Below are 69,891 nucleotides of genomic sequence, written 5' to 3'. Positions count from 1 at the left end.
TAAACAGGCTGCATGTTGTTTTATAATCTGCTGAAACCACTCAGTTAAAACATTTGACATTGAAGTTTGACATTATAGCCCAGTTCGCACAGTGCACACTTTGTACTGTGCGCCTGTTTCTATGCACGGTTTCACATTAACTTGAGAGGTAAATGAATACGAGAGCAGGAAGCTGCCTCCTGTGCCCAAAATATGCTCTGACATTGCCTCTGCATCAGTTTAAGTGCCTCTTCTCAAATTCTATGAAAGTCATGTGGAGGAGGGGGGCTTTTTATTGTCGGGGGGAATCAGACAGAAACACAGAGATGAAGGCCAACAGTGAGGAAGAGAAAGAGAGAGGTGGGTTAAGTAATGCATGGGAGGAAGGAAATTTGGACCTTTCAAAGTCTGGACAAGAAACCAGCACTGAAGAAGGAGTTACAGGGATCATCAAAGTGATTTCAGCGATGATGCGAGCAAGGCTGAAAAAGTGAAGCATCTATATCTGAAATATACATTAAATTTGTCATTAGATTTATAATTTGGTTAAGATAGTGCTTCGTTGTGAGAGAACATATTGACAATAATATCTTTGCTACTGTCACCACCCTCCTCAAAATTGGAGAAATTCAATATTTTTGCTCTGTCTGCCCTTGTGTCTCTTATCTTCCTACAGGTCTGTCTCACTCCTGCAGACACTGAGGTTATTTTTAGCCTCACAAGTTCCAGAGAGCCTCACTTTCCCCAGTGCCTTACACATCGGCTCAGGGTTTAATTGAGGGTGTGTGTGCAGTGCAGATGTGCCTTTTGTGTTTGTGTGTGTGTGTGTGTGTGTGTGTGTGTGTGTGTGTGTGTGTGTGTGTGTGTGTGTGTGTGCGTGCGTGTGTTTGTGCCTGCAGGGGAGATTCTTTTATTTTCTCTCTTCCCTCATAAATGTTGCATTTCTTTCAGAATTTGTAAAACACTCACATGCATGGCCGCACATTTGAGCACATATTCACACTTTGTGTCCAGCTGTGCCACAAATATCCACTGCTTCTCATCCTTATGCATGATGAGAGACATGAACGTAACTTTGACATGTACAATTAAAACCTGTTTTTAAGTTACAGAGGCAAGACGTGCACGTTATGGGGAAGATGAGACAGCCTCATAGTAAATAGGACATTCTTCCTATTTGCTGCTGAGACATTTCACTTCAAGCCATTAATGTCAACCTCATGGTGGCGCTAGAGGAAATGTCCAGGAATTAACAGAGCCAGGATTCACCCTCTCTGTACGATGACTGTCTGGACTACATTTCCTGATAATCTATCAAATAGTGGTTGAGATATTTCAGTCTGGACCAAAGTGGTGGACCGACAGAACATCCGCTAACATGCAGCTAAAAATACCGTCTCCTCTCAGTGGAGCTTTACGTGTTTTATTTCCTGAATAACACCACATACTCATGACAGAACAATACTCACATATTAAGTATTAGTAGTACTTGCTCTACCTCTCTGTACTGCTGTTTGTTTCAAGCAATTTGAGTGAAAAGCAGAAACTTGTGTTTTTGCAGTATGGGTTTTAGGGGTTTAGCACACCAGGAAAAACGTCTTGAAATTCATTTAGTATCTAGATTCTTGACTTTTACAGCTTCCACAGTTCAGCTTTTCACACTGGATGCAGTATTATTGAAGATGTGGTGGAATATAGCCATTTCATATACCCTTTTCTGTACTCCACTCAGTTTTTTTTCCTGACCCATGAGGCTTACAGGAATCATAATGGCAAAGAATTTCAACAGTTTAATTAACTCAACAATCCTAATCCGCCCTATGTGTTAATTATGTATGTGCAGCTCTGAAGATGCTGTGATGGACGTTTTTATTGCGGCCTGCTGAAGGTTACAAGTTAATTACTCTGTGTGCCACCACTTAACTTAATTTCCACTAAAACCTCGGTCAGTGTGGAATACCGCAGATAACAGCTTCATATCATAATGCCTTTCTTCTTGCCTATATTATTAATGCAACACACACACCACATCAGACCTCATTTATTGTCGGCTGATTGGATTGGGTGAAATCATACTGAGCACTACTTGATTGCTCATCTCATGTAATATTTAATCGTTTCACATGTTCTAAGTATGTACACATTTGCATGCATGTAACACAATGAAGAGGGTGCAGAATCACTGACCTGAGGACTGATCACATACTGTCACTAACCAGTGAAAACTTAATGTCTATTTGGAAACAACAAAACATCAGTATATAAAATGTTTTGTGGCTGTGGAACACGTGCTGCTCCACAGGGCTCCATACTGTACCTGTTCAGACATGCTCAGCACCACAGACAGCTCCAGCACCTGGTCAGCACCACAGACAGCGGCTGAGTTCAGAGTTCACTCCTATTCATGGGGCTCGTGAGGCACAGCTGCAGCACATCTGCAGTCCTGGCTGTCCATTCTAAACCACAGGGAGAGCAGAGGTGAGCTACTACTGGAGCCATTCCTGCCTTGCCTTTCCTCAGGTTTGTCTGTATGACTGGTTTAATTTTTGAGGCAACAATTCTGTGTTTTGCTTTGGATGAATAAATATATAAATACCAAATATTTTAAGATTCTCACTCTGTATTACACTGTATTATAATTCCTCCTTTCTGTGTTTTATTTTCAGTTTGGACACCAGATGTCACTATTGTCTGTAACATACGACAGACAGCTGCTGACCTGCTGGCTGTTTCAGGCTTTTCATGGATACAAGTTCTCAACAAGGAACTCAAACCGTCTGAATAGACTCCACACACCACGCAGGAAGTTGAATGTGCTCTCTCCGTATATCACTCTCTCTCACACATTAATTTTTAGATTAAGATGATCCTAGTTTTACTCTCCTGACCTGTGATTACGTTCCAGCGCATAATCACAGGGTGTCTGTGTTGAGTTTACTGCGATACAGTGTGATTAGCCTGATGTAAAACCCTGTAATATTTATATCAGAGTCTACAGCCATTATATTATGGTGATTTGTCAGGGCTCTTTTTCTCTGCAGAAAGCCACATAAAAAACTCTCGACTATTGTGATGACAGAAGCTCTAGTTTACCAAACAGATGTTCCTGCCTCCAGGGAGCAAGCTGTATGTTTCTGTTCTAATAACTAGATGGGAAAAGAAAAGCCACAGGATGCCTGCAGCATTTGTATGTGTCCGCTGTGGAGCTTTCTTCCTGCAGGACGTTTTCTTTCTTTGTGTAAATCTCTTAATGATCATGTTTACCCTTCAGCGACAATGATTACTTACTGGGCAGAGAGCGTTGCCTTAAAAAAAAAAAAAAAAAACAGGAAATCTGTTAGTGCTCACAGACTTCTTGTCAAACACACTCATGCGTGGGCACACACACGGACTCAAAGTCACATAAAACGGATTTAGATTTTTCTGTAGTTACTCTGCAGCAGATTAAGAGCTGCAAACCGGGATTTCTTTCAGTTACCGGCCAGACTTTACTAAACAAACATACTAAGGATAGAATATCCACGGTCCGCCTCGGTTTCCTGACTAAGATGTGACGTTAGTCTGGAGGGAAAAGGGGGGCCCGCTGAGATCCCCTCACTATCTGCTGAAGATGTGAGAGGCTGTGGCTGCTTCTGCACCACCCCTTTCATTTCCCCACAATCAACAGGAAGACTGGAGGCCAAAGAGAGCGGCCACACTCAGCAGGAGAGGAAGGACGTAGAGGTCCAGCTGTACAGTCAGAACAAAGGAAAACAATCAAGGCAAAGGAATGAGCAAGAATCAGAAAGAAGTGAAGAAAATCCAGTCAGTTTATCTGCAGAACTTGGAAAAACTAAACCAGGGGATAAAGCCAGACAAGAAAAGTTGGAAACCAAAGGAAGGAGACTTTGCTGTGCAAACAGCGATGGAAAAGCTGCGACAGCCTCCCATAGCTGGAAAAGTCACCAAAAGCTCAGCACACACGCACAGAATCAGCAGAGATCTTACCTGCTCCATCTGCCTGGATCTTTTCAAGCAGCCGGTGTCCTTGCCCTGTGATCACACCTTCTGTCAGGGGTGCATTGAGGGCTACTGGACTGGTCCCCGGGGTCCTGGGCAAGGAGGCACCGGTTCCTGCCCTCAGTGCAGGAAGGTGTATCCTGGACAAAGCTACAGGCCCAACCGCATCGTCGCCAACATAGTGGAGAGCTACTGTCAGGGTCTGGAGGAGAGTGGGAGCGGCCCCTGCCTGCCAGATGTTGGGGTGACAGAGAGGGTTCCTGCTCCGGTCCCACGCTGCAGCAGACACAGAGAGGAGCTGAAGCTTTACTGCGAGGAGGACCAAGAGCTGGTGTGTCTGGTGTGTGGTCTCTCCCAGGAGCACAGAAATCATACCATGGTGTGTGTCCAGGAGGCTGAACAGAAGTACAGGGTGAGTTACGGTCTAATTAACTGCATATAGAAGAAGGTTCGGGAGATTGTTAAGATCTTACAAATGATCTATTATTGGGTTTTAATGATGTCTGTCTATTTAAAAACAACTGTACTCATTAGGATGCAGCTCAGGTGGAATGCATTTTATCCTATATTGTCCTCTGCCTGTAATGTTGGCAACATAATTGTATTGCTTTCTTTCTAAATTGTCAGTGACAATTGATTTTCTTCTCTAAACTTCATCACCTTTAACCCATTTTGTGGGTGCAAATGCTCCTTTTCTAGTACTTACTGTGGTCCTTTTATCATAGTTTGTCCCATGTTAATCACTGCTGTGCCTCCTTGGTTTCATACATGTATGCAGATGATTTAAGGGAAACATCAGTGTTGATTTACAATGTCTATTTTTCATGCATAACAAGATTTCAATCTCTATCTGTCTATTATTTTTGCTGCCAAACAGCCAAAAACAGCAGATGTGACTTTGTGTTGGAAGTGAGAGGCAGGTCAGTGTGCAGTGATGCTGTCTCTGTCCCATCAGGCATCTCTGAACAGCTCCATGGATTCTCTGAAAGCCGAGCTCAACACGGCGCTGCAGTGTGACAGGGAAGCTGAGGACGAGGTTAAAAAGCTCAAGGTGAGAGGGAATGCTTCAGGATACATATCAGAAAGCACACACTGCAATCACTGCTGCATTTCCTGCACCACCATAAATGTCCATTTTCACCCATTCAGTGTCTTAGAATCCGATTTTAGCAGAAAGAGATGAAAATATGTCTGCAAAACCAGTGTGATAATGTCTCCAATTTCACCACACCACAAATTGGACTGAAGGAGTGTTCTGCCTATTAAAATTTGGCTCTACAGTACAAAAGAGTAAAACATTGCATGGATTTTATGCTTCCATCTTTGTAGTCGTGCAACCACTGTAATTCTTGAGGTGAGCTCCTAGTGACAATGACCCCCAACCTATTTAGGAGCACACCGCTGACCTGAAGCAGCGCATTGAGGCCCAGTTCAGCGACCTGCACCAGTTTCTGTACCAGGAGGAGAAGCTGCTGCAGGTGAAACTGAAGACGGAGGAGCGTAGGGAGCTGATCCGATTGGATGAGCACAAGGCCCTGCTCTGCGTGGAGATCTCTCGTCTGCAGAGAGCCGTCCACGAGATAGAGGAAAAGCTGAAGGAGCAGGACCCCTTCACTCTGCTCCGGGTGAGTTCAGCTCACATGAACTTCATACACGATGAATGCAGGCCATCTGGAAGTTATTAAGAGCATGATGAGTCAGCTGTGGGGATGATTAAGGCGAAAAGTGCTGAGCTCTTGATTTCAAACTTATTTGTTTCCAAGACTATTTATATCACATTTAAACAAGAAGCAAAGAGGTAAAACTTGGGCTGAACGTTTTCTACATCTGTCTGTCATGGGACTGTGTGCAGAAAAGGCTTCAGAGCATTAAAGAAGGTTGCTTATTTGCAGCAGTCAAAAAGATGAGGACAGATCGGCTCTGGCTAGAGAAAACAGGACAGAGAGATGAGATGAGACCTATTAAGGTATAAAAAGCTGAATGACATCTCTCAGTGTGCACATTTTTAGACAGTTCCTGTGCCAAAATGTTAAACAAGCTGCAAAATCAACATTCAAGATTTCACTGAGCCCGGTGTGTCCAAGTTTGTGCACCATTCTTAAAGGCCATGAACATGTTGAACACGTCAGTTTGCATGTAAGAGTAAACTTTGACATACTGGGAAATATGTTAACACTGTTGCTACGTTTTGTAATAACAAAAGATTGGAGGGGTGAGTGTAGACAGGATGTAGGCCAGTGATCTCACCCGCTGATCTGGAGGATAAGGAGTTTAGTGCAGGCACGGGGCCACACTCAGGCCACGGCTGCGGGACTTTCCCCCAGCCACAGGGAGATCCCACAGGGTGGGATAGCGTGAGCTCAGACATTGATGTAATGTGGAAAAAGCTTTCTCTTCTTTGAGATACAACAAAACTAATCACCAGTCTCTGTCTCTCCTTTCCTGTGTTTATTCATGTGTCTCGTTTCAGAGCATCAAAGTCCTCCTCCAGAGGTGAGTGTGGGAAAAGCTTTTACCATTTGACCCTGCTTAGGTTTTGTTCATATGCTCTCTTTTTACTGTGCTGACTTTTTGCTTCTGTTGGCAGGCCTTCGCTGAAATTTGAGAAACCTGCATTTACACCGCCCAGTCTGTGCGAGGGTCGGTTTGCAGGGCCCCTGCAGTACAGGGTGTGGAAATCCATGAAAGGAAGCATTTATCCAGGTACTTTAAGTCCTGCTTCTCCTTAGCAAATGCAAACAAGCACTGAATTATTCAGAAACCAACACTGCTCATCAAATAATCTCTTAAGTCTTTTGTCATTTCATTTTTCTCGTTTAAAGTTCCAGCAGCCATCACATTTAACTCCAGCACGGCCAACCCTTGGCTCAGCCTGACCTCCTCCCTCACCTGTGTTCGCTACCAGACCTTTAACCACACCGTGCAGGACAATCCCTACAGGTTCAACGCTGCCCTGTCACTGCTCGGAAGCCAGGGCTTCACCCACGGACGCCACTACTGGGAGATTGAAGTCTATAGCAGCACAGTCTGGACTGTGGGGGTGGCACGAGAATCCGTGCCCAGAAAGGGAGTCATCAAAGCCCTCCCAGCCAACGGCTTCTGGACTCTGTCCCTCTCTTATGGGATACAGTACATGGCTGGCACTTCACCCCCAAAGGTGCTGTCGCTGGAGGAGCCACTGGCCAGGATTGGAGTATACCTGGACTACAAGAGGGGCCTGGTGTCCTTTTACAATGCAGAGAGCATGACACACCTGTACACCTTCAGGGAAACCTTCAGGGAGACGCTGTACCCTTACTTCAACTTGGGCTTCCTGGATAAAGTGCATGAAAATGAGCCTCTCAAAGTTTTCTTACCAAAGATTTAAAAACTGACAAAAAGACAACTGAAAGGGGAGGAGAAAAGAAACATGAAAAAAAAACTTCCTATTGTACAGAATTGAATACAAGAGTGAATTTGTAATGGTGAAATGTACATTGGATATTATAACTATGTATCTAATCAGACAATTTGTTTTCTTAGGATGGTGAGGGCAGGTAATTCCTTACCCATCCTAGAAATAAAATCTTGTGTATTTTAAAGAGGCCCTGGGGAGCTGTCGTGTAAACAAACAGAAGTCATGTTTCGCTGGGAGCAGCTTGCAGCCTTATTTCTCCCAGCATGTCTTGGCATGTTACCGCCACCTGTTGATCAGTGGAACAGTGCAACGCCATTGGTGGGACTGCACATTCATCCCGAAACACAGTGGAAATCCACCCACAAAAACTCCACAGGGAATCGTTAAGCAATGCTTTGTTTAACACATTGTTCAGTTTGTAGACTGGATCTACTGCCACACATTTCATTTCAGAGAAGCTGTGCTTCAGTGAAGAAGGTGAAACTGTCTGGTTACCTGCCTGTCGTGAGATGAATGCAGTATGCCATTATGTTTTATGTTTTTTTAAAATAATTCATTAATCTTTCTTGTGCATGATACACTTAATACATCCATTAATATATCTTTATCTCTCTATTCAGTGATTTTTAAAAAATTTTTTTTTTACATGTTTTCCATTGTGTTTTAGTTGATTACATGGTGTGATATCAGACTGATCATGTTTTTGCTGCAGTCAAGGATCTTGGGAGATGTTAAACTCTTTGATTGGAGCTGGTAGCAGAAGGCTTATCAGTCATACAGAACATAAAAGCAATGTGGGTTGAATAGTCTCTTTCATGTGAACAAATGGTTCTCATTTCACTTTATGCTTGTTGTACTCGATGCCTTGACTCTACCAACTGTTCACCCTCGCTGATCTGAGGGCTGATGCAAGTGGCGCCCAATATCACACAGAATTATATGGGTAACATTTTAATAAAAGCATTTCTTGAACCTTTTTTCCAAAGTGTGCTTATTTCAACAGAAAAATAAACAGGACATTTGTGTCACTTGATTACATGCTGTAAGATTTGTCATTGTTTCAAGTCACACAATCACTCCTGAGACAGGGGGAACAACACAAGCGCCTCCTTCAGGTGCAATCACTGCACTTTAACAAGAGGTTATTAATGATGCTTTCCTCCCTTTGTTCTTTCTTTGAGCCCAGGCATCTAAGCCTTTAACACCAGGCTGAAAATCAACATTTTATTGTCCTCCCTGCTTTAAAGTTTCAAGTTGCTCCTCTGATCACCTGTAATCACGCCCACCAGTGATGTCAAAGTGTACTGACAGGCTCCAGAGTCCACCTGTGTCACTGGAGTGAGTTAAGAAGTAAAATCAAGATTTTCAGCTGGTGTTAAGTTGTTCAGTAAAGCGTAATGCTCACTGATCACCACGTAGTCTGAGATGTAATATTGGATGGATCAAAGAATGTGATGCTATATTTCATCTATTATCCTGTTTGTGTTACAAGAGAATATAACACACAAAAACACCAAAGGGAGGAAAAGTCACAAAGGAACTAAAAATATACTGCGAGGGAGTGTTAATGTACTGCAAAGGAACTCAAAAACATAAAGAAGATTAAAGGCAGAAAAACTATTAAATAAAAACAATTGAGCTGGTCAACATATTCACTTGTTTTCATCCTCCATTGTCCAGCGATGTAATACAACAAAGAGCATCACGTTCATGAGAAGTGATCGAACGCTCAACCTCAAGACAGTAAAAAGTGACACAGTTGATATTATGATTAAAATACAAAAAACAGGGCAAACTATATCACAATATATACAGTTTATATCTTAACACAGTGCTATGACGTAATCAGCTCATTACAGGCTAAATTTACTCTAAAGAATTACTGCAAACTAGTCCGTGTCTTTCATCCTATATAGCCCTATAATGAGGAAGATTAAAGATTTCTGCATGGCTTCACCCTTTCTAACAGATGTGAATGTAAAGTATGCGGGTCGGTGTTTGTGGTGTCAATCCATGCATTCGCTCCTCGTCTGGAAATGGGTGTGTCCCACCAAATGTTAGGGGTGAAGCCTCCATTTAGGTTTTGGGGTAGTTTTGGAGAGTCACTTGCTTGTATGTAACGTGTCCTGGAACTTTGTGCTTGTGTAGCGTACATGAAAGCCTTTTTTATTGATGCTGTCGTCCGAGTGAAACTTCAAAACGATGGCGTCTCCAGCTGAGTAGACCTCCTCTGGGGTCTGAGAGAAAGAAGACATAGGAGGCAAAGATTGAGTTAGTTTAAAGAGCGTTTACTTCACAAGACTGATATTTTTAGCCTTACCCCAGATCCACAATATCGTCCCAGCCTTGGAGACTTGATGTCAGCGCCGTCATACAGCTCCACGTAATCGTATCCGCAGTCTGCCTCCTCCTCGATCTCGAACACTTGGAAGATGATCTCCACTCCGTAACCCTTCTCAGCAGAGACCACCCACAGACAGTCGGAGCCGCTTGGGTAGTTGTTATCTCCAAACTGGGCATGAGAGTAAAGATCTTTTGTCTTGACCTCGGCTTTAAGGCTTCCTCCACATTCTGGGAATTCACAACCACAAAATTAGAGGGGTCAAAAAGAGGAACTCGTAAAAGTGAGGAAAGAATGCAGCTTTCTAAACACGGCAGACTACAAACCCAGGGTTGAAATGTCACATTTTTGGTATTCTATCCTTTCCCCAAAGTACCATTTTGCTCATTTTACAGGCTTTTGGGGGGGCAGGAAGTTACTTTATTGTTGCTTTGCCCACCTGCTCCGTATGAAGCCTCAAAGCCTCGTTTTTGCACTGAGTTGTCTGAGAAAAAGCGCAGGAACATTTTGTTGCCACTGGAGATGACTGGGGAGGGCTTCTTGGTGCCACAGAAGCGTCCGAGAGTTGGGACACGCATGTCTCGTCCGTCAAAGATCTCCAGGTGGTCGTAAGCACACTCCAGATGAGCCTCCATGTCGATCTCATTGAAAACCTGAGAGTCGTTTTAAAAAGTTATGAGCGACCTTTGGAAGTTTCTGACTGTTATTTCATGTTTGCATGAAAAAAAAACAAACAAAAAACACTCCAACATCCATTGACATACAAGTTTGATTCGATGGCCCGGGGTCATGGACAGAGACCAGGTGCAGGCCTTCTTGCTGGGATATCTGTCAGGCCAGTTGGGGCTGCTTATTGTGCCCGACACACTGTTTATAGCATGATCACAGCCCGCTGAAAAGCAGAGCGGCGCAACATGTCAGAGCAAAACAATGAAAGCTGCATCACTGAGGGGTCACATCATTTCCTCTGTTTCAACACAAGGGCCCTCTTTGTTATTTTCCTTTGAATAGGCATCCTTCAAAAATAAAGGAAAATGAAAGCAAAACTAAATGTTTCCATGTTCGAATATCCTGTACTGCAACCTTTCCACATGTGAGCAGTTTTATTCAGGACAAAGTGTCTATAAGTGCCATTAAAACCATCCAGAGTGAGGCCCTCTGTCCCCTCATGGCTTTATATCCAGCCTCAAATGGTCTCAGCAGGTGTGAGAGGACTCTCATTAAGTGAGGTCTGAGCGATCAACTCAAAAGGTGAGCAATCAAACACTTAATGAAGAATAATAAATCTCATCCAGACTCTTTGTAATGTGGGTGAACTGACCCTTTAAATCAAGTGGTGAGCAGGAGCACACACACCGTACCTTCCTTGCAGTCATGCTTGTTATCATGCAGCATGAAGCCGCTGCGGCACTGGCAGCTGTAGCTCCCGAAGGTGTTCACACACTCATGCTGGCAGCCTCCGTTTTCTTTGGAGCACTCGTCTATATCTGTAGAAAAGAAAAACACTTCAAATTTGCTTTGCACGACGTGTGAATACGTCTACAGAAAACTTGCAGAACATATTGAGATGACGTTTTAGGACAGAGGTGTTCTGTAAGAAACCCTGTGGAGACCCACAAACAAATGCATCACCTCTCAAGTCTAATATTAGTAATTATCAGTTCTTCCTTTCTACACAACAAAACGAAGGCTTGTAAAATATATCCACAATGCATTTCCACATAGTCCAATTAATGTGGATGTGGTTCCATGCTGTCACCAGTGAATAAATACAAGTTAAAAGCACTCATTAACTTTCAATGTTAAAATAAGACACAAATGAGATTTTTTTTATGTGGATTGGACAGGCTATCAACATTTTTTAGGTGCAATCCAGTAAGGAAATTAGACAATAATATACACAGCCTTAACTGAAGACAGCTGCCTGCATTGTTCTTTGACTGGGGTGATGGTTTTCCTTCTCACTGTTCAAGATCTTGATATTAAGTAATACCGCCAAAACATTTCCTTCCTCCATACTTCTAAAATGTTCCACTCTTCGTGACTTACCAGAGAAGAAGTGAGCCTTGAAGCCCCTCTTGGAGACGGTGTTGTCAGACTTGAACTCAATCCTCATGTTGTTGTGTTGGGAGGTGATGACCTCGGGTTTCTCCGCTCCACAGAACTTCCCATGAAGCTTTGAGTCTGAACTTAAGCCGCTGCGCACCTCCACGTAATCATACTTACACACCTGATGGTTAACACTAGAAAATTTTACTCACTACAAAGGACAAAGAATTGGCCTGTGAAACTGTCATGATTTTAGCTGTCTGATAAAACCTGCAGAAGAGCGGTGATGAGTGAGCTATGGACAGAGAAACCTTGGTGTCATTAACTTACATCGTTTCCTTCGGTCTCGAACACGTCAAACACTAGCGTGATGCGATACTGAATGGGCGCCACCAGCTGCCACACACAGTTCTTGTTGGGAGGGTATTCTTTGGGCCACCCGGGGGTGGTGAGGGAGCCATTCAGCTTGGTGATGAACCCACCACAGGCAGCTGCTGGTGGGGGAGAGCACTGATTTTTAGTGGTACAAGTGTGAGAGAAAAACACTTGCATAACATAAATTACATAACCCGTTTGTGTGACCTTCTGCTTTTTTATCTTATTCTTTCTTCATTTAACTGCAGACAAAGATGACCTCTGAATTGACAATGCTGTTAATAACAAAGAAATGTTAAGAAATAAACTGATAACCAAGTATAATTGATGTCATGGGAAAATGTGGTGCTGTAATAAATCAGTAATGAGAATAAAATTATGCATTTAATCCAATAGAATCAAAAAATACAACCAACTGTAGTAAAGGAAAATGTAATTTCTATTTTTACTGTTCAGATTAATCAAATCAGTGCTGTCCTGCTGACTATCGAGGCTCAAAAAGAAGCTGCAGCAGGTGAGCGCTGCCCTCTTGTGGTAGAAGAGAAACCAGCTGTCCAACTCACATTGAATAGATTATGTGGATGTGGAATATGTTGATATGTGGCATCATACTCTGACATGTTGGTGGGGGGGATACGTTTTTTCGCCTTCTGATAGAGGGTTAAATGAGAAGATTGATATCACTGCAATGTCTATAGGCTAAATATTGAAGCAAAAGCTAGTAGGCAGTTAGCTTAGCTAATATGGACTGGAAACTGGGAAACAAGTGCTGATTGGTGGATTTTATTTTGTTTAGACAAGAGCCGGGCTAGTTCTTTCCAGTATTTAAGCTATGATAACTCCAGACTGACTGGCTGCACTAGTCTGCAGTCATACTTTGAAGTAGTGTCACTCTAATGTTGGATGTCAGTATTGTGTTAGTGTGTTAGTGCTGCACACTCACTCTCACAGCTGCGTCTGTCAGCTGCCAGCTCATATCCAGGATCACAGGCACATCTGTAGCTGCCCAGCGTGTTCATGCAGCGCTGCTCGCAGTGACCGTTGTCAGGTCTGGAGCACTCATCCATCTCTGCCGTATGACAAATGGGCAGAATTAGTTGCAATATTTCAACTGCTGGTAGTTTGCACCAGAAGGGATTTCCTGACCTTTAAAAAAGTTGGCTGCAAACCCAGCTTTGTTGACCGATCCATCAGACACAAACTTCAGCCAGAGCTGGTTGGAGCTGCTCTTGACGTCGTCTGGTTTGTCATATCCACAGAAACGGCCGAGCAGTGGGCTGCTGTCTGAGATCCCCTCCCTCACCTCCACGTAGTCGTAGGCACAGCTGTCATGTCTCTCAATCTGCAATCGAAGCAAAGGACAGTAAAGTTTGCAAAGAGGCTTTCCAGCAGATGATAGTGCGGTCTGTGATGTTTCATTCACAGTGAAATAAAATGCAAATATGGTTAAACACATTAAACTTTTGGCCAGCTGCAGCTTGAGACAGCTACGTGAAGCACCTTTGTTGGCCTGTTTTCCCACAGATATATTTTTGTTTTTCCCAAAATGTAACCAATAAAAAATAAGGTGGTTTTACCTCAAATGACTGAAAAGAGAGGCCAACACTGAAACCCTCTGCTACTGTGATTTTCCACACACACACTTTGTTGGAATGGTAGTCATCGGGATAATTGGGGGACTGGATCTGGCCGCTGTCCCGCTTCACCTCTCCCCCGCAGGTGGCTGCACAGGAGGCGAGAAGTGAGATTCTGCCTTCAGTTGTCTACATTATACACCAAAAAGAAATGGAAAACCTACTGCAAAGGTGAATTGTTGAGGATTTTTGGGGATCTATGGGCAGAGATGGAATATTCATACCTATGTTTTCATTGGTGTATAATCACCTGTTTTAGTTACCTGAAAATGAGCTTTTCATATCTACAGAGGGAGCAGGTACAGTAGCCCTGAATAAACAAACACTGTGGGGGGTGGTGAGGTGAGGGCAATCTGCAACCTCACCACTAGATGTCACTAAGTCCTACACATTTCAGGATTCAGTACCTTCATAGACTGCTGAAAAGCCTTTTCCCACCCAGCTGCTGCTGCTTCTGAATTCAATCCACAGCTGACTGTCAGTGGAGATGATTGGATCTGGAAGTGTGTCTCCACAAAAACGGCCTGCCAAAGCACATGAAACAATAATGGCACTGTCTGTCAGTAACATCCTCCCAGTGCTCAGTGCTGACACCATAACACAGGTATATTACTGTATGAAGATGATGACAGGTTTCTGGATGATACTAAGTAGAGAGTGAAGAGTTTGCGACCTTTCAGAGGGGCTTTCCTCCAGAACCCGTCTCGGACCTCCACGTGGTCGTACCAACACAAGTGACTCCTGAAGAGGTCCATGGAGGTGAAATTCAGAACAATCTAAGAGACACAAGACGCAGACGGAGGACACAAAATTCTACACTTTTTAACACATCTGTGTCTGATATGTCCTTTTGTAATTCACTGCTGATATGTTTTTCATAACCAACTGCAGAATTGACATTGTATTGATATGAGTAAATGCTGGCATTCATTCACTCAGTGACTAATTGTCGAGCCCCTTTTGAATGAATGCGTCATGACTCACCTTCTCTCCAGGAGTGACAGAAATCCTCCAGACACAGTGAGCATATGCTGAGTAGCCGTTCGGAAAACCAGGAGAGGAGAAGTTTCCAGCACTTTCCTGCAGGTTGTCTCCACACCCTTTGACAACACACCAAGACAGACACATCGTTACACTACAGCAGACCAGAGATCCCAGAATAAAGAGCAGATGAGGTTCTAAACTCTTTTCTTATTTTGTTTAGCTTTAGAAAATGCTGAAAGTGTAAAATCAAGCTGTGATTTCTTTTCATGGATATGATCATGAGCTGGTACTGTTCTCTGCACATCTTACGTGCACACTTGTAGAGTTTGCGGGCTTGTGCAATGTCCCCTTTGCTAAGCCTGGTCCTCTGTCCGATAGGTGGCCTGACTCCATTGACGTCATAACGGGGCAAGATCGTGTCTAAGAAGATGCCTCTGTTTCCGACAAATCACAAACATGAACGGTTCATCGTCAGAGAAGACTGAAGCATCTAGTGATTCAAAAATCAATAGCAGCCTGATGAGGAAAACATCTTCTCACCACGCTGATGTGCAGGACAAAGCGGTTTTCAAAAGTTCACACAGAGAGACAGATTAGATTGCTTTTTTTAAAAAATCCGACTCCTGTTCAACACCTTGATACTTTATTGATTCTGATAATCTCTCGCTGGGTTTGGAGCTCGCTCTTGCACAGTTCCCATGGTGATGCACCCATGAATGACAGGCATGTGCAAACAGAGTGCTCTGAATGGGGCCTTTCGACGGTGCCAGCCGGCTCAGTGGAGCCCGCTCCTGAATGCCAGAGAAAAAGGCCACTCCAGCCCAAATTGTTCAACAAAGCCTGAACTGCCAGGCCTTTATTTAGCTTGGCTTGCCTCCATGACCCAGACCAGCAAAGCAGTGATGGAGGTAAAAAACCAAAGCACAGAGAAAAGCAACGGGGCAACAACATGCACGAGACAGAAATGAAAAGGAGACTAGTGTGAAACCATTTCTGTGACAATAAAGGATCAAATCCCCTGAGGTTCCCTATGGAGCTTGTTTAGCAGAGCTGAACAAAGGGACGAACAGCAGGTCAGAGTAGTAGCTCAGCTGATAATGCTCCACGATATTAGCGGCAGTTCGGGAGATTTGCTCATCTCAGTGGAATATGTGTTCATTTCAAAATGAAAGTTTCAGAAATGTGAAGGAGTTCGTTCACTGAATAAAGTCACAATCAACATAGTGGTGATGATGGTTTGGTTAGAGAAGCAGGCTGGAGCACTCATTGTTGCCAATTCAAATATACAGGCAGGGAGGACAGAGTGAATCACCAAATGCTCAACAATTAGGCTCTTAAGCAAGGCATTTACCCAATAACAGTCCCAGTGGAGCTGTTTAATGGCCTGTTAATGTGAACCAGGGAACAGCTGAAGACAAAATGTGTATGCGAAAGAAACTTTCACCAGAAAAATAAAAGTGCTGAAATCGTTGCAGTCCCTTAAAGGCAAAACTAGTGTTAGGTAAGAAAATGTGAACATAAAGAATCACCACATGCCAACCTGGAAAATGTGTTCCTTGCATAATGCATGATGCTGCCGAAGTCGTATACCTCCCCAAGTGAGTCGACCTCGCCTGGCTCCATCTTCAGGAAGTTATACTCCTGTCCTAGTCATATACAGACAGTCAGTGGACTGAATGCACATCTGGAACACACATGTTTTCACACTTATTCATGCCAGCAGACCTGAAGCTAACAGTACCTGGTTGGATGTTGTCTCTGATGATGCTTACGTGCTCGTCACGATCCGGACGTGTGTGTTCATGCCAGAAGCCAATCACGTGGCCGAGTTCATGCACCACAATGCCAAACTTATCACAGTTCTTTCCTATAGAGATGGCTTGAGGGCCGCCACCTCTCCTCCCCACGTAGGAGCAACACCTGCAGGGGGCGACACTGTTTAGGTCCACATCCTGAAGCACCAGCAGAACAAACACTGGTTCTTTGCTTCACTTTGATGAATAATGGTAATTGAAAATGGTAAACGAGCATCCACTCACCCACAAGGTCGGTAGGTGAAAACAATGTAGCTCTCTTCAGTCGTCCTCTCGGTGAATGTTACACAAGTGTGTTTCTCCCAGTGACGCATCGCCTGACGGAAAATGGCTCGCTGGCTGCCTGAGAGGAATTAAAGTTTGACAACTTCAGCATGTCAGAAATGTACATGGCAAGGAGTGCATGCTGGCTGTCTTCAAGCACGCAACACCCCTGTAAGAACACACGAGAGACTTATTGTTTTCACTCAGAACTCACCACTGAAATTCCCACTGATCACATACGGGATGATCCCATCCGGCCACACTCGCTCAGGTCTGGAAGTGGCTGCTCTCCTCCGGCGATGAAGGTGCCGTCTGTCTGCAGCTCTCTTACTCCTGACGCTCTCATTGGAAGTGGAGCTGTTAACTGTAAAGTGCATTGTAAATCTGCATTGACTCTCACTCCTTTATCTGAACTAAATTGATTCACAGACTAGTTAGCATATTCCTGCTTCGATACCTGAGTCTGTGTGGTTGGTCTGGACGGTGTGCTGTGGGCCATCACTGCTGTGGGCGTCTCTGAACATACGGAGGTCATCTTCATCAAGAGCAATATCTCCCAAAAAGGCAGCTGGGTCAAACAGATGAACACAGACAAACAATACATACTGTTCATAAAGATGTGATCATGCTAAAAATAAGACAATAAATTCAAAATGGATATCAAAGATCACCAGGTGCCCTCAGTAAACAAAGTGCTATGCTGTTTGAGCAGTGGGTTAATTAAGTGGTTCCAAACAGAAAAAGTTTGAACTGATATTTAAATTGTTATCTTTGAATTTCAGTCAATGTTTCTACAATAAATGGAAGCCCAAACTAACCGAATGCTTTATTATACTGTAAGTGGCCTGAAAAGAGGCCTGAACAGGACTCCGTGTGTGAGTTTGATCAGCAAACACACCTCCTGAATACACTCCTCACCACACAAACTGACCCATAGTGGAGTACTGTCCAGCTCCTGTGTCCCTCTAAAGAATGAGGATGTGGACTGAATACTTCACAGGATCGTGATCTCACTGTGCTGGACTTTGCATTGTTGCCAAATAGCTACTCAAACAGCAACCTACAGCACAAATCAGCCTTTTTTACAGAACCATTGTCACAGGAGCTTCACACGACATGACACATGACCTATACTGTAGATGATCTCTTCATAGTTTCCCCATAGAAGGGATGTGTTCCTCTCAAATTTTCCTTTTTTCTTTTGCGTATTTGCTGCAGCACATGCTCTTAAATGTTCAGCAGCTGTGTCTTGACCTCTACATTCCTCAAAAAGTGAAGTAATACATCTTTACAGTAGGTTTACTATATGGACTAAACATGAAGTATTTCTCTACGTATCGAATTATTATGAGCGAAAACTTATTGTCTTCTAAAATGAATCGCTTGTGACCAACAGGAAGTGGATCTGTACAGTGATTATCTACGGAGCACGGCTGGATTACTGTATGTTTGGGTTGGAGTTCCTGAACAATCTGATCTTTAGGTCTGGAGTGTGGAGAGAGAACGATGGCAACAGATTTAAACAGTCATCGCTCATTTCATTGGTATCATTAAAAAAGACTGATTACTGAGAGTAAAAAATAAAGTCACACATGTAAAGCAAAACCTTCAGTAACTAATTGTGGTCGTTTATGATTAAAATTGCTCAGAATCATTAAATGAGTCCAAATATATGTTTTTATTGTTACGATGTGTTCCCACTGAAAGTTGTTGGTATGTAAATATAAACTCTTCTGCAAGGGGTCGTTCTGCAGTCTGAATACTTGTTCCACCACTGAGTGAAGCTCACAAACTGGATGATAAAGCAGCAAAAGTGTGGAAGATTTGCAAGTTACTTAGTTTGAGTAGCGATTAAATATGGAGGAAAAATATGGCTCCTTTAAGATAATTCAACCTTACCAGCTCAAATTTTGGAGAAAAAGAGGGGCACTCATCAGCAATTAACAAATCAAACATGCCTAAAGCAGGAATGATTGTCTGTCATAGAAAATTGGGCTAAAGTTTGGTCAGTGGCTCTAACAAACTGAGTGGAAAACCTCAACTCCTGTCTTGAAATACAAAGTTTATTTCTTTGTCTCTGCTTGAATCACATCTCAGCTTCATCCTGATGCCCAAATTAAGATTTACTGGCTCCAGTAAGATGACACTATGTTAAACCACATCCTCTCTGAAACTCATAGGTGACATCACACACACACATTTGGTCCATGTTTCCAGTCTCTGTGGGATTAACATTTTGTTTCCATTATTATGACCATACCTCCTGTTTAAATCACCTAGTGCAGCAGAACAGCTCACTACAGCCTTTCCCATTAAATAGCTCATTTAGCTGTGTGATGTAACAGCCTTTGAAAGTCCAAATGAAAAGACATAGCGGGCTCTGCGTCAGCCTTTGAAGTGAATTCACTCATGCAAAGGGTGACTGTAAATGACTGTCACCCCTGCGGTGTGCACCCCATGCCCTGAAGCCAGAGGGATTTCACCGGCATCCAGCCGAGGACTGCGCTGGCTCGGCCTCAATGACCTCCAGTCTCCAGGCAACTGCCTGAGCCAAGAGTGGTGTGTTTTGGAAGTTCCAGAAGTCACAAGTGAAAAAGGGACCCCAACCAGCTGAGGGCCTCCTAGTAACCAAAGTAATTGTTTGGCATGTTCGATAACAGAAAAAAAAAAAAAAAGGTCTATACACATTCACATTGTCATTCAACTCATATTGTATGAAAACATCATCAGCATCCTGTGTATCTGCATCTCTATTATTAATGTGGCCGTGCATCGTGAGTACTTTTACATTTTGCTGCTAATACGTTTGTACTTCAGATTATAAAGGGAAGGCTTTTACATGTATAATCTATAGTATTTTTATTGGGTGGTATTCATGCATCCAGCGCAGCCTAAAACTTGAACATTACTTGTGAGCTGTTGAATAAAGGTGATTTGTCTTAACCATGGCTACAATGTATTTGCTTCATTACTTCATTACGTACTCTGAGATTAAAGAGATTCCCCACAAGAAAAGAGCAACTAAGTATAACATCTCCTACAAATACAGTAACATGTGAAGGGATTTTGACTATGAAAGCATTGATTTTGCTCCCTGCATGTCTTCGGTCTGTTTCAGCTGGAGCTGCTCTGCATTGATCTGATCTTTTATAAACTGCTGTGTGAAGGAAACGTGAACAGAGTGTCTGCAGGTTATCGTGCTGCTCTGCAGGGCTTCGCTGAAAGAAACAGTCAAACAGCAGCTCATCTACATTTTACATTAAAACGACTGGTTGGCTATTTTCAGCTGTGGAAAGGAACAAAGTGAATGACCTACTTTAAACATACCGATGATCCCTTTAACTTATACCCAGCAGTGGAATATCACTACATACATTTACTTGTATTTAAATACAGTTATGAACTACTTGTAGAGTATTTCCATTTTATGCTACTTAATACTTGGACACCACTGCATTTATTTCAGAGCTTTTGTTAATAGTTACTTTGAGGATCAGGATTTTGCATAGAAAAAAATAAATGCTGTATAAAACACATAAAGACATATTGCTTACTAGTTATGTAAGTAAGCCAATGAATACAGGACTTTTTATTAGTGTGTAGAGCTTTTACAGTGTGGCATCATTACTAAGCTTCTTCCACATCTGCCTATTCTTTTAACTGCTCTAGTGGGTTAAAATGACGTTTTGTACCAGTAACAATTAAGTAACCTTTAATTAAATGTTGCATTGATTAAGAATAAGATGAAAATATGAGGATTTTTTTTTAATTTATTTATTTTTACATGTTTTGCATGTAAATATTTGCCTGCCATGAGCCATCATTTAGTCCTAAATTCCCAACTGGCTTCACATATAGATCTACATTTAACATATGAGCCTAACTCGTAGTCATTAGGGCCTATGGGTATTGATAAAAAGATATTATATATGGGCCAACCGGAAATGCGAAGGATCCATAAATTCGTAGAGCAGGTAAAACGCACCGTACCGGCTTTACAGGGATCCTTGTAGTCGATTGCATCATCGAGGTAGGAAAAATCAGTGTCCTCAAACTCCCAATCTGCCGCCAGAGAAACGCGCAGACAGACGCACAGCAGGAGCAGAAATACAGGAGCGACTTCCATGACTCCTGGTCAGAAATCCAGCAGGAGCAAAGTTAACGCGCGTCGGGTACAGAAGGAAGAGAAAGGAGCACAAAAGAAAAAAAAAAAAAAAGTTGTTCCTCGACAGCGGCGGTGCTGATTTTATGAAAGACAGCGCTGTTTTCTCACGTCTCCATTGTGCTGCTGCGATCCGCTGACATACAGGAGCGACAGCAGAGCTCACACAGTTCACAGCAGAACACACATCCATGCGTCTGAAGCCAGAGAGGTGCTTCACCTGCAGCCAGAGGGCTGACACACGTTTCCAAAATGCGCAGGTCAGCATTAAAAGCTCATTTAATGTTCCTGCTGTCATCTTCAGTGAGACTATAGAGGACGATTATTATCAGCATCACTTTGCACAATGAAACAGTTCATTGCTCACTATGAAGTGCGTTTTAAAATTCAGGCAAATGGTTTAGAGAGACCCCAGGCTCTTCATCAAGACGCTGCATTCACTTTGCCTGCTCACATTCAGCATCATCTTTCACAGGAGATAAATCCTGTTTCCTCCTCCTCTCCACAGATGCTATGCACTGATGACATGAGAACATCCAGTCTCCTCTGTGAACTGCTTTTCGGGCTGGCACAGATAGACAGGACTACTTCCATAATTTTTTATTCCCCCCCCCCCCCTCCCTTCACTCCACTTTAGTTGGTTTGGTGTCAAAGGATGTCTCTATTGCAGAAACCCTGAGAAGCTTTGAGATGATCAAAACATTTGCAAATTATGTCTGCAAAAGTCTGATACCACTCTCAAATATGCATGTTGAGCTGGAGCCAGCCATTGATCAGAAACTGCCGGCCTGGCTCTGCCGAAAAGTGCCAAAATGTGCCTACCAGCACCTCAAACGCTCACTAAGTAACACGTTATAATTTGAGCCTGAAAATGACATGTTTTGCTAGTGGTTTTGTGGTGGACTATTTCTTGCAGGCGCAGTGACTTGTGGAGTCTCTGCATGCATCTCATGGTGTTTTTTCCCCTCCAGTTGCTAAGCTAACAGTGTCATGGCTGTGGCTTCATATTACAGATATGAGTGGCAGAGATCTTCTCATCATCAAAAAAGTAAATAACCGTATTTCCCCAAACATCAAACTAAGTGATGTGCATTGAAAGCTCACAGCAAGATCTGGGCTGTAGGCGCTTCAACATAACTTCAAATCATGAGCGCAGCACAAACAAACGAAGCACATAAACCGTCCTTACAGACACTAAATGGAGATGAGGAGCAGCTGATAGGGCAGTCAACCAATGAGAGTTGATTAGTGATGAGCCACAGGTGTGTAAAAACAGGAGAGGGCCGAGGACACCTGGTGGACAGGTTAGGAATGACATACACACAGGCAGAGCGATGAGAGGGAATATGAGAGAGGCCTGAGAGCAGGAGAATTAAAGGAACAGTTCGACATTTTGGGAAATAACTGGCTTTCGTGGGGATGATGAAAGAATTATACCACTGTCAAATCTGTACATTAGTATGAAGCTGGAGGCAGAGGTTGATTAGCATAGCTTAGCATGGACATTGGAAGCAGGGGGAAACAGCGAGTCTGGCTCCTTCCAGCTGTCACAAAATGCGTCTACCATCACCCATGAATTTTACAAATCAAGAAGTTATGTTTTATCTATTAAATCTGTACACAAATAGAGATGTTAAAAAGGTTAAGGCTGTAGTGGTGGCTATTTCCTTCTGCTGTAGTCCTTGAAACCTCTCTTTTCCTGTACATGCAGTTTACAGTCTTAAATGATTTCTGAAAGTCTGATCCAGCTATTGTCGTTCCCTCATTTACCTCACATGTAAGCTGAATGAGAAATATATATTCTTAAGCTTCTCTTTTTTCCTGTCTGATTCTTAATCAACGTAGAAATTGCACAGAAATGAACAATTCAATTCATTAGTCCTTATTTCAGCATCCGTGTGTATAAGAAAAGTATTTGACATCAGAGAGTACCAGCCGCTCCAACATGTGTCAAGTGTTTCTTTAAGAAAGAGATATGTCATTTTTCCAGTTTTCTCTGAGGTAAAGTTCAGTGGTACAGTGAATTGCATTGTGCATGTGTTTACCACTGAGGGGCGCTGATGTGTAGGCTGTAGAATTGAGTAAACCTGCAAGAAAAGTGAAAGAAAAAAAAGTATTTGCAAGAGCAAATGTCTGTAAAACTTTAGCGTCATTCAGACAACACAGTAACTCACCCACTGAGGCTTTTTTATTATTTCGCTGATGTGATCTCATGGTGCTGTGTGTTAAAATGGTTAAGTGTGGAGAGAGAGGGAGAGGAAGACTCAGTCCCACCAGCTTCACTCCTCCTCTGCCAGCACACATCTGCTGCTGAGGAGATGGGACTCTGATCCAGAGAGGAGCGTTTAAAGCCTTGGAGATCGCTCTGCACAGCATGGCTGACTCCATCAGAGTGCTGTGAGAGGAGAAAGTGGGCAAAAATCTCCAACTACTGACCTTCTTCTTTGGTTGATCTGGTGCTTTCTCTTAACCTTGGGGTGATGTCCCAGTGCTGGTGCAGGCAGGTCCTGCTCAGTGTGGAACTGGGCATGCTGGTGGCGGTCCTGGTGGCTGGTGGTGCAGGACAGATCCATGACAGGAGGGAGGCAGGGTCATCATGCTACGGAGGATTTGACCTGTACTTTGTTTTGGATAAGTGAGTGCTCCTACTTTTGCATTACAGAAGAAGGCTTTTAATATTTGGTGCATGACTCATCTGAGGTTGTTTTGAAGACACAGGTGCAAACAGTCAAGGTGATCTCTAGAGGCATTAATGGGCTGCTACTTGCATGAAAAATATGTGCCACTGTACTATAAGCAGCAACTTTGAGCTTGTTGATTGTAAGTATTGGTCTACATCAAAATAGCACCGGTTTCAGGCTCACTACAGAGAAAAACAATCATGTGAGTGATACGAACAAAGACTTGTCAACCCAGGTCACACATGTCTATATGCAGATACACAACGCATGTGTATTTGAACTTTCCTTTGTGCTCAAGGTAGCATGTTAGAGAGCTTTGCTGAAGGTTAAATCAGAAACATTCAGTCATCAGATCTGTTGATTTCTTGTGGTTCGGTGTGTGGCGTGCATCCACCACAACATTTCAGAGCTCCACCATTTTCCAGTTGTTGAACTGAGGAGTAAACCAGTCAATAGCATTGCAATTCAATGTCAAGAGTTTCATTACTGACGAATCTGCTGATTATTTCTCAATTAATCTAACAGTGGTTTGGTCTGTAAAATATCAGATAATTGTGAAAATTGTCCATCTCGTAGGGTCCCAGATGAGGTCTTAAGATATCTTGTTTTGCCTGACCAACAGTTGAAAACCCAAAGATATCCAGTTTGCGATGACATAAAACAGAGAAAAGCAGTGAATTCTCATATTGGAGAAGCTGACAGTCTGGCACTTTTGCTTGAAAAAAGCTTAAACTATTATTACTTCTCACAATAGTTGCAGATTAATTTTAAGTGCTTGTGCTCTATTTACAGTACTGCATCATTTGAGGTACAAACAAAGGAGCAGCTTTGTCGAGGCTTGAATGTGAGCGCAGTCATACGGGTTAAATTACACCGTCCGTTAAACTGTCATGAAGCTAAGATGAAGCCCCTGAACAGGTCACGTCAAGTCATGTGATGTTGTTTTGCAGGCCCAGTCATAGTCAACATTGAGTATGAGGAACTTAAAAGTAGTAAGAGCTGACAGTGTGTTTACACAGTGATGAATCGCTGATGCATTCTCTTCAGTGATAAAGTGCACTGCAGGGATTCCTGTTGTCCAACTGTGGCCACGTTTCACAGACAGGAGTCCACATCATGTCCCAGCTTCAGCTCTCTCACTTCAGTCAGCTGAACCCTTTCTCCATTGGAGCCAGATGTTCCAACGATCCCGAGTTTTTGGCTGTCTGTGCACTGGGACTCACATCACAGGATAAATGAAAACATAAGGCCAGCGAGAAGAAGAGGAGAGGCAGTGCAGCGTGAGAAGAGGCTGCGGAGCTTTTGCATATTTTGCTTCTCAATTCTATTTAATTACTGACTTCTGATCTAAAAGCTTCCTCTGATTCTTTTGTTGAGTCTGCACCTGTTTTCAAAATCAGGACACGAAGTGAAGCTGAGCTCATCCGAGAAAGTGACGTGGCACTTCAGCTTTTGCTTGGAATTTGAAAATGAGCTGTGAAGCCACATGTGAGGAGAGAAATATTAAGCATCAGCAATCCAAAAGAAACACAAAGGCTAATCTCTCTCTCTCTCTCTCTCTCTCTCTCTCTCTCTCTCTCTCTCTCTCTCTCTCTCTCTCTCTCTCTCTCTCTGTGAAGTTTCACCATGATGAATGCAAAAATGGGCTCATACTCCACCTATATACACCACATGTAAAATCATGCAACAGCACAACAAGTATGCAAAAAGCAGCCACAGTTCAACAAATCAGTAGATTTTGGCATCTGAACACATCACAAGACTTCTACATTGTTTGTAACTCGTGGCTAAATGCAGTACTTTTGTTCAGGTGCAGGTATTTTACTCAACAATTTTGATAATCAATTAATCATTTAAATCAAAAAATACATAATAGCCAATTCCAGCCTCTCTGATGTTAAAAGTTCCTGCTTGTCTGTGCCTTATATGAGAGTAAATACTTCGGTTTTTGAAGGCAAAATGAGCAACTGGAAGATGTCACTTTGGGCTAAAAGGCATTTTCTCTGTTTTCAGACATTTTATAGACTCAGCTGATGAATTAATGATGAAAATCATCATTAGATGCAGTGCTGTATTAAACTGCAATGTAAATGCACTGCAATGATGCAGTCATTTTGTACTTACAGTAAAAGGGCTTGCAAGAGCTCCTTTAACTGCACGGAAGTGCAATACTAAATCAGTTCTTTTAAATGTTTGCAGCAAAGAATAGATGCAAAGTATGCAGTGTTTTCTATAGTTACAACTTAACCTGTATTTGCTTATCTTCAAACATCTCCACAGGAGTCATGAAATAAACCGTTCTGGAGTGCTGCATGACATAGAAACATAGAAACTGGAATTGTATTTTCATGAATCAATAAGATCGTTAATTGGCCTTTCTTCCTTCGTTCTTGGTCTCAGGTCAGGCAGTGTGCAACACTACTGGAATGAAATATATTACTTTGTCGACCACCTGGCTCACAAGTTTATCAGGTAGGTCCACACACAGACATCTGGTCTAAAAAGAAAGAGCAAAATAATAGATTATGAGACATGACAGTTGTGTGTTTTTCTTTTTTTCCAGTCCTCAGCTGCGGATGTCCTTTATTGTATTTTCAACAGAAGGAAGGACTCTGATGGCACTGACAGAGGACAGGTACAAACAGACACAACCTCACTCAAACATTAACATGTGGTATTTAATAGTTTAATCCTGTATTTCAATTAATATGCATTTTTATTCTCTGGAATACGTGACTGATCAGAGAGCAGATTCGGGCTGGTCTGGAGGAGCTGAGGATGGTGCAGCCGGGCGGAGACACCTTCATGCACAGAGGTTTTCAAAGAGTAAGCCATCTGCTAAGTCAATGGGAAACTAATCCTGCTCACCCAAGCCTGGCATCTAACTTTTGTTAAAATGAGACTCGTTTAAGTTTATAGCCACTGACGCCTCAAAACTTCTCCCGCAGGCCAGCGAGCAAATATACTACGGCACTGGAGATGGTGCGTAGAACATTTTCCTTTTTAACACTTAATCAGTCCTTCTGCTCGCTGAGTGTTATCCAGTCATCAGAAGTCAATTCAAACAGATGGAAGACTCATCGGAAAGAAATAACAAAAACCTCGTCTGCCCTCTCCATCACATGACAATTGTGTTTTTAGATATGTTTTTCAACTGGCTCACACTGATTATTATTTTGAAAAATACGTTTAGAAAATGACTTCCACTGGAAATGAGAAGGATTTTGTAACATTATTTAAATGTCTGATTTTGTCCAATCTGGCTCTGACTTTCAGGTTACCGCACAGCCAGCGTCATCATCGGCCTGACGGACGGGGAACTGAGGGAGAATCAGTTTGACCTGGCACAAAGAGAGGTGACGTGAAAACCAGCTCAGCTTTGCATTGAAATGAATGGTGCACATTTTAAACATCATATTTAAGCACGAGTCAGTGCTTACAACAGAGTTTTACTTAATCTAATTTAAAGGGTAAATCCTCACTGGATTACAAATGGCAGGAAGTGTTTGCAGGCTTGTTGTGCTTGTGGCCACACCCCTGTTAGTGATGTCACTGCAGATGTTTTCCAGCAGCTGTCAATGGCAGAACATTAGCATCACTGGTGGAGGCACGGCCACATGTGGAAAAAGTTGAAGTTTGAAGTTCGGGCCCATAAAGCGTAGTCTCCCCACTGTGATTTAGTGAGCGTTCATCTTTTCCCTGCAGCTTATTTCTTGTTTGTTTGTTTGTTTGTTTACTTAATGTCTTGTTGTAAATCAGGCCAGCAGAGCGCGCCAGTTGGGCGCCACTGTATACTGCGTGGGAGTGAAAGACTTCAATGAAACTCAGGTAAATCAATCTGTCAACCAATAAAGCAGCTGACTAAACAATAAGACGTATAAAATCATCCAGTCACGTTTCTTGACAGCTTTCGACGATAGCTGACAGCAAGGACCACGTCTTCCCTGTGAATGATGGATTTGAGGCGCTGCAAGGGGTCATTGATTCGGTACGAAAGACGCAAGCATGAAAGTGTAATAACCCCGAAAGATGCATGTTTGTGATTACATATTTACATACATGTTTTTAGATTTTTATTTTTCTCTTCAGATCCTGAAGAGATCCTGCATTGAGATCCTCGCTGTAGAGCCATCCAGCATCTGTGAAGGAGGTAAAGAGACACAACCACAGAGGAAACCCTCAGAAACAGAATCAGCTCATCCTTTTCGACATATACTCAACTGAAAACAGTACAAAGACAATATTTTTAATGTTTTTGGAATCAAGTTTGTACATACAAGCTTATCATATACAGCATATTCACTGATATATTGATGACTCCACACAAGCGTCTTCAAAAACATTGCACAAATCACATAACCCGCTTTGAGGAGATATGTCATAAATGCTCACTTTAATCCCACTTCAGAATCCTTCCAGGTGGTCGTCAAAGGAAATGGTTTCCTCCATGCCCGAGATGTACAGAAAGTTCTCTGCAGCTTTCGCATCAATGACACAGTTACCTTGAGTAAGTACATACTCCAACGTTTTCATTCACAGGTTTTAGTTCTGTGGTATTCACACTCTCAAGCACCAGCTTCAAATCTTCTGCAATACAGCACAATGTTTATTTTGTTAATTATGGTCCCATTTAGAGTAAAATAGACAATAAAGCAGGGTATGCTTTAGGTCACTATCAGGGCGCGTCTTCAGGTTCTCAGATCCAGTCAGGTAGAGGCTTAGCAATGAGTAGTAATATGGTTACTACTGGTTCCATAATACCAAGATGGCGATGACCATAATGCCAAACTTGAGGCTTCAAAATCGTAGCCCACAAACCAATGGGTGACATCACACTGGGTTTATGTTTGATAGTGATAAACCCATATCAAATTATCACCTGACTCTGCAGTTCCTCTCAGCCCCGTGGAGCATGTTAGCATTTTTCTGCTAACTGATTTGGTTTTGCAGCTTGCAGTGCTGCATCTTATACGTACATTTTTAATAGTGGGTGGACTACACCAGTTTATCCAAATTGTATTATGAAGTAGAGATCTACATCGTAGGTGTGTGAATCCAAACATCCCATAAAATTCATCCAACTATTAATAGACAGAATAGAAAAGCAGCAGTTTTTCAGCAGCCATCATTGTGCAAAGTTTGTTTTGGCCGACGCAGATGGGGATGGGTTGGGGAGGCAGCTCTTTGTGGCTCGCAATGATTTAAATCCCCGTCCTCCCCCAAAAACCATCAGCACCATCTTGCTTTGGATCAGCTGGTTTAACGCTCAGTGCTTCTCAGATGTCTAAAGGGGAATGTGGATCTCATCAGTGACGAGCACTGTCTTTGCGCACACTAGACACTCACTCTGTCAGGGTAAATAAACCGCAGCCCTCCCTCATTTGCTTCATTTTCCATAAGGAGAGGAAGTCCAGGAATTTAATAACAAAAAGAATATTTTGAGGCTTGAATCTACTGAAGTTTCAGGACTGCTAGAGAAAAGTCAAGTGAGGTTTTCCCTTTGCATCAGTTTCACTATTTTCTATAGTTATTTATCTTAGGACACACGGTATACTCTCATTACAGCATACCACGATACACATTTTCATGCTAATTCTGCTTCCACAGTGAAAAGACCTTTGGTGGTGAGAGATGTCTACCTTTTGTGCCCTGCTCCCGTTCTGGAAAAACAGGGGACGTAAGTGATTACTGCCAACTGTTCACAGACAAGGGCGTCTGGCTTGAATTAGGCACTAACTAAAATAATAACTTCATGTCAGCATCACAGTTTCGTGACCCACAACACTGCACTTCTCATGATAGTGGAAGCAATCTGTACAATTTTTACAATGCACAGAAAATTTTGGAAAGATTTTGGAAAAAGCTGATATTTTTCATTCATAACAATCGTTGTCATTCACTCACTTTCAACAGGTCCGCCACTCTCCATGTCAGCATGAACAATGGCCTGAGCTTTATATCGAGCTCTGTAACGATCACTGCAGTCACCTGTGTAAGTGCTATGCAGAACAAGATGGTAATAACAAGCTGAACACAGTAAACTCTGGACTTCAGTCTAGACTTTGACTTAAGGATGCTGAATGTTTCCTCCTCGCTACTAGCACAGTAAATCATGTACTGCATTATTTGATTGCTGGCCAGAATCACAGCATCACAGAAACACTTTGTCACCATGGGCTCTTTAGTTCCTAAAGGCATCAGCAGTATCTTTCAGTTTATCTGCTGTCACACACGTCTGCAGCTTCAGCAGCTTGACCTCCTGCCTCAGTTTGATGCATTTCATTAGCGACCTTGATGCTGACGAGATGTTGTAACATTTTAAAGTGATCCATAATGTCCTCTGCAGAGGGAGTCTACTTGTACGAAATTTCACGTGGTGTTCTTGTCATTTTGTCCAGCTAACACAGCTCACTGTGACCACAGAAATCAGTGGTTGCAACTCACGCCGTTCATGTCCTCATATCTACTTTCCGCTCTAGTCTGATGGGACCTTTGTGGCCATAGCTCTGCTCATCCTGATGCTCCTGCTCACCATCGCTCTGCTGTGGTGGTTCTGGCCCCTCTGCTGCACTGTGGTACGTCAGCCATCTTGGATTCTCTGACTCTCTCAGCCATTCTTTGAAGCTTACAATACATTTTATTTTTATTTTTTTTTTTGCAGGTCATTCATGAGCCGCCTCCTCCAGTAATAGAGGACATCTCTGTAAGTGTCCTCACCTCTTAATGACAACATGGCACTCATATTAGTCTTATCTATTTGCTTTAAACATGAGTACCGTTTCCTTCCTCTTTAGGATGATGAGGATGGTTTTCCCAAGAAGAGGTGGCCCACAGTGGATGCCTCGTACTACGGAGGACGAGGAGTCGGAGGCATCAAGAGAATGGAGGTAGAAAGGGAGAAAGGCAACCTGTATACATATACAGCCAGCGAATAAATCAAAATGTGGTCATTATCATGCAAATTTATTGAAACATAGTGTTCAGTATGCCAAATGTTCGTTCTGTACACAAGAGTTATTATATGTATGTGATTAAGTACATTTACTCAAGCACTATACTCAGGGACAAATTCAGCTAACTAGGGGTCATAGGAGACAGTATAAAGGAATCTATTGATGATACAGAAATCACGAAAACCAAAGTATATGCTACATGTGTAATTCGTTTCATTTTCCTTTATTTAACCAAAGTATTTATAAGAGAAACCCAGCCAAGAGGGCAACATAAAAACATTGTTCCAACAGTTAATGCAACACAAACATAAACAGGCTGAAACAACTGTCACACAGCAAAAGGGTTTAAACATGAGTTTTCCATTTAGGAGCAAACACCCTGACCAGGAGTCATCTTAAAAACATCTCGATCATTATTTTCACTGGGTGACTTTCTCACATTGAATCTACACTGAACCATCATCTCTTGTTTCTATATATATGCTAGTAGTGTAACAACATTCTGCTTCTTTCAGTATTAAATATGAAAATGTTTAAATAGAAACAAATGTAGGTTCAACCCAGCTTCAGGTTCATTGACGAAATACGTGGCAATCTTGAATCTCCCGTTTGGCCATTTGGGAGCTGTTGAGAGACGGGAGCGAGATCAAACACAAGTACAGCAGGAATACAAAGGGCAACAGGAAGCGACTCATTCCTTAAAAGAGATGACTATGCAGGTCCATGCTGGAAGAGACTGAGTCACTTTATTGTTGTGGCGAGTTTGGAAGCCAGTGAGAGTTGAGATGTGGCCATCTGGCCCCTAAAACTGCAAGGATAACAAATCTATGAATGTCTGATAGAAAGTGCTGGACTGTTTTAAGGCCCAGTGGCGAAGATGTATGTTAGCTGCTGAATCATGCAAGTTTGCATGATTTGTTTGTTGTGGTCTTAAGAGAAATGAGAGATTGCGTGTCAGTGAAATCTTCTGCAAAGGCGTGCATTTTGCTGCATAAGATGGTGAAAGTAAGCACCTCAGTTTCTGTGAGGAAATAAAGGGAAAGGTGGAAAAGCAGTGGAAAGAAAAGTTCGGAGTCATGACGTCAAGAGAAGCAGTCCGACATCTGAGCTGCACGATACCCGAGAGCAGCCGTCAGTTGATCATGAGGTGAACAACAGAAATGAGACGTTTGTGGGTCTAGAGGGACCATATGTGGCTGTTGTCTAAGAGGAAGAGGGTCAAGGAGACAGAGGTCAACCTCTCGGTGTGAAGCGCTTTACAGACTGCAGTGCAGTGTGGTCAGCGGGGTCTGTGCTGTGAACTTGAAGCGGCACCGCTTCCAAACAGAGCAATGGAAAATATGCACAGCTTCATTTAAGCGCTTTCTCTGCCAAGCTAAAGTCTTTGTGGCTTGTCTGTGGCAGCTGCGACAGAGCAAATCCCAGTAATGAACTTCCAAGGTTGCTTTGACAGTACTGGTTTCACTCTTGATATGATGGATCATTCCTGACATTTGTGTGACATTTGACATTTGCTTTTTTTAGTGGCTCTGAAAGCATCGAGGTAATTATGTTGCTAAAAAAAGCTTTTTGTTAAACTTTCTTTTCCTTTGAGTGGGCAGACTACCTGTGTCAGTGGCTCTCTTGGTGAATTTCATGTTTTATGCCATAAAACAGGTTCAAAGGGAATTGCTACGGTACATGTTCTGTCAGAGGTTTGAGAAAAATGCCAAATCTGAAACTGTGGAAAATAAATTGACACAAGTAAACTTTGAGGAAAGGGAGCCAACTTCTGTTTTCTTGTGGTTTTCAGAGGACTGGGTTTAATCAAATTCCATGTAGACATGCTGCGAACATCTGCATACTCAAGGAAATATGAGGAGTAATCATTTATATATAACAATTATGCAGCAAGTTGTTGCAAAGTTTAATTTTACTTACAACAGTTTCAGTCACTGAATGCAGATGCAGAGGCAGTGCTAGAATGTTGCATATTAACATGCTCAAAATGACAACGCTAAAATGCTGATGCCACGTTCACCATATCGTTCAGTTTAGTGTGTCAGCATGCTAACGTTTGCTAATTAGCCCTAAAAGTACAGTTGAGCCTGATGGGCCGAATTTTTCCAGGTATTTGGTCGTAAACCAAAGTATGGGACAAATTAGAATTTTTTGACCAACCAACCAATCAACAGATCATGGTTAAAAACAGTGGCTTTGGCAGCAAGAGTAACCAGATGTGATGGTTGATGTAGCAGTAATATTCCTGTTTTAATGCATTTGACTGGAAATGAATGGCTCACATTGTGACTGATTGCAGCACTGAAAGCTTCTACATCTGTTCAGGTCCGATGGGGAGACAAAGGGTCAACTGAAGAAGGAGCCAAACTGGAAAAAGCTAAAAACGCTCGTGTTGTGATGCCCGGAGAGGAGTTTGAACCAGCACGGCCTTACTACACCATGCACAAATCTATCCGCCCTCAGAAGTGGTACTCTCCCATCAAGGTTTCCCCTGTTATTCACTTTTTTCTTTCACTTTAACTGAGTTATTTATTCATTCACACAGGACTTCTTCTTTGATCTTATGTTTGAGTCTGTCATTGGTGACCAGATGTCTATCTGTGACATACATTTGGTTTTTTTAAATTACATTAGCTTTGATATTTTATCAAAAAACATTTTAGCTCAGGGTCCACTTCCAGAGCTTTCAAGCACACCTCATGCTCCTCGAATGTCATTGAATGTATTTCAAGTCATGGAGCACATAATGTTAACATATGTCATATGCAGCATGATGCCTTTTCCAGAACCTTTAAAACTAGTTTTGTCATTAAAGACCTCTTCCTTCTGATGGTGCCCATCCACCATAACCTAAAATATATTTTATTTTCAGTGTTTCTGGCACTGATGTCTTACCAGGAAATAGTTAACAAAATTGGTTTCCTGACATATTAGTCAGCTGGATGGATGGTAATAAGAACCAGACATGAACTGAGCTAACCCCTGAATATGGACTCGGTTGAGCGGGTGTTATTCCTGATAAAATACATTCTTTGTTTATCTGTCTCTCTCTACCATGTAAAGCTTTCAATGCAAGAATCAAAGAGAGACATCTGGGGCTTAAAGTGTCACAAATAAACACGGCTCAGTCTTCTGAAGGATTGTTTTTGCTGCACCACTGGCCAATGCACACAAATTGCGTGATTATTCTGGATGTTCTCAAAGTTCATTGGTATAATATACCATTTTTTATGTGAACTGTTGTCAAATCATCTTTCTGCAGGGCAAACTGGATGCTTTGTGTGTATTCCTGAGAAAAGGCTATGACAGAGTGTCCGTGATGCGACCTCATCCTGGAGACAAGGTGAGACAAGTCGGAGATAACGGAGTAATCAAAAGTCAAAGCGTGACGCTGTGAGTTCCTCTATGGAGTAATGAAAAACAGCATCAGCTCTGTACAGCTGTAAGATGAGCACACGTTCATTCAAAACAAAGCAATTAATGGGATTGTGAACCAGCTATGTCAACTTTTGGCAGGCTGACGTTTAAGAATTTGCCAGAGCTTAAATTCACAACCTTTGGATATGAGGTATAAGGGAAGTTTGGACCAAAGGACGGCGTAGAAACCGAATTAAAATCTTATCTCCATGACATTAACCTCAGTTATTTCATGGAATAAACATTTTGAAAAAGTCAACACATCAAATTATAAGAACAGTGGCTTCAAAGAAACCCAAAGATTGGTGTAGTGAGTAGACAAAGATGAAAATAGCAGCAGTATTGTCTGGAGGAATGCTCTTGTCTGCAGAAGTCATTAGGAGTGGATGCAGCCTCCCTCCTCCAGCTCCCAGCGTCAGCACGGCTGGGCTGGCAGGAATGCTGTTTCCTTCCATGACACTCACTAACAGAAGAATTTCCTCTTTCCATCTGTTGGAAGTAAACCTGCCAATCGCCGTGCCACAGATTTATGAATTTTACATGGAGCACACTGCAGTTTTTTGTCTTTACATCCTGCGTTGCACAGTTAAGATGGTCAGAAAAACACGCCTCTGCAGCGACCTGTGACCTTTTTGCACACTGAACCAACTTTTGCTGTATTTCAGGGCAAGTGCATAAACTTCACCCGAAGCAAATCCTACCCTCCTCCTCGCTATCCCATCTACAACCATCCTTCCACGCCCGTCTACACTTTGCCTCACAGCTACCAGCGTCGTCCATCAGACGACAGCCACCTCATGCATTTGCCCCCTTCGCCCACCTCAACCCTGCCCCCTCTGCCATCCACTCCTCCTCCGGCCTCCACCAGCCCTCCCATGTACACACCCCCTCCGAACAGAGCCCTGCCCCCAGCCAACACGAGCCCAGGTTCTGCGCCCCCGTCTCCAACCGGCTCCCTCCCGCCTCCACCTCAGGGTCCACCCCCGTGTAGAGCGCCTCCTCCGTCACGCCCTCCTCCACGCCCCAATCATGAGAACCACTGATGATGATGATTAAAAAGTTGAGGAGGAGGGTCAGAGCTCAGGATGGAAACCTGGACAGACCTTCTCACTGTGCCTCAGACTCATGTGTGAAAACTTTCAGCATTTAAGTCTGTTTTCCTAAACAAATGGCTCACGCATGATGTGCCATGAACTAAGACTTTTTTTTTTAAGTCTAGAAAGTGAATATTTAGTATAGCAAGCACAGCTTTGGCTTTTAAATGCTATCGGTGCTAAGCAATTTATATTTCTCACACTTTTTCCTAATATCAAATCAGACAAATTGACATTGCAACGTGCTATGGAGTGGTACAAACTAACATGTTAAGCTTTGCCTGATGTATATCTTTTGACCTGAAACTAATCTTCGTACAGAGAAAAACAATAATCGTGAGTTTAAACAGCAGAAGATCAAGTGGCTCAGCAACTGCGTCATGTGTTTTATACATGCAAGTCTGTATATTTTGTGAATGAATATTCATTAAATCACAGAAATATATATGGATAACATCATTTTGCATTAGATGTTTGATTTCCATGGGTGATTAAATAATATTTCTAGGTAAAAGAAGGATGGACAGGTAAAATAACAGTTCAGCATTTACGTATTTGCTTTTTTGGGGAGAGTTAGACAACAAGATCTTTGTAGAGTCCCTAACAGAGCCTGGTGCTATTAATAAGAAAGCTTTAAATATGTATATATATTCAATCAAGTTACATCTTTCTGATTTTGAGCATTTCTGTTGATGGTATTATCAACATAGCAATAAATCCTAAAGTGAGACAATTGAATCTGTAAAGCTGTCTGGAAGAAGCTCTTAAAACACAAGAGTTACCTCTCTGGCAGCATGTGAGGCTGACTGTCAGCAGCTGCTTAAATAATGTAGCACTGACAAATCTGACCTCTGGAAGATCACCCTGAGACTTATTTAGCTGCCAGAAGGGCAGACTGAAGTCTTGTGATGAGACGTGTTCATACCAATATGATGAGCAAAGATAGTTAAAAAGCTGTTTTTCCCATTTTCCCTTTTTTTCTCCACTCAGAGGCTTTATCAGGACTGTGATGGATGCACCGAAGGAGGGACAAAGGATATTTCATAATAAGAAACACTAGCTCCAAACAGCTAGCTATAGATAGTGATTTGGTTAACATTAAGCTAATCATAGAAAAATTCAACTCAATCACAAATAAACACTCACTAAACAGCTGTCATATAAGGAGTAACCCACAGATAATGCTTCAACAGGGCATGTGGGAAGATGTCTGTCAATATCTGACAAGTTGATGAATTAATGCCAGTTAAGCTGCTTTAGAACTGCACTCACAGACGTTGCAGCCCACAGATCACCGAACCGTCACCAGCTGCTGGTGTTTTCACTTATTCTGGCTGATTAGATGAAGCCTCTGTTCAATCCTCTGTGTACAATCTGTGTCATCTCCCTGACTCACCTGTTAAAAAGATGCTGGGACGTGTCTGAAATCACTCATCATGTACAGCAGAGAATAAAATGAATGATGGCTGAATTCCATTTAGCTGCTTCAGTTTCAGGGTCCTGCTATTGTCCGTTCTGGCTCGCCGTCACAATGTTGGCACACCTGAATATCACCTGTGCTTTTCCCACTCTGGTCAGTCAAAATGTCTGCTGCATGAATTTGCGAGGGGACTACTTCACACATTCATTTTTCACTCAGAATTCACTCTCAAATAAAATGCAGGCCGCTAAATTTAGTGCACTATATAGCGAACAGGGAGGGACGTCCGACACAGCCCAGGACTTTTATTACTGCATGAAGTTTGGCGACACCGTGTTATGCTCAGTATAGCTCCACCCGTCTTCAACCTGAGCAGGGATCCAATCAGCAGGAGGAATTGAAAACACCTGTGGGGCTGTGCAGGGCCACAAAAAGACTTTGTCCTAACAGTGAAACTAAATGCAATAGAATGTATGAACCCTCCTTTGAGCAAAGTATTTGCTTTAAAGGGATTCTGTACATTGTGTACTGCATTCACTTGTAACTTTAGACGATGTATTTGTGGATACCAGCGACTGAAATAAGGCTTCTTGTCAAGGAGTTTACCTGCACATGAGGGGGCTGTTACACCTGTCAAAGATGTCCCCACATGTCTCCATATGAACATACTTTGGGCACAATGAGAAGCTTCTGGAAAAACTGGAGAAATGTTTCACATCTGCTCTGCTTTGCTTTGCTCTGCTCTGGCAGGAAATGTGCATCCAGCTAACATGTGGATGGATTAATAGAGGGATGAATGAAGTGAAATGACTTCTTTATAGCAGTGCTCTAAATATCTGGAGTAAATAGTTCCTATTTTGGGTAAGATGCATATTCTAAATACAAAAATGTAAGTCAGACTTTGAGATTATGCAACAAGCCGAGCAGCCAGTCAGCTGACTCTTATTCCGCTCAGAGCTACTAAAATAACCCCTGTTATTTCTTTTCCATGTGTATTCCAGTTTCAGTCCTTTCTTCGGTTGGAAATGCCTGCACAGACGCACACAGACGGACTTGCAGTCCTGTGGGCAGTGAGCTCATGGAGGCGTGTCTGAGAAAACTGCCAGGAGTGGAGGCAGTCGGATAAAAGGCAGACAATAAAATCAAAATCCAACTATGATGCCATGGAGATCTGGAAGAGGTATTTACACAGCTTAACACTTCAGCAGTCATCAGCAAGCAGTGACAAAACAGCTGAGGTTCACTTAATGTTTTATTATGCGTTCCTACTGAAAGCATATGACCATTTGGGATCAGTTAGAAGTATTTTTGTCTATTCTTAATCCTTTTTTTTACTGAAGTACAAATTTAAGGTACTTTTACTTGTGTTTTTCCATTTTATGCAACTCTGTACTGCCACTAAATCTCAGAGGCAAACATTACACTTTTTACTCCTTTTTACTCTACTACATTTGTCTGACAGCTTTAGTTACTAGTTACCTCTCAGATTACAATATGTCGACCTATCCTGTCCAGTGAAAACCACGTATCTCCAAATGTGCGGCCTCCTGGATGAGCTGGAAAACAGGCTGTTTTTCTGAGCTCATGAAACGTTGACTTTTTACACATTTGTGGTTTTCACAGGACAGTGACGCCACAAACATTTGTTGATCTAATAGAATATGACGCATTAAACTACCCAACAGTTTATAAAGTAGTTGCAATGAGCTTAACATCTACAGCACTAAAATGCAGTAATATTAACCCAGAAACATCAGATATGACAGTAAAACACTGACAGGAACCATTTTACTGCACGAGTACAATTATTTTTACTTTAAGTAAAATTTGCTGGTATTGCAAAACACATTCCATCACTTGCAACGTGTTTCCTCTGTTAATTTCCTCAATATGTTTCAGTATTTCTCAACACACAAATGATCAAATCAGCCTTCCTTCTTGATCTCCCTTGACTAATTTTTAGATCCACCCGCCCTTTTATGTCCCGTGTTCGAAATCTCACAGCACAGCGCCATCGGTAACATCAGAGAATAACCCCGTACAGCACATTGATTTAACTTTAACCAGGCTTGGGCAGTGACAGTCTACCTTGGCTGCTCAAACAATGGCAATCACTGACGTCACGCAGCTGAACAGTGCAGGTTTATGAACCACAGCGGAGCTCGCGCACAGCCTTGAGCCAATATGTCTCAGACTTATCTATTTCCAATCACGTACACAGCTCCTGACATGTTTACTCTGGTGAAATCAGCTCCGATCTGGCTCGTGCTCCTCTTTTTCCACACACTCTTCTCATCCCAAGTTCAGGACAATGAACCTCTTACTAAATCTGAGATCACATGATGTTTTACGTACTGCTGAATGAAAACAAGCAGCTCATTTTTCACTCAAGCTCAGGTTTGAAGCATGTTTTCGTGCCGGTTTATTGGGGTCTCTGCCTGACATGAAGATTACTCATGTAACAGCAGACACTTGTGTTTATAGTTTCATTTAGTTCTTTCCATTTTACCTCTGCATTTTTGTTTAATCTGCTATGAATAAAAGTGAAGATAAATTAAAAACTTTCCTGGGAAGACTGAACCTTTGGCCTGCCTGTTTCCGAGTTCTCTGAATGACATTTTTTTGAGGACAAGATTGTGGAGCAACAACATCCTGCAGCAGCTTAGATACAGAGGAACAGGGGCCCGTCATCGTCGAGAAGTAAACCTAAAAACAGGCATTTGCCATCATGTCCCGATCTCAGGTGCAGCTATGAAAATCTGGATCTGCACTGCTATCTTATAATCACCTTTATTAGAATAAAGGAGAAGGAGACAGTGTAAACATGAACGTGACAAAGAAAGACAGCATGTGACAAAGTTCCTGAACCAGAATCAAACACGGTGCCTTAGAGAAGGAAATGACCAGAATGCCATTATGTTTCCAAATCTTTAATAAAATACAGTTTAAAGTTTAGTTTCCTAATGTCCAATATTAATAGCCAGATAATACATAAATATGCGAATACTGTTAGCTGTATTTGGCAGCACGGTTTACAAAAAAGTCCAAGTGCCAAAGTACACAAGAAAAAAATAAAAAATAAAAAAAATTGAAGCTTCATTTGAAATCTTATCGCTTTACGGAGAAACATACTAAAAACTCAGCCGGGTGGAGATGCTCTTGGTTTTTCTGTGTCTTCAGCACCTCTTTGAGAAGGCCGTCTGACCTCATGCTGCAAGACATCAGTGAATCTGAGCCACAGACGTGATATGTGTCGTTTCAAATACAGAGAGCAAAGACAAACATTAGCAAGTTAAAAAAAAATCCTTTCAAGAGAGCTATAAAGGTCCATTAAGGTGGTGCAGTTTGTGGCAAAATGGCAGCAGCCACCTGCGAATTATTAAGCCGTAAAGAAGGTAAATTGAGCTTGAACTCATTACAGCCATTCCAAATTTTCTAAAGTAATTCCAGTAAAATGCTCTCTAGTGAGCAGCCATCTGGGACTTTGTGTAACTCGCCCGTCTTTTCTGAAATATTGAGCAGGTTTACAGTGTTTTCACTCTCTTAATATGAAAGTAATAACTGCAGACATTGTTTTTGTCGCTCAACTGTGTGAGAAGTTTCACACCATTACACTTCATTTACAATGATTTCTTTGGCTCGTAGCGACATGTTTGGTATCTTTCGCAGCACCAGAGGCCTGCAATCACGCCGCTGATATTAAAGGCACAATCCGTCATCTAAATGTAAACGAAAAGGTAAATAATAACTGTTTTAAAGCAAAGACTGAAAGTTTATCTTGAAGATATTAATGTTTTCTGATGCTGTTACATATTTGTCTACGACGGTCATCTTTGCAAAGGTCTGAGTCAAACAAACCCATACAGTATATTCAGTTTAGATCACTGAAAAATACTAACTGCTTTTTATTCATTATTTGAATCAAACTGTTATTTACATCGTCCAAAAAAAAACTGATTGGGCCTTTAATGAAACCCTTTTTGATATCGTAAATTGAACTAGTCCTTCAAGTCTATCTTAGTTCAGACTGTTTGTAAAGTGCTGAAATGATGCACTCACATGACGGAGGTAGAACTTTAAGTGTAAGTACATAATTGGTAAAAGGATAATCTCCTCATCTTAATACTGCAATAATAGTAACGTGAGTATATTAGAAATTTGGGTAATACTGCGACTGACTTCAGCTCCTTCTTAAGTTGCAGAGAGAAGCTCTGATTTGGATTCTATCAAGGTTTGCCCTGAGAGCATCTTGGCTGAAAAGGTGCAGCGGTGAAGGGGTCTTCCAGAGCCCGTCCCCCAATGGTCCAGGCGTGCAGAGGCCCCACAGCGACCGACCCTACGGCGGCCTGCTGCCCGATCCTGGAGACGACCCGGTGCACCGCCACCGGCTGCTGGAGCAGAGGCGTCTCTGTGTGCACACGAGGGGCCCGGACTCCAGGAGACTGGGGAGCGGGGGGAGATGATACCGGGACCAGGTGACGCTGTTTGATGGGTTGGATCTGCTGTGGACCAGACTTAAACATATGAGCGTTACTACAAACAGCTTTGGTGGATTCCTGCCTCTTTCCAAACGGTGCCTGGAGGAAAACATCAGATGCCTCAGCAGGTTTATGAGACGCAGGACAGGAGGAGCTGCTGAATGCCATCCTGCTTTCTTTTCCTGGCGTTTTAAAAGGGGCCAGCTGGAAAACATCTGAGGTGACTGGGCTGTTCGGGGGCTGGAAATGGGATACTTGGCTGTCAGGTATAAAATGCATGCTGGTGAAAGCAGCCGGTGTGGTATTGTGTCGTGTGCTCCTCTCGACTGAGGGCAGCATCTGTTTGTTATAGGCACTCGCGGCAGTCCTCTGCTGGATCCCCTGCCTTTGATTCTCCTCAGTGAACTGCACAGAAGCCGCAGTCCGAGCAGCTCGCAGCACTTTGCTGTTGAGCTCCCTCTGCACGTCTGTATGTGAAAAAGACGAGAGGACGGTCAGATAAAGCTTTGCTGAGCTCTGAAGCTATTGCATATTATAGAAAATATTATCTTTTGCTATATATAAATAGCAAGCATCATAGAAAGACATGATCAGGAATGTTTTTTCATTGTTCTCTATGCACTGATGCAGGAATAAACACAACAGCTAAGAACAAAGTCAACAAGCTGAAGAAATAAAGGTAAAGAACAGACAGGACTATTTTGTACTCAAGTATGTTGTAAAAACAAATATTAGCTCTATATTCAAGCCGATTTTCCACGGTGGTGGGCAGTAAAGTTGGATTCTATTGGTTACCTGAACAATCTTTCTCATAAAAACACCATGGAGCAAAACTGGTCAAAGGAAGTGAAAAAAGGTGAAAAAAATCATTGTAATATGGCAAAGGTGCAACATATTCCTGTGTTCTTTAAATGGTGTAAAAACAATGAAAAAACAAGCAAAAAACAAAAAAAAAACAATCCATAATGATAAATGTATGGAACACATGATCTTTGATATTACCTGCTGAATCTGGTTATTGGAGAGTTGTGGCCTCTCATGTACTGAACGGGACATTTTACAGTTGAAAAGTAAACCTGTCTCTCTGGTGGACAAACTGTCCAATAAGATGGCACAGGCAAATTTATCTGTCAGGTTCTAGAAATGATACGAACCCAGCGGGACTGATCATGACTCTGCTCTGTTTAGGCGAGTGAAAAATGAAAAAATAAAAATGGACTGACACTTTAATGGGGCGTGAAGTTGATGTTTGGTCTTACCTGAGTGGAATTAACCTGCTATTTGAGCAGAATAACAATTTGATTAGTGCATTACACAGTTGAACTGGTCCTATTATGTTACGCTACACATAAACAAATCATTTACTAGATAATTTAGGCCCTGCTCTCTCACCCAAAGAACTTCATGCAGATACTTTCGCATGCAAGTCTGACGACAAGCGTCGATTCAGCATCCTGGAACATTATCAGACTCATGATGGACAGTTTAGAGAAAAAAAGGATAAAAACTGAAGCAGCAGAACCAGATAGCTTCCATTACTCTTCCTTGTCAAAATCTGGTGCCTGCATTACCCACAATCCAAATTTTCGGTGTGTTATGCTAGTAGCGGCTAATGTAGCCTCGAGCTACAGCTACAGTCTTCAGCCCGACTTCATGAGAATTTACCAGGATTTGCACAAAAAAACTTTAAGTTTAGAATTTTAACTTGTCCACATGCAGCATATAGTTAAGTAGTTCCTCTACTACTACAAAAGGTGGAGTAGAAGAGTTTAATCATCAGACTAGGACGCTGACATTTTTTCTTTTACTGACAAACCTTGTGAACCAGTAACTCTGTGTAAATATCATGCACTTTGGTTGAGTTACATCAACCAGGATGCTGGACAGGAATGACAGAAGAAGACCTGACAATCAATACTCAACACATTGACATTCACATTTGTATTTTATTTGCCATCCCTTTATAATTCTTTAATTATCTCACAAAAATAGAAGGAGCACACGATACCACAGCTCTGACGCAGGTTTGGGCCATAAAGACAAGAGGCGTCTCAAAACACTCAACAGTATCAGATCATCGACATCTTCCATTTTTTTGGCAAAACAACAGAGAAAATGAGGGGCTTCTGTTTCACATCAAGGACTAATCTCACTACCCGCTCGGCTTTAACCGATTACAACAGCACACTGGCAGGCTACAGGGAGAAGAAGCTCGGGAGTTGCATAGGTTCAAACAGTAACTGCAAATGATTGAGTTGTTCAGAGGAAGGATCGTGAAGAGGATGATTAAAAACACATGAGCCTTCAGTTTCACATGGGAGACCGGTGCTTGGAAACGCGCCACTCCTTTGAGTTTTCCTTCGAAGATAAAAGGATGTCATTCAAAAAGAAGAAACACTCCCTGTTTTGGTGGTTAATTAATAAAATTGTGTTTTAAAACTGCTTAATTATCGCGAATTTCCTGACCTTTTATCATCAAAGGACATGTGATTAGGTCACTAACTGAGCTTTTGGCACTATTCTTAGATTCATTGAGATTCGAGGTGATTCATTTTGGACTGCTACCTTGAGTTCAGTCATTCAACAGGTATCTAATTAGCATGTTAATCCATTAAGATTTGTGCACTTTCTCAGCAGTGAACCACAGTACGGTGGCTCCGTTTATCACTGAAAATTCCTGTTGTGCTTCAATAACAAAAACAAAACAATGAGATGCTGATTATTTAAACTTATCACTGAATTCCTTTCCAGAAGTCGATCTCACAAGACATACTGTGCTATTAATGTTATTTGAAATCACTCTCTGACGTGACAAAAAGAATAAAAAGAGAGGTGGAGGCAGCCGTCCCACTGTGCGCGTGCAGAGGAGGCGAAAATAACTGTGTTTGATCCTACAGAAACATTTATATTGCTGACTGGAGCTGATTTTTCAAACCCTGGGCTGCTGACTTGACGCTGCCTGACAACCAACCCGCTGCTACGACAGCGTCTCCGGCAGATTAAACCTTTTCACGCTTCACAGAGCCCCTCACACATTACCCATCAGACAAGTTCTCTTAGCTGTAATATGGAGCGCAGACTTCCGGCGGCGGACAATGAGACTGGGGAGCAGTAAGCCAATACGTATCTGGCTCTCAGAGAGAGTGATGTAGCTCTGACTTCCTGAGAGAATTTAGGGTGGGGTGGGTCGGGGGGGGGGGGGGGGGGGCTGTGCTTTCAGAGGAGATTTTAATGACAACGCGACCGTTGCCATATTTGCAGCAAACAACAACACAAGTAGGCTACTGGAAAACACATCCAACAATTCTGACTCCACGCACACGCACACATACTTATCATAACACTGTGTATACCGACACACATGAACAGAACATTCAACAACACTGCCATGCTTTTCGATATGAATTCTGTGATCACCAAAACCGGTAAAGCGAAACAAAGCTTTACAAAGCACGAGTCCAGAAAAGGTTTCTAGTTTAGCGATGAAATGAAGCACGGCCGAGATTCAAGAGGCGAAGCTCCCGCTTTCCCGGAGAACTGTCCAAATGTTTCGAATAAAAATATAATCCTTCGTCAGTCCGTGTAAACAAACATATCACGAGGCTCGCGTTCTTTTCACAGAGGGGGAGGAGGTGGAATAAGACATGGGATTCAGCCTAATCTCCAGGTAGAACAAAGACTAGGATTATCATCTATACGTTTTAATGTACCGACAATAATTGAGATATCTATATTTAGATATAACCAAGAAAAAAAAAAACTTTCTCAACACACAATTCCACAAAGAGGAATGAAATATTTATATAGAGTATTCTTCAATATTATTCAGTGATTATGGTGTTAAGAATCATAGATATTTTTCATTATAGACTAATATTTATTTCTTACATTCATTCTCTAACACTCTATTCATATTAACATTTATTAACAGGAAAACAATGTCATTTTTCATTCATATATATATCTACATGTATAGATATATATATGAGAGCTCACAAGTAAAGCAATATGTTTTCCACGAGTAAAGCTTTATGACAATGACTTCGTATATACATGGGAAGAAGAACCAACTCTATGGTCTGGATAAGAGGCCGCATGGGTTGCAGATATCTATTTACATAAATCAGGAGTAAACAGATGAGAGGAATGCAGGAGGGCTTGCACAATGCGGAATGAGTGTTTGTGTTGACCTTAAAATAAAAAAAGCGTGAGTGAAAATCATGTTTAAAATGCCGTACTAGACTGCGACTGTTAGTGCCAAAAAATGACCTGAATAGGCATGAATGCTCTCTCTCTCTCCACAGCTATCCTACGATTTACTATTACTGTTGATTATTCAAATTATTTTCATGATTTCATGCGTTTTCTATTGATATGGCACGCTGCTAAAAACACTGTTAAATCGCCCTGATTTGTCATTTTAATTCCAAAACGACCTATTGCTTTGCCTCGAGGATAAAATGAAAAACAAGCTTCAAATGAGAGGTCCTCGTCTGAACGGCTCAGTGCGTCTGGATGTTCACTTTATACGGTCGGATTGTTTCGCTGTTACGTTTTGTAGTTTTTAGCTGAAACACAATCAGAGCTCCACCAGTCAGCAGTTGGCTTCGCAGATTATTTTATGGCACTTCACTGTTTAGTCTGATCTGGGAAACTTTTAGATCCCTACTCCTCGTCACAATAACTCCGCGTGGCGTTTGCAGGAGGTGTGGTTATGGCTGTTTTGTTTCCAGACTGTTGGATGTAACTTCTCAGTCTGATCTATAGCAGCTTTAAATGATTCTTCCTTCCAACAGCCCTGACAGAGGTAACATTTATGCTACTGTGCAAATCAGGCTACATGACGAAGTTTCCCTTTATAGAAGAAACAAACTGACCTCATTTGAACAAATGCTTGTTTAACTTCTCTGTGGTTTTACTTTATAATGTGCAAATAAATCTGGGGAGGAGAATTTTAAAAGGCAAACGACGACAAGTTCACTTGTGCACCATAATAACTACAACCACTAACTATGCCTATTGTACATTACAACAATGATTTTCTATTGTTTGCTATTAGACATAATGCAATATTGTTCAAACAAACGGGATAGCAATATTATATCCTGATTGACAGAAAGATGGAATGGTTCGTCTTTAGAAAGGATGGAGTTAGTGTACTGGCCACTCTTTAACCAATAGATGCGTGCTGTTTGGAGACTACAAGAAAGAGAAAATGTGAGTGAGAGGGTGAGAGATGAGAGGTGAAGAGAAGCCAGATATTGCAATCGATATGGCGGAGAGGGCAGGAATGAAGAAGCGCTGAAAGGCGAAGGCCGTTTCTACTGTAGGAACTAGAATGGAGATGACAGCCAGGGGGTGCAGGAAGCTAGCTATCACAACAGTGTTGATTGCCGTTATGCTATGCCAGTCTATAATCCAGTGTTACAGCTTCTACTGGGGTGGGGGGTTGGGGGGAGGGGAGCGCCTACAAGTCGATGAGCTGGTCCACCAGCAGCAGGGAGCGGGCCAAGCTGGGCAGGCTGGATTCAGAGCCGCCACTGTTACTGCGCGAGTGGCCTCCTGAAACTGGCCGGAGAAACAAGGGGGGGGGGACGAGACGAATACAGGCAAACAGGGGGGTTGGGGAGGGGGAGCAGAGGAGTCACAACAAGCAAACACAGCAGTCAAGGAGGGGGAGAGAGGTTGAGAAAGAGAGAGAGAAAAGAGAGGGCAGAGTTTACCCATTTACTTCTACTGCTTTTAAAACATTGGAAACTCTGAGGATGTGAAACGAGTGCAGGCACCTGATCCTGTTATCAGTGGGTTCAATTATTTCCTTAATTACTTAGAAAATCAGCATGCAACTGAGGGGAACCCAATAAGCAGCCAATCCCTGAGTCCAAGACCTCCCCGTGTGGCCCAGCCGTGCCTCCCTGTGGAGAATGTAGAGACTCACCTTGGGAGTTCTTTCGGCCTGTGACGGGAATAGGATCGAACTCGTCCTCGGTGCCGGCCTCTGCGCTGGCTTGCTGGGGCTCAAAGTCTGAGATCAGGAGAGACGAGTCTGCAGGGGGTTACAGAAAGGTGGGCTGCTGATGTAAAAAAAAAAGTTTTCAGAAAATCAGCACATTGGAGGCTCTCCAAAGCCTCTTTGATAAGATGATATGAGGAGACGTTGGTAGTACTGAACTTCAGCTGTGGAGCTTTCAATTTTTAGACACACAATACGGTTTTATTTTTACTTATTTATTTTTTATTATTCAACCCTTATTCATGTGAAACAGATGACATATTTACATCTCCTGTACACAGGAGAGGATAAACACAACAGTCTGTTGAGAAGTGACTCAAATGATTCTGCTGCCACCCAGTGGCTGAAAACTTCTGCTCGTTGGACAAAATATCAGTGACGTTACAAGATGGAACGCTGTGCAAATAAAACAGAGTGAGACGATCAGCTAATCCTCTGTGACATACATTCAAAAGAAACCAGTACAAAGACAACACTTGACGGGGTTGTCAGAGTTCTGTCAGTTCTCTCTCTACGTAAATGGAGAATGTATTTTCACACAGCCAATCAAATCTTTGCAACAAGCACTAAAATCACACTGAGCCAGACAGCAGCCAACAACCCGCAGCAGCTTTCCTGCTAAAGTCTCCTTATGTAACGTCCACACATGAACACAGGTTTAGCTTGATGAACGAGCCACCAAACAAACACTCAAACCCTAACCCTAACCCTCTGGGGAAAGCGCACTGCTGAAGTCAATTTGCAAGCTAGTGAGCTAACTAGCTGCTCAGCTGCAGCACACATTAAACATGCATGTATAAACAGAATTTTTGAATTTCAAAGTACAAAAATGGATACAAAATTGTGATTCCAGTCTTATTTCGCTGTACCTTTCCTTTTCTGATCTGAGAACAGGAGTAGGGAACCTTTTTCCATTAAGACATTAAAACATCCTTTGAGAGCCTTTCTCAGTGGTGCCCCCATGTATATATCGCACTAACCTCTGCATCGACTGAAACCACTTCTCTTTGGTGAGGTGTCTGATGTCAGATAGAAGAGTATTTGAAATGAGCAGCTCTCAGTAGCAGGTTGTTGCTTTGCAGCTTAATTATTTCATGTTCTAGGTTGACAAGCACATCAGCTGATTCCACATTTAACGTCATGGCAAATATGTTCTGTTCCTCTCTGTTTAAATGCCCTGAAAGCTCTCACAACATGCCTGAAGGCGTTTTCACATATATTCAGAAGTCTTGCAGAGCAGGAAAATGAACAGCGTTACCTCTTTCCAGTTGCACTAGCTTTAATTTCACTTCAGCTGGTTTCACAGCTTGAGGTTTAGCTCTGAGAGGTACTTGGTGATGTCCACCATGAGGGCCAAAGCACACAGACACTTGCTATCGGCGAGTTTCCAGGTTTTCTCTTCATGTCCAGACAAGCTGACACTGTCCGCTCGCAGCTCCACAGCAGCAACACAAATTCACAAATTCTCCTAAATTAGGTTTCACCTCCTTAGCTATTAGCTTGCTCACCACAAAACCTGCCTGAATAACAGGCCTTGTCTTGTGAAAGCTACTTGTTGGCCGCCCAATCTCCAGCAAAGAGCATTAACTTTATCCAGCCATATTTGTCCATGTCGCCGCTCCAAGGTAGCATGTTTGTAGCTGTAATGATGCTCGAGAAAAGCCTTTCCAATCACTGCAACAGCGTCCCCACAAACTAACTTAGACACACTTCTGTGACTAATTAAAAGGCACTGTGCATGCAGAGGATTCTTCCAGCTTACCTGCTTTAGGCTGTGCGGAGTCTCCAGACAACAGACTGAAATCATCCAAAGCAGAGGCAGCGGAGGTGGGAGCTGAAGACACAGAGGAGGTGGCACTGCTCGCTGCAGGAGGGGCGGACGGACCGGAGATCAGAGAGCAGCCCAGCAGAGAGTCCTCTGCAGTGAGAGGGTCTGGGACAGGTCAGGAGAAGCCAAAGGTGGAGAGAAAAGAGGGTTAAGCTTAGTTATGGCTCAAGGACAACGAGGAAAAGGACACGTTGAGCTGCACACGCGGCACAAAAGCGTCAGCTTCTTTTGTTTTCGGTCAGATCTTTTACTGCTACACACACACCTTTTGCAGACTCTTCCACAGAGCCACCGAAGGGATCAGACAATGACAAGAGGTCAGGAAGCATGAGTGAAGACGTGTCCGGAGATTTGAGTCCTTCAATCAGCTTCTCTGAAGGCCAGTGAAGAATTAGAGACGTTAAAGGAGACATGCACGAGCAAAGTGCGACAACAGTATTAGCAGCAGCAACCACAGCTATGAAAAATACCACACAAGGGAGTATTTGTGTGTACAGAGGGAGATATTTACCTGGAGCATCTGACAGGTCAAGGGTACCGAAAGGATCAGGGACAATCAGCAGTGAGGCTCCTGAATCCACGTCAACAATGGCTGCTGGTTTGTCAGCTGGGAAACAGAAGAAGTGTTTGATAGAAAAGATTTATTATTCATTACGAAGAGTGAAAATAAGCCTAAAAATACATTATGGGAGGAGGCAGGTTTTTAGTTGGTGTGACAACTACAAAACAAATGGTTGTTTAGGCCAATTACAACTCTTAATCAAGTCACATGTGTATTCGTTATCTGTGGCTGCTGACTTCTGAATTCTTAAATTCATTGAGTGCATTTAAATCAAACCAAATGAGGAAAATTCACTTGCATGTTTTTAGACCATGTGTGACTCGGCAGTTTTTCCTCACACAGAATATGAGCAAATCAATGCTTACACAAAAACGAAACAGTGGCTGCATTTTCTGGGCGCTGCAGCAGCACAGCCAGAACTCTTTACATTAACATCATGAGAGTAACGTCAAATCTTTCATTTAGGCCTAACCCTTTGTTTTATTTACGTGATGCACAGAGGCAGCTTTTGCTTTCAAGGGCTTCTTGAAGCTATCGGATTAATGGATCTGGTGCATTAAGACACTTACCTCTTGGTTTGATATTACACTACAGACTACAATGCATTATGTGGCATCAGTGCAGTATTTTTAATCATAAAGATGTTTTTACTGTAAATCTCAGTCTGAGCTACCTTGCCAAAGAAGTGAGTTAGTACTTGTGTTAGCTTTGTTTTGACTAATGGTCAATGTGAGTTTGTGATCATGTCACTAAAGGGTCTGTGGAGCTTCACAGGTATAAAATCATGCAGACGAGAGAAAAGAAGAAAAACATGGAGTCTGAAGGGACAAGTGCGACATACCAGTTTCTGGGGGTGTATCATCCGCAGTTGAGGCCTGCAGGCCTGGTATCAACTCCTCAGAGGACGTCGGCTCAAGTTTTGAAGGTGTTTCTAGAAAAAACAAACTCAGTTAAAAACAGTTTATCGCATACTGAAAATACTGCACACACACACGTACACACAAACTTTACCAGCAGGCTGTTTGTCCTCGGTTTTGAATTCATCTACTGTGAGGTTGGAGAAGTTGTCATCGTCAAACGGGTTCCACGCGGGCTGAGTGGGAGTGTCGGTGGCACCGCCAGGCGCAGGAACAGCGGCTCCAGCTTTGTTTTGGTCCTGTCCTGCATCGCCAACACCGAGCTGAACGGGCTGGCCGGTGCTTGGTTGAGATGTAAGTGCTCTATAGGTTAAAAAATACACAAAGTATGACAAATAAAACAAACTAGACTTAAATTTGAACTATTCTTCGGGTTTGTTCCAGTACACGTGGCGCTTACTGGCTGAGGGCAGCGTCTCCATTAGCTCCCTGTGGCTGCTGTGAGGAGTCACTCAGTGGGGCTCCAGCAGCACCGCTCGCTGTGGCGTCACTCGGTATGCGTTGGTGGCCTCGTTCTTCGGTTGTCTTTGGAGAAGCAGGTGGAGTCTGATCAAAAGGCACATGGAGTGGAAATGAAACCACAGAAGATCAAGACATATTTTATGCAAGATTTCATGAGACACAGAGTCTCACAAACAAATGTGTTTACAAATGTGTCGACAAGCCATGCTATTAAGTTTTCATATCACTCACAGTTGCAGTTTTAGTGGCAGAAAGTGTCACAGTGAAGGAGCAACATGATACAACATGATGAAGCAGGCATAGTAAATATTTTGACATTATCTTTTTCTTTCATTCATCAGGAAAAATGGGAACATTAGATGGAAGAAGAGAACACCAGGCCATGCCAGCATATGGTCGAATAAGACGGAAGGAAGAGTCATTAATTCTGACACTGATGGTGATGTGAGCAGAAGGCCACTCACTGTCTCAGCTGCTTTCTGGCTGATCTCAGTAAGGGCGGGCTGAGCCTGGGCAGCTGATGGTTGACTTATCTGCTGCTGCTGAAGAGGTACAGGCGGCTGACCAGACGCCGGTTTGCTGGGTGAAGGCTGAGCCGCTGGCTGCTGAGCCTGGCTAGCCTGCTTGCGTCGAGACGGGCGTTGAGGTGGGGCCGGGCTCGATGGAGTCTGGGCAGCCTGCTGGGAGGCGGCGCCGGCTGCGGAGGGAGGCGTGGTCTGTTGCTGAACTATCGGCTGTGCTTGTGGTTGCACATCAGTCTTGGTCACTGGTGACACAACTGCTGCTGTAGCTGTAGTCTCTGCTCCTGCAGCTGCGGCTGGCTGCACCGGCTGTCACACAAACATTACATTTGCATCTTTAGTGACTTAGTGCGCCGCGTCCCAAAACAAGTGTGAATTTTTGGTGAAATGGGTGTCATGCTGACACAAATGGTTAGTCAGTGTAATTTGTCAGTGTGTACCTGCTTCTGTGGAGCTGCAGCCTGACTTGAATTGCTTTGTGATTGGATGAGTGGCAGAACTGATGTCTGTGCCTTCTGTGACTGCAGAGCTGCAGCTGGCTGAGAGAGGTCCAAGCTGACTCCTGTGGGAGGTTGAAAAGAGCACAGATTACACATTACTCAACAGCGCGGAAACAGTTTGAATCTTTATACTTACACAAATGAAACAAAATGTACATATCAAGTAACACAAATAGGTCTAACAGAACATTTGAGATAATATTCATCTTGCAGATATTCTAGAAAAGGATTATATAATCAGTTAAATTTGGATTAAAGACATCAAAGTGATTTGTAACAGGTACAACAGGGATATCAACAGAAGAAGTGTTTCACAATGCAGAGACAATTATTACATAAGCACTTTGGACCTGGGGTTAGCTTGCTGTAATTTGCATGAGTCCTAACCTGCATACATGATCTGTTCCTGTTGAGAATTGCAACATCCAAGGTGTGCACAAAGGATTAGAGGGATTCCTGTCTTTACACACATCTTTTTTCAAAAGCTCAGTTTCTTTTCCCTGTGATGAAGAGGAGAAATAAGAACTCAGTGCTGTACGTACCCACAGGCTGAGCTGCACCACCAGGGAGATTAGCCCGCTTTCGAGGGGTGAGAGCAGCAGGCTGGATGGGTAGGATGCCAGCCGCAGGCTGGGTATGGGCTGCTTTGGGCCTCTGGCGAGGGGTGATGGAGGTTTCAGTGGTGGGAATTGGATCTGTCAGTCTGGCAACAAAAGGAGCACGTTGGCCTTCTTGTTAATCATGGCAAATAGTTTTAACATAATGACTTAATGAGCATCAGAATTCTGAGTGCACCTAATAACGTCCACAAAATGTAGTGTTACTACAGCTTTAATGGAAACACAGTGTAAGCAGGTCATGCTTGCCTGGGCTTAGCCTGGCTCTTCTTTGCTGCAGCAGCCTCACTCGCTTTGATTGGCTCAGGAAGTTTCGAAGGAATTGGAGAGTTCTGGATTACGGAAAAAAAAGGAGAATCGTTGAGGAAATCTTGAATTTCCACAAGACAGCAGCATCAGTGACAATGGTACAAAGGAAAAATTTTGTGACTCCTGCAGTTGACAGTAATAATGAAGAAAATCATCGGCCCAATAAGCTTTTCTACTATATGCAACTAATGAATTAGTGCAGCACTCCCACATCCTGAGAACTGTAAAATAACCTACAACAGATTCCACTGAATACAATGTGGAAATCAATTCTTGATGAGCGAAAGCCAAGCAAATATTTCAGCTGACATCGGTGCTGAGAGAGACTGACCTTCACATTCTGAACAGGGCAGGTCCGCTGAGCTAGTTTAAAAGCAAAGTAGGACACCTGGTAGATATCTGGTCTTTTGTCTGGGTCTGGCTCCAGCATGTACCCTGAAAAAACACCACGAAGAAACAAGAGAATGAGACTCAAACGCTGGAGAGCTACGAAAACGAGATATAATAAATGTGTAAGAAGGACTAACGAATGAGGCAGTGAAGATCATAAGAGTAGCGGGAGTTATCTGGAATGGTGAAACTGCCATCACAGATGGCCACCTGGCTTTCACCAAAGGGCAGAGTGAAGAAGCACAACTTGTACAGCAAACAGCCCAGCGCCTGGAGAAGAAAACCACATGCACACCCCGCCACACCAACCACAGGCCGAGGAGGAGAGGAGACAAGACGAGATTCATCAAGAATAACAACAGCACACAGGAAGTCACACAGCAAATGCTTTCCCCTCTAAATACCAGCTGGTTTACTGTTAAAAACGACATATTCAGACACTTCAGAGAAGCAGAGTTTGGACTTTTGAGCTGTGAGAATACAGCTTTCAACTTTTCCTATTAAAGAACTAATCACTAAAAATCATTCATCTGCTATTTAAGCCTACAGGTTTAATATATTTTTCCTCTTGGAGACCTGCTTTATTAACCGCAGGCCATTATGTCAACCTATGTTTTACACCAATGTAAGTTACAGGGTTTAAGTCATATACATATTAATACAGCTTGTGCTACATTCATGCATCCCTGTCATGAAGTCTGTCCTCTTCACTCACCCAGATATCTGCTTTTGTGGTGATAATCTTGTTGTTGTAGAGGTTCACCATCTCAGGAGCGCGATATGATAGAGTGGTGTACCTGAAAGGAAACAAGAAGAAACTAAAAAGCGCAGAAGAGGCCAAATCTATCTGTTTTCAATGTGGCAATAAAATGAAACAAATATCGCCGAAGCAGATGAAAAGAGGCACAGACTTTTTGATCTCTTCCTCCACGGCGGCCACTCCTTCAGTCTGTGGGCTCTGGAACTTGTTAGTGGCGCTGCCGAAGTCACACAGCACATAATGACCCTTGTCATGCAGGAGAATGTTCTCTACCTGAAGATATACAAGAGATGAGACGCCACAACATGGGGTTACACATGAAAGGACCCAATATGGACCTTAATGCCACATTTCCACTAGCGTGGCTCGACTCGACTCTACTCTACCCGGTTGTTTTGTGTTTCCATTAGGGATAGTACCTGGTACCCGATACTATTTTTAGTACCTGCTCTGGCGAGGTTCCAAGCGAGTAGAAGCGATACTATATGTGTGACGTCAACAGCCTGTCGGCCACTGATTGGCCGGAGAGTGTCGTCACTGGTCTGCGACGTCCAACACCGGAAAAACAATCCCACCCCCTCCATTGTAATGCTGGGCAACAGCAACCGCTGACTTTATTCTTTATTCTCACTCGAGGGAAATGGCTGCTCATAAAATATCACCGTGGTCCGTGGTGTGTGACAAAAAGCCACAAACCGGGCAGCAAATACAACATCGCCTCGATGTCCTCCATTGTTTGTCGGCTCTGTTTGCGTCACGTACAAATTGACGTCATGGCAGTTTCGCGCAGCCGTGGTATGACGACCCCGCCTACGTTGAGGAGGTACTATGAAGTACTCAATTGTAATGGAAACTCAACCAAACCAAGCAGAGTAGAGTAGAACTGAGTCGAGTAGAGCTGGAACTGTGTAATGGAAATGCGCCATAAGTGTCCTCCTTAAGGAGGTGGTGCAGAAATTGACCCATTCTGACGAGAAAAACCCCTCCTGCGACATGAGCACTTGAATGATGAATGCAAAAATCAAAACGAGGTCAACTTCACACTATGACACACACACACATACACACACACACACTCTCATATCATTTTCAGGTTTTTATGCAAATCAAGAAATCTGCACTGCAATAAAAAGTCATGTTTCCACATGGAGCGAATCTACTGAGTGACAGCAACTTAAAATTGATGCGACAACCACACTGCAGTCGACTGGGCTCCGCAGAAATGGAAGCATTTGAAGTATTTTGACAACTGACAATCTCCTCTCCTATTAGAGCTTTCCATAATTACGCACAGCTTCAACTCACACAAATATATCAATCACGACTCTTCAAAGAGACGCCCTGCAGCGCGGTGATCTACAGTAGGTGTTTCCCCTCCGTTAAACACATAACGGCTGCCTGTCCCATCCCACGTACTGCGGAGCAGAGCCTCATGCAGAACACAAGTGGCAAAATGTGGCACCTTAAGGTCTCTGTGGATGATGGGTGTCTTGCGCTGGTGCAGGCGAGAAACAGCATCACAGGTGTCACAGAAGATCTGCAGCACCTCAGCCTCGGTGAAGCCGGTCTGCAGCCTCTGGTTCATCAAATTGACAACCTGCCCACCTGCAAAATAATGTCCCGTTATCCAGCGGCACATGACTGATTTGCAGCTTTTCACAGCCTGTTTCCCTTTCAGCACTCACCCTTGCAGTAGTCCATTAGTATGAGAACCTCCCATACATCCCTCGATCCCATAGCTGTAATACTGGAGTCCAGATAGCCAACAATATTCTTGTGACCGACAAGGTCTTTCTGCGCGAACACAAACACACATTCAAGAGCATTAACAAAACACTGTGCACAAAAAACACATGCAAGTGTGCACACACTATGTGATGGTGTAAGGAGTGGCTGGAGGTCTTTCACAGTGACTTGATTTTCTACTGTGAAATGGAAAAGATGCCACTGAAGTGACACCGAGGGAAGATGGAACAGGAAGGAAAATATTCCCATATTTTGCTGCAATGAATTTTAATGCCATAATCCTTTCATTCAATCTGGTCAGTGCTTTGCCATGCAGTGTGAGGCCACCGCCTGCAGGGGGAGCTGCAACGGAGCGCTGACATCAGTAACCTGTTAGGTAATAAAAAATGCAGCTGAGGTGAAGCACTGTCTGTCTGCATATGAGTGTGTGCATGTGTGTGTGTGTGTGTGTGTGTGTGTGTGTGTGTGTGTGAGAGAGAGAGAGAGAGCGAGAGAGGTAAAGAAAACACGTCATATGGTGATTGAAGAATGACAGCAGACGTCATCTTTGAAGCAAATGTCAGGGTCTGTTGGTGTTGATTAAAACAAAACTAGGCCTGTAGTTCCGCTGACTGTTTACAATCAGCCACTTTTTTGTAATTTGCCCATCCGCAGCTTCCTTCCTTCCTTCCTTCCTGAGTGTTCCTTCAGACATAATGAAACAAATACTGTGTGTGAACTCTATGAATGTCATCCAGCTACAGAAAAATGGCTTAAAACTAAGACACAACTTGTGGTTAGTGTCTATTTAACACTTAGTAAATCCAAGTTCCACTCTGATTTTTACCAGATAAGAGGTTGGACAACCCCTTTTTACCAGGATTACATGCATTAAATTTCTAGCAAGGAGACGTTCGGCTTCGTGTTGTGTTATATAAGCAAATGCTGAAAAAAATAACATCCCATCAAGAACTAGATAGTCCTTTAAAAACTGATGTTCATACAAATAATCCCTTCAACTCATTCTACAAGACATCCCAGGAGGAGAGCAGGATATGTAAGACAATACTATGAAAACAAAAACAAAGCGCACCAAGAACCAGATGAATAAATACAGCTCAACCATCCGGAGAACCCTGCTGCAGGCTGCGCACGTCCTGAATTTAGCGCTCGGTCTTCTCTATTCTGGACAGACCAGAGAACTTGCATTTGTGGATTTCTTGGAAATTTACAGGCACAATTACGCATTTCAAAAGACATTTGTTTTGTAGTCGCCTGTGCGTGTGGTTTTAACTCCCCCAGAAAGTCTCACAAGCTCAGCGTGAGAACAAGCGGGAGAAACATTCAGTCTCAGCAACTCACCATTATTTGAATCTCGCACTTGCACACCTGCAGATCATGCTCATTGTTGACATACATCCTCTTCAGGGCACAACGCACCCCTTGATTTGTTCGCACAAGGAACACAATTGCAAAGCCACCTGCGGGATTGAGAAGGAGACCAAATAAAACCGTCAGTTCTCAGGGATGACCAAAATCTTGACAGTGATACATGCACATTTGTAAAAAAAGGTTTTCTGAAAACAAGTTTTCTGCATCTGGATTTTGAACATTTAGCTGACCTGCATATTTTTGCACCCCATCCCTTAAACAACTGTTGCAATTTGTGTTCATGCAGCCTTACATTGGTACTGATGATCAGGACCAAATGGTGCAGCCTTATAGCGTTATGTATTAGTCATGCCATTGCCGCAGGGTTTCCATAGAGGCCTACATTGAGGCCTAACCATCTGGTACAGCTCAGAACACAAATTCACTTTGTCGAGTTTAGTTGTGACAGAGTCATCAATTTCAGGCAGGCATTGCGGCTCACACTGCGTCCCCAACTTGGCACGTGTGAAATGTTATTGCATGGCACTCTGGCACTATGAATTCACCAGAGATAGCTCTGGACACAGTTACAGGTGAGGCTGAGGGCTGTCCATGTGCAGTAAGTGCAGACATTCGGATTGGTTGTACAACGCTGTCTTCTTTTATTATTCTCTTATACTGTACTTGCATTAGCATGTATGCAGTCTGCACAAACAGCACCAGGTACTGTTGGCTCACATGATGAACTGTTCAACTTATTCGATGCAGAAGTAGAGGTGTCTACTTCTGCATCAGTGTTTCGTCTTAGAGAGTGTCCACCTCTGCGTCTATACAGAAATGCAACAACCATGTGCATCCTGCAGCTTGTCCTGAGCACTAAACCTTCATTCCTTCACTTCTAGAGCTGTTTGAGGAGTTTTATAAGAAAACAAATCAAAATTCTCTCATTCCCGCTTCTTCAATGGGAATACTTTTTGGTTTCTTCACTCCACAAAAACAAGGACATCATCTTGGGCCTTTGGGACACACTGATGGACATTCTTCACCATTTTCTGACATTTCATCGAACAAACAGCTAAAAGAATCGACAGATTGATCGACAAAGAAAATAATCAGTTGCAGCCTCATTCATTTTAATTCAAATAACTGCCGTGACTGTGCCACACCAGGTATGTGTCCATCTCCTTGAATCACACTTCTGAATCATGCAACAGCGAACGGGACACTGTTGTGTTAGTCAGAGTACAGCTGAGAGGAAGCAGCAGGCCTCTAGTTTGCATTTATGTATCCAAGATACACAGATGCACAGCTCCATCATTCCTGTGGGGATGGCATAAGGTTACGGCCCTGTTTTGTCACGTGACTGAGGTCTTGAGCATGCAGAGCAAACACATAAATATGCTTCAACAGCGTGTATGCACACAAAAAGGAGACAGGAGGCAAATCGCATCATCTGGCCTGTGCAAGCCCTTTCTCACCTTCAGCTATGATCTCCTCCACAGTGACTTGGTGCCGGCCGACAGTGAAGGCTCTGCCAATGAAATTTCCGCCTGCATGACTGGACCCAGAGCTGCCACCACCTCCTCCAGAACCAGGCCCGGAGCTCACCAACTCCCGGCGAGAATCAAAGAACTTCCTCATGTTGTCGAAGCGACAGGAGGAGTATTTGCGGCTTTAATCACGCCGACTTGTTTCCTCAGTTTTTGCACTGACAGATAATGCAGGTCGGACTGTAAACCTAACGAGCCCGACGCTTCAAGCAAGTCTATCTGCAGCCTCGAAACATGCAGTGATGCCTTTTGCCACTTATGATGATGTTGAGACAACCCAGATTTTTGGTGGCAAAATTCCCATTTGCTTGGCAACACAAGCCAGTTGGTGATAGCTAGAGCGGTTGCGACTAGCCGTTATGTAAGTGAATTACACCACCCAGGAGGCTAAAGCATCTCCGGAGAAAGTATTCCGTTAGCTATCCATCCAGCTGTTCATGGTCGGCTGCTGCTGCTGATAACATTAGGTCCTTCTCCATCTCGTCCAGCCATTACCGAGCTAGCTAAGTGCTAGCTGCTTACGCGCTATGACATTTCGTGTAAGGTTATCCAGGTTATCCTCTGAAGATAACGTCTTCGAGAGCGATGTATCCGACGTGTAACTTGTGTGATAGCGTTGCCCGAGAAAATCTTTCCATCCTAAGTCAAGTGAAGCGGACCGTTTGATGGCACATAGCTGCCCGACTGGCTATTTAATTGCTTCCATTTACGATTAAACTATGATTTTTGGTAAGCTAACGCATTAGCGCGACGCAGCCTCCCATCAACACAAACAAGCGCCGAGTCGACAGGAAACTACTGCCTCCGTCCGCTGCAACTGTAGCTGCGAATGACAAACCACGGAATCTGACATCTACCAAAACATGAGGCTGAGGTCTCAACCCAGCAGCCTAATCTCTGCAACCACAGCAATCTTTGGCTGCCAGCGATATCGCAACATCCTAGCTGTTGCTGTTGACGCACGGATAGAATTCTGGGTATTGTAGTTCAGAGCGCAGCTGCAGCCTCCCCTCCCCCTCGTCGATGTGGTCATAAGCCGCGTTCAAGTCATATTGCTCAGCTCGTACACGAGCAGCGGGGCAATGAGTTCACGTCAGTCCGATTTTTTTTTCGGACATATCGTTTATGTGACAGCTGCAGATAAGTATAATCATGGCTCTTAACTTGCTACAACTTTAAAGTGAAACCACTACAGTGAACCACTGAAATGGGTTATTCTCCAAAATGATTCCCTTTTGGTATTTGGAGTATATTTTGATGCTAATACTTTTGTATTTTTACTCAAGTAAATTTAGAATTCAGGACGATCAAGTGTATTTCTATACTGAACTATTGCTGCTTTTACTTACTTTTTAGGATGGGATGCACCATCAGTGATGTAACCTATACTTCCTCTGCCATTGCTGGTTTCACTTTTTCTCTACAATTGTGTAACACAAATATCTATTTTGGTCTATTTATATGGTTTGACTACCAGTATTGGAGCAGATATTTAGATTATTTAAACTGCTAATACCATACTTTGAAAATGCTTGGAAAGTTCTGCATTGAAATTGTTAAAAAACAAAAAACAAAAAGAAAGAAAGAAAGAAAGAAAGAAAGAAAGAAAGAAAGAAAGTGTAATCAGGAAATTTACTTAAAGTATGAAAATTAAAAGTAGTCAGAGCAGAAAAATGCAAAGCTCCAAGCAACACCTCCACAGTGCATGTTTTGTCCAACCAATTATGCAAAATTCAAAATGATTAAAATGTCATTAATATAATTTAAATAATTGATAATTAAAAGCATCAAATCCTCACTTTTGTGAAGCTTGAAACATTGGGAACATAGAATATTTTCACATGAAAAATGTTTTTAAGGATGATCAAAATAGTTGCCAATTTTCCTATTAGCTGATTCATGAATCATGAATCATTTTTTATATGCTCTTCTATGTTTAGACTGCAAAATCTCGATTTTGGAAACTAAATCAGCCAAGTAAACATTGCTAACTGTGATGCAAGCAGGAACTCCATTCCTGGTCAACTTTCTGCGACGTTCCGTGAAGGCAGCATTAACTCGCGCGCACGCCAGAGCGGGCGCGCGAAGGGAGGACCCTGTTAAACGTTTGCATCCCGGTGGGTGGGACGTGAAAGCAGCTGTACAACATAAAGCCTTAGTTTCCTGAAACGGCGACGCTTCATCCTCTCGTCGTGCTTCACGCTGAGAAAACCGTTTCCCGGACAGGTAAGGCGGAGTTCGGGGGTCACTCGTTCGTGTTTTGGGGATGTTTTGCGTTATTGAGTTGACAGCGCAGCTCAAACAGAGGCGGTTACTCCTCTGTCTGCAGGGTGTGACCGCTAACTTAATGCCAACTTAACTGTTACCCAGCTCTGTTTCCTGAATCACTTTGGAAACGACTTTTTCTTTGCGTGTCATTCAGGCTATCCTGAACAGTATAGTGTCAGTTTGTTTGGCTTCCGGGAAAATTCTCACTTTCAGTAACAACTCTGGGGACATTGAGTACAGTCTTTTTAACGTACGGAGGAATAACCTCTCCTGCTGTTGCTCAACTTCCAATGAACTTGCTGACGTTACAGTTTCATTATCCAATCACTTGCTTTCAAAAAGAAGAAACTGAAATTATGCAATTGAGAATAAAATACAATAAAAGTTGCTTTCAGGGAACCAGATATAAGTTTAACATCTTCATTTACATGACCTTCAAGCCATGCAATACACAATAAACGCAAACATGAATGTAGATACATTGTGTTGGGACTGCTATGGTGAATACATGGAGCTGTTTACCTGAGGAAAAAACAGCTGTTTATTCGTTTGTTTAGAGGAGGACTTCAAAGTATTTACACATCTTGCGCTTTAGCAACAGGATCCTCTTTGTCTTTATGAATGGTCTGTGGTCCATACGCGTGGTGTCAGGTGTGTGCAGGAGCCATCTGCCCTGTGTTTACATCACAAATCCCTCAGGTGTGGCTGTTGACCTACACAGAGTTCAGGTCACCAGGTTGGATGAGCAAATGTCCCCACTGTCAAACTCAAGGACAGCGAGTTCTGTTTGATGAAATAATCTAAACTTTCATTGTGCTTGAGTTTAAATGGAGGGAGGAATTGTCTTTTTATTAACGTCTGTGCTGTGGACGCTCTCATCAAGGCAACTTTTTAACTAAATGAATGTTGACAGATATATGATGACTGTGTCTGTGGGTAAGTTGAGCCCTGCTGGCTGGAGAAGCCCAGCTCTCAGTGGAGTAATTACAGGTGTGTCTAAACAAACACTAACTTAACGAGATTAGCTCCTGGGAATGCCGGCACTGACGTGGGACACAAGAGAGCCCATTACCAAACGTGTGTGACGGAAACCCTCTCTGAGATGATGAACTGCATGCAATATTGATCGGAGATTAATGAGGGTCACGCTCAAAACTGAGGTCTTTACTGGCCCTTAACCCGATGCTGCGGTTCATTTCTCCATGTGCAATTAACAAACTATCATTATTTATTTGTTCTTTTGCAGCTTTCTGCACCTTCCGTTTGGAAATCCACACTCTTCCTACAATGGCAGCGGTAAGTCCATCCCATAGCTGGTGTCTCTCCTGTGCACAGCGAAAGGATTCAACACTCACGAAATCCATAACATTTCCATTTATTTGCATGACCGGTAGAAGCTCTGCTGTCTTGTTGTGCTTTGTTTTGAATATTGTGATCATATGGTACTGTCGGGATGCACAATTGCTTCTGCAGCAGGTAATAAATGTAAACTCTTTGATCCGTTGTCACTTTTATTTTATATGAAACATTAATACGGATACAACAGAAAGACACATATTAATATTTTAGTGTGTCACTAGCTTGCAGTTCAGTGAATTTGTCAGCGCTTTAGCCCGTTTAATTAATGCAAAAAGTCATAATGAAGTATTCTGTAAAACATCATTTTAGTCACTGTGATACTGTTTTCATCTAAATTTGTAAAAATGATTCTCATAACCGGTGAAGAAAGTTTTCAGTGAACGTGCTATGGAGCATACGAGCACTATGTTAGTATGATTATTCAGCCTGCCCCCTCCAAATGCGTTTTTTTGAATAATAATCAACCAGATATATTTCGTACAAAAAAAAGTTCATTCAGCTACTTTGCCATTTCTCTATGACAAAGCCACATACTATGAATATGCAAATATTGTTCATTTTCATAGTCCACTGTCAGCGTGTGTGCCGGAAGTTTCAAATCTCTGCTTCAAACATTTGTTGTTGTTTTTTTTATGAATGATTGGCTTTGTCTCAAAGTCATGCTCATATGTGTGCGCCTTGAACTCATATTGAAGGTGAGCACAGAGACAAACTGCACGTACATCATTCTGCACAGTAATAGATAAATTGTTGTAATGTCATTACGTCTGATCAGATTGGAAACCGTGGAACAGTGACTGAGGCGGCAGGTTTTGACCCAGAGAAAGATGCTCAGAAGCTCAGAGAAGCCATGAAGGGAGTCGGTGAGTGATCCAGCCTCTGTCGTCCATAAGCCATCATTAGCTGAGGATATATTGAACCGTGTCATTAAGACCAGGCCTCCGAGCGGGAAGAAATGTAATTATTCTTTCCTTCGGTATTCTTTCCTCTCCAGGAAAGTTTGAAAACTAAACTCGCCGTTGCTCAGTGCCTGCGTTGTCAGTTATCTTTTTTCATATTTTCCTCCCCTCTCAAGCTTCCTCTCCACTCCTGACATTGGAAGTGGGACTTAATCTCGTACATAACAGTCACATTTCTGTCACTATCAGCACATTCATGGCGTGGAATGTTGATGCAGTTACGGTTTGCTCGCATAATCATCTTCCCCTGACTCGAGTTTGAGCTGTATTGCAAACAGATGGTTTCTATGCCGGTGCCAACAAAACAACTGTGTGTTAGGATCATCTCCAGGGCTGCAGTGCCGGTGCATGACACCATGTCCTATTCGTCACCCTCGCTTAAATTAAGCTCCAAGGATAAGAATGCATGATCCTTACAATTTTAGATATTTTACATTAATATTGATTAAGGTGATATGATTCTAAATTGTATCATTTCTTGCAGGCACCAATGAGGCAGCTATCACTGAGGTCCTCGCACACCGCACTATTGCCCAGAGGCAGCGTATCAAAGAGGCCTACAAACAAGCAGTGGGGAAGGTGAGAGTTCAGACTGAGCTGTACTCACAGGCAGCAAACGGAGTGAATAAACGTGTGTTTTGCATCATAAATCAACACGCGGGAAGCAAAGAAACGAGTGCCAGAAAATTTGAAAAAGAGTCTTGATGCAGACTGTTGGCAGCAGCAGTGGATGTGTCATCTCTTGGCTTCTTATTCCATTGTGTCTCTTAGGTTTTTTCACTTAAGGAGAGGTTTAGCTGTGTAACCGAGTGCTCGTTGTGTGCAGGTTAACCATTAACTGTAAAGAGGAAATTAATCCCACCTGTTCACAAACAGCAGGACAGAGAGGACCCTGTAGTCTGCAGGAAAGAGGAATGTTCCCCTCCATAAAAAATGTACATTGAACCCACAGATGTGTACTTCCTACTGACTGTTTCTTTGTTTCATGTTTACGCGGATCAATATATTAACTAAAAGAGAAGTTAATTATGTTGACACTATGAGATAATAACCAGCCCCTGTGCTGTGCCCGCTAAGATATTGATAAAGTTATCAGAGCGTTCCTCTGACGGAGCTGCAGGACAAGCAGAGCCTGTGAGTGGAATCCTCGCAGGCAGAAAGAGTGAGTCATGATGCACGTGGCGACGCCCACATGCGGTCACACAGGCGAGTTGTGTGGAACAGCTCGCAGAACTGGGCCCAGAAACCACACCCTCTAGTGGAGACGAAGCGAGGAAGAGTGGAATGTGTGAAGTCATGTCTCCTGTCCACGCTGGCAGCACAAGACCCAAACATAAAGCCACTATTTACTTTTTAACGTCGAAGGTGGCCTGTACTTCCTGTCAATCTGTCTGTTTCCCGTCCTCCTGCAGGACCTGGCTGACGAGCTGTCCTCAGAGCTGAGTAGCCACTTCAGGAGCGTTGTTCTAGGTCTGCTGATGCTGGCCCCTGTGTACGATGCCTACGAGCTGAGGACAGCAATGAAGGTCAGAGTTTCTCATTTACTTGCTTTGTCTTTGCAGTTGCAGGAGAAGTCTAGCGGCTGTCAGTAATCCCACAAAAAGACCAAAACCAGCCATGAATTCATGCCCTCATGAGCCTGATTTGCCTTCTTCCTTTGTGCTATTGTTGTCCAATAACGCATCAGTCAGGCACATCTTCAGACTAACACATTGTTCTTTTTCATGTGATTCGTTGACAATACCAAAGCAGAACGTTGCCAAATTCATCCCTTAAACTACGTCTCCTTTAGTTCGTAAACTTATCTCGCGCATTCAGTGTCTTCCCATCCTTTTTTTAACACACATCCATTCATCACAGGGGGCCGGAACAGAAGAGGCGTGTCTCATCGATATTCTGGCTTCAAGGTCAAACGCTGAAATACAAGCCATCAATGCTTTCTACAAGAAGGGTAAGTGTGGCCCCTCTATGAATGGAATCTCTGACATCAGGCCACAACATTTGATATTGTCCATTAGTGACTGAACCTCTGTTCTTTGTTTGGAAATGCAATGACCTCCATTATTAGAAAACGCTGCATGTCATAAATCATTCATCAAGGCATTTCTGCTGTCTGTGTGGCAGTTTATTGTTTGCTTATTTGTTCTTCTGTGGTTGCGATGACAGTAGTCACAAAGCATTTTCCAAGTGCTTTTCTAAAGAGATTTGTCTTACGAAACATATACATATAAACTGTTATGGTGTAGCGCTCGGTGCTATTACTTACTGCTACATATTGTACCAATTATACCAGCACAGTTGGTGAATTTAGATCACAACACAATGAATGTTATTCAGCTGTTATTATTTCCTTCCCAAAACTCTTTTTTTTACTAGTCTGATAGAAAGTATGGCTCATAACCTCTTTTTTGTTCCCATTTCTTTGTGACCTTAATATTGAATCACAATATTGTTTGATGTGAAAGTGGTTTCTCACAGTGCAGAAATCACAGAAATCAACAGATCTGCTTTTTATCCACTTTGAGCTGTCAATCTACCAGTTTATATTGATTTTCTGTCCAATAGTGGCCAAAAATCTGCAGGTATTAATTACATGTGTTCTATTTTAATTCCTTGATTTTGTCTTTCATGGCAGAATATGGAAAGTCCTTGGAAGACGCCGTGTGTGGGGACACATCTGGAATGTTTCAGAGGGTTTTGGTCTCTTTACTCACGGTGAGCAAACATTAGTGCAACCTCTCCTCGCGTGGACTAATGTGAATGTTTTTAATGGGGCATTTCTATAGTTCATGTACAGCTTTAAGTAGAATTCAGTGAGATTAAAAGACGCGGATCAAGTAAAGAGAGCCTAATAATCACTGCATTGTATCTTCTTGGAAAACTTTCAGCATTTCATGAAATCAGTTTCCTTTTTATTTTTCAGATTTAAAATGTTTTGAAATTCTTTTGGACCTTCAAGGTGATTTTAATGTCAGGAGGAAGTTTAGGTGAAAACTTTCAAGAAATGTTTGTTTAGGAACAGGAAGCTGTTGTCACTTCTGCATCATAAAAACGTTTTTTTTCTGTCCCCAATCTCGTGAATCTTTCACTTACTTCTCTTATTCTGTGGCTTCTGCACTGCAGGCTGGCCGGGATGAAAGCGACAAAGTGGACGAGGCCCAGGCTGTTAAAGATGCCAAGGCGAGAGTTCATCTTCTTTTAGATGAAAGCACGTGTTTCATTTATGACTGTGAACTTATGAAGTTTTTGTAATGTTTGATGATAGGAAATCTTTGAGGCTGGTGAGGCTCGATGGGGCACGGACGAGGTTAAGTTCCTCACGGTGCTTTGTGTGAGGAACCGAAACCACCTGCTGCGAGGTATTCTAACAAACATCATGTTCCAGTGTGCAGACTTCAGACCCTGCTGTTGATTAGTGTGGTGTTTCACATGAATGTACTTCCTTTTTCTAAAATAAGCTACTGAAGTCTAAAATCTACGTTTTTTTACTGAAACCCAGTCAACTCATTCATTTGTGGATTCACTTTCATCTTCATTCACATAGTGTCGTGTGTTTAATCGTGAAAAATCAGTGTGTGACAGTGAGAGCCGGTGTCATTAATCTGTTTTCTTCCTTCAGTGTTCGAGGAGTATCAGAAGATTTCTGGAAGAGACATCGAGGAGAGCATTAAGAGGGAGATGTCTGGTTGTCTGGAGGACGTCTTTCTGGCCATAGGTCTGTCAGTTTAGTATTTGTTGCTGGTTTACCAAGTGATCTGTGGGAAGTTCAGTGCAGAAACACAGCACTGCCGAGTTTGTTGTATTCATGTTGGACCTCATGTGCTGCCATTTGTTTTTGTTTTCCAGTGAAATGCATTAGGAGCAAGCCAACGTTCTTTGCTGAGCGATTATACAAATCAATGAAGGTAAATATTTTCATGTTTTTTTTCTGTAATAGAGTAAAAAGGGCAGACTGATTTTATTGGACTGTATGTGGTAAAAACAGGCAGGGTAAAGTCTCTCTCTCTCTCTCTCTTATCAGGGGCTGGGCACTACAGATAGTGTCCTCGTCAGAATAATGGTTGCCAGGGCGGAGATTGACATGTTGGACATCAAGGCGGAGTTCCTGAAGATGTATGGCAAGACTCTGTACTCCTTCATCAAGGTGAGGCAAAGTACACAAAGTACAGGCAGGGAAAAACTGCAGTCAGCAAAAGCTTTGCAATGCATCAGCTTTGATATTATAACAACAACAACAACAACAACAACAACAACAGGGATTCTAAATTCATGTTACGCCTTCATGTAGCTTTGAACTGTAATGAGGCTTAAATTTATCACTGCTTTCATTTAATTGGATGAGCTAACATCATGAGTGGTATTGTCTGCATAAACAGTGTTTATCAGTTTGGCTTCTTGAGAATGATCGCAGTGGTTCCCTGCAGCGGTCCTTTGGCATCTCACTGATCGCTCTCGTATTGCAGGGAGACACGTCTGGTGACTACCGCAAAATCCTGCTGGACCTGTGTGGAGGCGAGTGAAAGGAGCGTCAGAACAACATGCGGCTCCGTCTTTAATTAACGCAGACCACATGATGAGCTTTTTTGTGTTGATGACTTACTGTCTCTAACCTTTTTCTTTTTCCATGGCCTTCACATTTCACTGATTGACCACAGTGCCTTGTTTTACTGTTTGTACTGTAGTAACGATTAAACCAAAGACCAGTGACCTTTTACACACGTCTGTGTTTCTGTTATTGATCCTGTGTTAAGGATTAATTAATGTTATTGGTTAGAGACAGAGATATATGCTTCTCACATCTTTAATGGCATAAAAGATGAATGTTATTGGCTTCCAGCTCCGGGTGTTGTTACAGCACAACATTTTCGTCATTGTGCAGCCAGTGAAGTCCATTTGTTTAATTGGTAGCGATTCCTCATTTGCTGAGTCAGCCATTTGTCATTTGACTCAATTACATTAACGGGCTGCTAGCTTGATTTGGGAGGCAGTAAAGTGTGCTCTAATCAAGTTAAGGAGGATGTCCCATAGCTCATGCAAACTTACAGCACTATCTCAGAGCAATAAGCCAGGGAAATAATGTGCAGTGGTTGTACCGAAGGTGACCACCAGGTGGAACCAAAGTAACTCTCCATGAAGTTAGATTTGAGGCAGCTGGGAGCTCAGCAGGGCAGGAGAATCTATCAGCACTCTCTGTTTATGAATAGTAAAGCCCTCAATGTCCCGCTTTTCCATTGAGCTGCAAAATATGATTCATCTGCAGTATTTTTTGGTTAAAGAGGGTGTAGAACATATAGAATGTCCTTCCACTGTCCAAGGACAACACAAGCCAGGCCCTTGTCTCACTGAAATGCATGTGTGCTGTTTACAGACTTTTATAGAGAAGCAGTTCTGTCTTTAAAGCAAAACATTTGCCACTGCAGGCTCATAACTCTGTGTGGTGCAAACGGGAGGAAAAAAAAAACCCACCAAAACCTTCCCAGACTTATTGTTCACCAAGCACCATATTAGACAGCTGAACGACTGCATCCATTTATGTCTTTCTCTGAGGGGCTGCCACCCTCTGTGGCCATCTGGTGAAAGTCTCATTTAGTCATTTCAGAGTGTTCAGAGGTTTTCAAAGGCAAATGTGTCATCTATCCAGGCTCCGGAAAGGCTCACATGTTGAGTTTTAAAACATTATCTCAGTGGTACGTGTATTTTGCACAAGGTGTTTGTCCCTTTATGTCCCGCTGTCGTGCAAATATTTAAATATTTAACATTATAATAGCAGAATGGTATGTGATTAAACTAAAAAGCTTTCAGCCATTTTTCCTTTTTTAAGAACTGCTTTTTGTGTTCAGTATAAATGCCTTTTACAAGCAGCTAGTATTTGAATCTACGGCGTAAAGTCTATTCATGAGACGCAGAGAGGATTCGGTTTTTTTTTCGTTGTGTACCATAAAAACGATTTAATGCAAGGAAGCACTTAAAATTAAGGAATTTTTCTTTTCAGCCAAGATCATTGAGTGTTTGTACGTCTGCACAAACAAGGACCTCAACATAAGGTCACACAGGGAAGCTGTTCATATCCACTCTCACAGCCTTTATGAATATCCCTTAACAACCCCGAATAACTGAGAGAACACAATATTGCAAACATCACCATGGCAACAGAAGTAAAATGCATGAAGACAGTGGACAACGCGCCCTGATGCTTCAGGTACACTCAGCCCTCTAGTTGCTGACATGTAGGTGGTAAGATGTAACATAACAGACCATTAACATCATGAAAACAAAGAGTAAAGAAAGGAAAGACTGCAGCCATTATTCACAGTCAAGTCACTTAGAGCTCACAGAGCATTAGCTCGAGGTGGAAATAAGGAAATATTTAGAAAGTTAAAAGAAAAAAAATCAGCCTGCAGCAAGAGGCGGTGGCGGCTTCAATTAAGCAGACAAACTGAAAGTGAAAGCACCCCCTCCCCTTGAAAAAGATGAAATGGTACCAAACTTGAATTTTCCAAACATCATGCCATTATCACCTTTTTAACCACATTTTTTTATTCTGTTTTAGTGCAAAAAAAAAAAAGAAAAAAAGTGATAATATTTGTCCCACTACGTCAAATAGATGACCCCTTGACTTTCCCTCCAGAGCCACTGTGAGATTAACACTTGTGAGTACAATATCAAATGTTCTTGCTACTTAGAAAATGTTAGCTTAGGAAGTGACTAAGAAGTGTTAGCTTTTTGTTTAAAACACCCC

General features: G+C 42.7%; 5 protein-coding genes across 8 annotated transcripts; 3 read left to right on the top strand and 2 right to left on the bottom strand.

The window, feature by feature from the left end:
* The first annotated feature begins 3,325 nt into the window (after positions 1–3,325).
* Positions 3,326–8,347, top strand: trim69 (tripartite motif containing 69). Its single transcript, XM_070988660.1, has 6 exons — positions 3,326–4,390; positions 4,934–5,029; positions 5,370–5,603; positions 6,449–6,471; positions 6,566–6,681; positions 6,801–8,347. The coding sequence occupies exons 1-6, from the start codon at positions 3,749–3,751 to the stop codon at positions 7,343–7,345; spliced, it is 1,656 nt and encodes a 551-aa protein (XP_070844761.1). The 5' UTR covers positions 3,326–3,748; the 3' UTR covers positions 7,346–8,347.
* Positions 8,348–8,911: 564 nt separating this feature from the next.
* LOC139348485 (bone morphogenetic protein 1-like) lies at positions 8,912–21,011 on the bottom strand. Of its 3 annotated transcripts, none has more exons than XM_070988656.1 (20): positions 20,827–21,011; positions 17,276–17,404; positions 17,051–17,158; positions 16,798–16,915; positions 16,500–16,678; positions 16,299–16,404; positions 15,068–15,192; positions 14,759–14,874; positions 14,448–14,550; positions 14,182–14,298; positions 13,718–13,863; positions 13,287–13,482; positions 13,084–13,209; positions 12,096–12,256; positions 11,766–11,946; positions 11,078–11,203; positions 10,481–10,608; positions 10,156–10,369; positions 9,696–9,946; positions 8,912–9,612 (listed from the first exon to the last, which is right to left on the bottom strand). In XM_070988656.1, exons 1-20 carry the CDS (start codon positions 20,960–20,962, stop codon positions 9,478–9,480), a joined length of 2,901 nt encoding a protein of 966 aa, XP_070844757.1. In that variant the 5' UTR covers positions 20,963–21,011; the 3' UTR covers positions 8,912–9,477. The 3 variants fall into 3 exon arrangements, with proteins under 3 accessions (XP_070844757.1, XP_070844756.1, XP_070844754.1); XM_070988655.1 differs by having other exon boundaries at positions 17,051–17,195; positions 17,292–17,404; XM_070988653.1 differs by having other exon boundaries at positions 17,051–17,200; positions 17,294–17,404.
* Positions 21,012–23,354: 2,343 nt separating this feature from the next.
* Positions 23,355–35,101, top strand: LOC139348487 (anthrax toxin receptor 1-like). The gene is made up of 18 exons (XM_070988659.1): positions 23,355–23,633; positions 26,080–26,151; positions 26,243–26,314; positions 26,424–26,505; positions 26,628–26,661; positions 26,956–27,035; positions 27,439–27,507; positions 27,587–27,667; positions 27,769–27,829; positions 28,088–28,186; positions 29,287–29,356; positions 29,593–29,671; positions 30,159–30,254; positions 30,341–30,382; positions 30,474–30,566; positions 32,958–33,116; positions 33,895–33,975; positions 34,715–35,101. The coding sequence occupies exons 1-18, from the start codon at positions 23,479–23,481 to the stop codon at positions 35,090–35,092; spliced, it is 1,803 nt and encodes a 600-aa protein (XP_070844760.1). The 5' UTR covers positions 23,355–23,478; the 3' UTR covers positions 35,093–35,101.
* A 5,412-nt stretch (positions 35,102–40,513) lies between these two features.
* Positions 40,514–59,548, bottom strand: LOC139348486 (AP2-associated protein kinase 1-like). Of its 2 annotated transcripts, none has more exons than XM_070988658.1 (20): positions 58,495–59,519; positions 57,008–57,126; positions 55,606–55,714; positions 55,383–55,525; positions 54,072–54,193; positions 53,876–53,957; positions 53,298–53,430; positions 53,102–53,205; positions 52,711–52,793; positions 52,387–52,547; positions 51,785–51,906; positions 51,288–51,653; positions 50,762–50,907; positions 50,456–50,664; positions 50,286–50,375; positions 49,394–49,489; positions 49,148–49,255; positions 48,817–48,987; positions 46,980–47,087; positions 40,514–41,508 (listed from the first exon to the last, which is right to left on the bottom strand). In XM_070988658.1, the coding sequence occupies exons 1-20, from the start codon at positions 58,655–58,657 to the stop codon at positions 40,790–40,792; spliced, it is 3,354 nt and encodes a 1,117-aa protein (XP_070844759.1). In that variant the 5' UTR covers positions 58,658–59,519; the 3' UTR covers positions 40,514–40,789. The 2 variants fall into 2 exon arrangements, with proteins under 2 accessions (XP_070844759.1, XP_070844758.1); XM_070988657.1 differs by lacking the exon at positions 40,514–41,508 and adding an exon at positions 42,968–46,609 and having other exon boundaries at positions 58,495–59,548.
* Positions 59,549–60,646: 1,098 nt separating this feature from the next.
* Positions 60,647–67,866, top strand: anxa4 (annexin A4). The gene is made up of 13 exons (XM_070988662.1): positions 60,647–60,792; positions 62,081–62,130; positions 62,969–63,056; positions 63,637–63,731; positions 64,565–64,678; positions 65,013–65,103; positions 65,788–65,867; positions 66,276–66,332; positions 66,418–66,511; positions 66,772–66,867; positions 66,999–67,057; positions 67,174–67,296; positions 67,616–67,866. Exons 2-13 carry the CDS (start codon positions 62,122–62,124, stop codon positions 67,670–67,672), a joined length of 963 nt encoding a protein of 320 aa, XP_070844763.1. The 5' UTR covers positions 60,647–60,792; positions 62,081–62,121; the 3' UTR covers positions 67,673–67,866.
* Positions 67,867–69,891: the final 2,025 nt, after the last annotated feature.

This window comes from Chaetodon trifascialis, chromosome 20 (assembly GCF_039877785.1).
Source record: "Chaetodon trifascialis isolate fChaTrf1 chromosome 20, fChaTrf1.hap1, whole genome shotgun sequence".
Taxonomy (NCBI): domain Eukaryota; kingdom Metazoa; phylum Chordata; class Actinopteri; order Chaetodontiformes; family Chaetodontidae; genus Chaetodon; species Chaetodon trifascialis.
The sequence above is the reverse complement of the archived record's forward strand: the minus strand, read 5'-3'. Positions and strand labels throughout refer to the sequence as shown.

Coding starts and splice junctions, on each gene's coding strand:
- LOC139348487 (XM_070988659.1), top strand. CDS start 23,479: ATGTCCCAGTGCTGGTGCAGGCAGGTCCTGCTCAGTGTGGAACTGGGC. Junction 26,662..26,955: donor ATACTACGGCACTGGAGATG/GTGCGTAGAACA, acceptor TCTGACTTTCAG/GTTACCGCACAGCCAGCGTC. Junction 27,036..27,438: donor TTGACCTGGCACAAAGAGAG/GTGACGTGAAAA, acceptor GTTGTAAATCAG/GCCAGCAGAGCGCGCCAGTT.
- LOC139348485 (XM_070988653.1), bottom strand. CDS start 20,962: ATGGAAGTCGCTCCTGTATTTCTGCTCCTGCTGTGCGTCTGTCTGCGC. Junction 16,405..16,499: donor CAGAGACAACATCCAACCAG/GTACTGTTAGCT, acceptor GTATATGACTAG/GACAGGAGTATAACTTCCTG. Junction 11,947..12,095: donor TCGAGACCGAAGGAAACGAT/GTAAGTTAATGA, acceptor GTTAACCATCAG/GTGTGTAAGTATGATTACGT.
- LOC139348486 (XM_070988658.1), bottom strand. CDS start 58,657: ATGAGGAAGTTCTTTGATTCTCGCCGGGAGTTGGTGAGCTCCGGGCCT. Junction 54,194..55,382: donor TCATCCACAGAGACCTTAAG/GTGCCACATTTT, acceptor GTATATCTTCAG/GTAGAGAACATTCTCCTGCA. Junction 51,907..52,386: donor TGGTGCAGCTCAGCCTGTGG/GTACGTACAGCA, acceptor AACCTCCCACAG/GAGTCAGCTTGGACCTCTCT.
- trim69 (XM_070988660.1), top strand. CDS start 3,749: ATGAGCAAGAATCAGAAAGAAGTGAAGAAAATCCAGTCAGTTTATCTG. Junction 4,391..4,933: donor AGGCTGAACAGAAGTACAGG/GTGAGTTACGGT, acceptor CTGTCCCATCAG/GCATCTCTGAACAGCTCCAT. Junction 6,472..6,565: donor ATCAAAGTCCTCCTCCAGAG/GTGAGTGTGGGA, acceptor TTCTGTTGGCAG/GCCTTCGCTGAAATTTGAGA.
- anxa4 (XM_070988662.1), top strand. Junction 65,104..65,787: donor CAATGCTTTCTACAAGAAGG/GTAAGTGTGGCC, acceptor CTTTCATGGCAG/AATATGGAAAGTCCTTGGAA. Junction 67,058..67,173: donor GATTATACAAATCAATGAAG/GTAAATATTTTC, acceptor CTCTCTTATCAG/GGGCTGGGCACTACAGATAG.